Below are 60,948 nucleotides of genomic sequence, written 5' to 3'. Positions count from 1 at the left end.
ATATCGAAGGAATGTTACCACTAACTTGAAGTACAATATGTCACGAAAAAACAGTCTCAGAATCAGCGGGATCCGATAAAGCGTTCCAGAGTTATAACCTCTTGAAGTGACACTGGTCAGAATTGTAAAAATTGGCTCGGTCATTAAGTACCAAATTGGCTCTGTCACTAAGGGGTTAATGATTGATGACCTTGTGACAGAGACACTGGCACAGTGTATGAAGCGAGATACGTGTCACTGAGCATACTACAGTCAGTGATGTAGAACCAGATTGTTTTTGCCTCCAGTATGCTAAGTGATGAGAGGGTTAGTTTTAAAGTTATGGTTAAATGGTTTTATGTGAGCACCCATAAGAGTGGGAGGGACGGTGCTCACCATATCCGCTCTTACAGAGCTGACACCGGCATGTGTACTAGCAGGACCTGCGGTGATGTCATGATCATGTGATCATCACATGGTCCTGGTTAAATAACTGGACATGAGAGACAGTCTGGGTAGTGTGTTGGGAGAGGGAACACTCCCACATGGCTTCAGGAGGAGCGGAGAACATTGCCAGGTGTCTGCAGGCGGACCCTGCAGAGAAAGGACTCTGTTGCACTGTTTTTTGTTAAGCCAGGAAGGCTCTGCTTTTGTTTTCCTGAACCCTGACTTGGTCTATGCTGATTTTAATAAACCAGCAGGTGTTTCTCTGTCAAAGTTTTCCTGTGTCTACACATCACAACCTATTTATAGGATAGGTCATTTATATGAGATCAGCGAGGGTCTGTAAGAAAGTAAACAATATACAGTGAAGAAAATAAGTATTTGATATGCATCTGATTTTACAAGTTTTCCCACCTACAAAGAATGGAGAGGTCTGTGCTTTTTGTCGTAGGTACACGTCAACTGTGAAAGACAGAATCTAAAACCCCACCAGAAAATTATATTGTAAGATTTTTATATAACTAATTTGCATTTTTTGCATAAAATAAGTATTTGATACAATAGAAAAATAGTATTTATTATTTGGTACACAAACATTTATTGTTTGCAATTACAGATGTCAGACGTTTTCTGTAGTTCTTGACCAAGTTTGCATACACTGCAGCAGGGATTTTGGCCCACTCCTCCTTACAGATCTTCTCCAGATCTTTCAGGTTTCTGGGCTGTTGCTGGGCAACATTGAGTTTCAGCTCTCTCTAAAAATTTTCTATTTAGTTCAGGTCTAGAGGCTGGCTAGGCCACTCCAGAACCTTGAAATGCTTCTTACGGAGCCACTCCTTAGTTGCCCTGGCTTGAGTTTCGGGTCATTGTCATGCTGGAAAACCCAGGTATGACCCATCTTCAATGGTCTTACTTAGGGAAGGAGGTTGTTGGCCAAAATGTTGCAATACATGACCCCATCCATGCTCTCTTCAATATGGTGCAGTCATCCTCCCGCCTTTGCAGAAAAGCACCCCGAAAATATGATGATTACCCCACCATGCTTCACGGTTGAGAAGGTGTTCTTGGGGTTAAACTCATCCTTCTTTCTCCAAACACGGCGAATGGAGTTGATACCAAAAAGTTCTGACCACATGACCTTCTTCCATTACTCCTCTGGATCTTCCTGATGGTCATTGGTGAGCTTCAAATGGGCCTGGGCTTGTCCTGGCGTGAGCAGGGGGACGTTGCGTGATTACAGGATTTTAATCCATGATGGTGTAGTGTGTTACTAACGGTAATATTTGAGACTGTGGTTCCAGCTCACTTCAGGTGATTGACCAGGTGTTCCTGTGTAGTTCTGGGCTGATTCCTGACCTTTCTCAGAATTATCCTTACCCACAAGGTGAGATCTTGCATGGAGCCCCAGTCTGAGGAAGATTGACAGTAATCTTGTGTTTCTTCCATTTTCTAATAATTGAGTCAACAGTCGTTTCTTTCTCACCAAGCTGCTTGCCTATTGTCCTGTAGCCCATCCCAGCCTTGTGCATGTCTGCAATTTTGTCCCTGGTGTCCTTAGACAGCTCTTTTGTCTTGGCCATGGTGTAGAGTTTGGAGTGTGATTGATTGTGTGGACAGGAGTCTTTTATATACTGTAGTGTTATAATAGTGTAGTAATTCACTAACAAAATATATAGCACACTAAAAACTGCCACTGACTCTGCTGTTTCCTCTAAAAACTAGAAATTCTGACCCCGCAGTCCGTAGTGGTTTCTGCATGAGCTCAGATAGCCCTAACCAGAGACTAGACGATGGCAACATGGACGTATGCTGCCTGTAAGGCAGTCGAGTGCTTCACATACCTCCTAAAGAAATGGAGGGCAGAGCAGAGTGCAAATCACCTACAGCAGAATGGCTGGACATCAAAAATGGACTATCACCAGCAGGAAATACCAGCAGGTTGAAAGTATATAGAGCCGCACTCGAACCGTGATTGGGCAGACTCAAGAAGAAAAATTATTTTTGAATGGCAGTCAAATTTTCGCCAATCAGCTGGGTTCACTAAGAGAGGAGAATCCTCATCCCAAACTCCACCCCAATGATATAAACAGGTTGTCCACTACTCGGACAACCCATTCTCAATCAGTATGTTTCCTCCAAATAAAATAAAACAGCTATACTCACTTCCGGTGCAGGTGCTGCTCCAGCAGTGTCAGCAGCACTGGCTCTCCTTGGACACTCTTGATATTGTTATATGATGTAATCCCTGTGGCCAATGTCCACTTTACTCTCTCCTTCTTCAGCCAAATCTGACATCCGGAGGAAGCAGCTTCATCTCTGACTTCCTCCAAATGTCAGCTACATCTAAAGGAGGGAATAGTGAAGCTGCTGCTGATTGGCTGCAGAGATTGGGTGACATAATGTCAAAGAAAGCCAGTGCCAACACCTGTGAAGCGTTATCCACACCAGAGGTGAGTATAGGTGTTATTGTTTTACTTGGAGGAAACTTAGTAATTAAGCAGGGGTTGTCCAACTACTGGACATCCCCTTTAATATTCCACAACAGAACACACAGTATGGTGGGTTAAGTGTCAATGGTTTAACTTGACAAACATGCCTTTTCTGAGCCCAGTACTTTATTGTTCTGTGTCTCTTGAAATAGTCCTGAAAGTCAACAAAATGGTCCCTTTCATATACAGGTTTCATCTCTTTTGGCCTTTTTTTTATACCAGGAACTTACTTTGTAAAGAACTAATGCAACTTAATACCAACCAATTGGTGCTGATCCCAGCTGCATGTTGTCTCCACCCTCCTGTATATAGAGGAACTGTTGCAGTTTTCACTGTCTTCCTTTCATAGGGAACTTTGTGACTCTCACATCTTTGAAGGAACTCAGCATCACTCTACTGAACGGACTGTGAAATGGCAGAGCCTTACATTAGGCATGTTCAGCTTCTTGGCTTTGAGAAAAGATTCTCTCCCAGTCAGCACTATGTAAGTAAAGATATTTCATGACTAAATTCATAATGTGACATGATCATGTTATAGTTCAATATTATTAATTCAATATATTTTTGTTAATTTGCAAAAAAAATTGTGTTAATTTTTTGGGGTCTGAAAAAAGACCATCACTTATTTCCTTCACAGAACACAATGATAACTAATAATGTGATAGCAGCATCTATGCAAATGAGGCTGTTTGGTTCGGGACAGGAGACCAGGGTTCGGTGTCAACATTTCCGTTCGTAATCCCATTGTGAATGTCGGAGGTGTGATTGCAGGCTTCACTTGAAGATAACCCTTCCACGTCAAGTCTGCAACAATAAAAATATACCGTGTTATATTTTAATGCCAATATTTTTTTTTAAAGATACCAAGCTGGCACGTTGCCACAATGCCTTTAAACTCAAACAATTACATTTTTATATAGTTTGTAGATAAAAGCCTAACTCTTAGACACACAACACTTACTAAAAATAAAAGCTCAAGATGTGCAGTATATAGGTCACTTTTACCATTATTTCAATACACTGTATCTTGAAAAAGAAGATAACTTAAACCTGTTTTAAGGCGCAAATTAAAAAAAAAAAAAAAAAGAAAACACCTTGAAGTGTATGGCTATGTTCAAACGTTGTAATTTTGCTGCTTTTTTTGCTGCTTTCTTATGCAAATGTTAAGCTGTGTTTTACAGTACCAGCAAAAGCTATGAGATTTCAGAAATCTCATACACACATGATGCTATTGGCATCAAAAACGGCTTTTCTTCAAAACAGTTTTTAAATCTACCTATTGGGTTTTTGCTGAAATATCCATAAAAGTTTCTATCTAAAAAAGACTGTTATAAAAAATAAAATAACACCATAATTGTAGAAGTGCTTGGTTTTAAGGTAAAAATGTAGATGTAACAAGATCAATATGTAAGGCATTATTATAGTACAAGAAAATATACATGTATATTCCTGGCATATATGTAATTTCTGAATTATTTTAAGTGGTAAATGACTGCTAATTCCTTAAGGCCTCTTTCACACTTCCGTCGGAATGTGAACGTCACAATGCGTCGTTCTGTGAAAAAAATGCATCCTGCAAAGTTGCCCGCAGGATGCGTTTTTTGCACATAGACTTGTATTACTGACGCTTCGCGATGTATGGACACACGTTCCATACGTCGTGCACTGGATGTGTCGGTAATTGGCGGACCGTCGCCACAAAAAAATGTTCAATGTAACATTTTTTTGTGCGACGCGTCCGCCATTTTCGACCGCGCATGCGCGGCCAAAACTCCGCCCCCTCCTCCCCGGAACTCATAATGGGCAGCGGATGCATCTGAAAACTGCATCCGCTCCCCACGTTGTGCACTATTTTGCACAATGTCCGTCGGTACGTCGGGCCGACGGTTTCCGTACAGATGGAAATGTGAAAGAGGCCTTAAGGGAACCTGTCACATGAAAAAACGCTATTAATCGGCAGGTTGATAATGTTCTGAACTTGCCCTGCTTCAGCACTTTCAGCTCTGCTGTCGGAAGGAAATTAACTTTATCCCCACCGCTGCAGCACTTAGTCATGGGGGCAGCTCCGGTCCCGTCACCGCTGAGTATAGGGAGCGGCGTCTATAACCGCGCCCCCGTCACTGACTGACAATCAGCCCTAATGCTGAACTGCGGTCAGTCAGTGCTGGGGGCGCTGTTACAGCCGTCACACTCAATGCACAGACCAATGACTGAACCCGCACTGGTGCCACCTCCATGTCTGATTGGCCGGGAGGAATAAAGTTCATTTCATTCCAGCAGCGGGGCTCAATGTGCAGCCAATGGGCAGGTTTAGAATGCTATTAACCTGCAGATTAACCCAATATTTGCAGGTCAATAGTGTTTTTTCATGTAACGGCTCCCTTAAACAAGCTAATAAATACATTGGCTATAATGTTCTGCAAAGTATTACAATAAATATTCTCATGTGGTACTGTTGTGTCATTTCTTTTATTAGGTTTACATGTTTATGGTTAAATGGCAGGATCTTACTGAGAAGCTTGTGTATAGAAAATATACAGAAATATATGAATTTCATGTAAGTTTTTTCATTTTTTTTTCTAAATGATTGAATGTTTATAGACTCATCCAACTTTCACATTTACAATGCATTTATTAGCTATACAACTGAAAAGCTGAAGGTTAAATGCAGAACTAGACATTTTGATTTATATTATGTTCTACTTATGACGTACAGTTAGGTCCATATATATTTGGACACAGACAACATTTTTCTAATTTTGGTTATAGACATTACCACAATGAATTTTAAACAAAACAATTCCGATGCAGTTGAAGTTCGGACTTTCAGCTTTCATTTGGGGGTATCCACATTAAAATTGGATGAAGGGTTTAGGAGTTTCAACTCCTTAACATGTGCCTCCCTGTTTTTAAAGGGACCAAAAGTAATTGGACAGATTAAATAATTTTAAATAAAATGTTCATTTCTAGTACTTGGTTGAAAACCCTTTGTTGGCAATGACTGCCTGAAGTCTTGAACTCATGGACATCACCAGACGCTGTTTCCTCCTTTTTGATGCTCTGCCAGGCCTTCTCTGCGGTGGTTTTCAGTTGCTGTTTGTTTGTGGGCCTTACTGTCTGAAGTTTAGTCTTTAACAAGTGAAATGCATGCTCAATTGGGTTGAGATCAGGTGACTGACTTGGCCATTCAAGAATATTCCACTTCTTTGCTTTAATAAACTCCTGGGTTGCTTTGGCTTTATGTTTTGAGTCGTTGTCCATCTGTAGTATGAAATGACGACCAATCAGTTTGGCTGCATTTGGCTGGATCTGAGCACACAGTATGGCTCTGAATACCTTAGAATTCATTCGGCTGCTTCAGTCCTGTGTGACATCATCAATAAACACTAGTGACCCAGTGCCACTGGCAGCCATGCATGCCCAAGCCATCACACTGCCTCCGCCGTGTTTTACAGATGATGCGGTATGCTTTGGATCATGAGCTGTACCACACCTTTGCCATACTTTTCTCTTTCCATCATTCTGGTAGAGGATGATCTTGGTTTCATCTGTCCAAAGAATGTTCTTCCAGAACTGTGCTGGCTTTTTTAGTTGTTTTTTTTAGCAAAGTCCAGTCTAGCCTTTTTATTCTTGATGCTTATTAGTGGCTTGCACCGTGCAGTGAACCCTCTGTATTTACTTTCATGCAGTTTTCTCTTTATAGTAGATTTGGATATTGATACGCCGACCTCCTGGAGAGTGTTGTTCACTTGGTTGGCTGTTGTGAAGAAGTTTCTCTTCACCATGGAGATTATTCTGCGATCATCCCCCACTGTTGTCTTACGTGGGCGCTCAGGTCTTTTTGCATTGATGAGTTCACCAGTGCTTTCTTTCTTTCTCAGGATGCACCAAACTGTTGATTTTGCCACTCCTAATATTGTAGCAATTTCTCGGATGGGTTTTTTTCTGTTTTCGCAGCTTAAGGATGGCTTGTTTCACCTGCATGGAGAGCTCCTTTGACCGCATGTTTACTTCACAGCAAAACCTTCCAAATGCAAGCACCACACCTCAAATCAACTCCAGGCCTTTTATCTGCTTAATTTAGAATGACATAACGAAGGGACTGCCCACACCTGTCCATGAAATAGCCTTGGAGTCAATTGTCCAATTACTTTTGGTCCCTTTAAAAACAGGGTGGCACTTGTTAAGGAGCTGAAACTCCTAAACCCTTCATCCAATTTTAATGTGGATACCCTCAAATGAAAGCTGAAAGTCTGAACTTCAACTGCATCTGAATTGTTTTGCTTAAAATTCATTGTGGTAATGTCTATAACCAAAATTAGAAAAATGTCGTCTCTGTCCAAATATATATGGACCTGTATGTGCTATTATCCAAAAGTAAATATGATGGTAGCAAGAATAGATAAAGTAGCATGAATGATGTTAGTAATCAGAGACTGGATCATTAGTACTCAAGAAAAAAAGTTCTAATAACTAGAGTACAATTTCAAAGCCTAGTTTATATTTTTACCTATTTTGATACATTACAACGTGTGTTTAAATATTTTTGTAATCCAATTTGTGTGTTATGATCAGCACTAAATAGTCTAAGTTAGGCTAAGTTCACATTAGCGTTTCTGTGCGCAGCGTATCATCTGCATGCGCAAACGCATGCCAAAACGCATGCAAAAGCATGCCTACGCCTGCGCATCATCTTGCGCATAACAAACAAAAACGCTGTGTGTACATGCGTTTAAATGGGTTTTGCAATGCTTTTGCATTTTTTATGCGCATGATGGAAGCGGTGACATAATTTTCTGGACATGTGCAGTCTAAAGTACGCATGCGTATCAAACGCATTCGTACTCATGTTCTTGCATACCAATGTGTTCCCTTAGACAGTAATGTGTTTTTTTTTACGCAATCGTGCATGCAGACAATTGCGCAATATTTGACGCCTCAAAAATGCAACATGTTGCGTTCGCCGGACACCACCGCACAACGACACAATTGTACGCATCCGCATGCAAAAACATGTCCCTGCATACTCAATGTTAAAGATATGTACGCATGACACATGCGGATCTATGCAGATCATACACTGCGCACAGAAACGCTAATGTGAACCCGGACTTAGTGAAGACAGTAAAATATAGGCATATATTAAATATATCAGATCAAATATCTAAAAATTGGCACGTGCATATGTATTCATCCCTTTCACTATGAAGCCTCTAAAAATGTCCAGTTGCAAGCAATTACCTTCATAAGTCACATGCTTAGTGAAAGGAAGTCCACCTGTGTGCAATCTAAGTGTCACACAGTCTGTCTGTAATATACACACCTTTTCTGAAAGGCCACAGAGGCTGAAAAACCATTAAGCACGAAGCACCACTAACCAAACAACACCATGAAGACCAAGGATATATCTGCAAACAAGTCATGTCCAGCAAACAAGTCAAGTCCAGCAGCGCCATGGTGCAACCTCTGCACCATGGCACTGCTGGAGAAAGCTGAGAACTATGCTTGCTATTTCCAGCAGTTTCGTAGACAATTTAATGCTCCATTCAGACAGAGGTGTATAGAGTTCCTTCTCGGTATCTAGAGCCTCATTCTTGAAATCTCTGGGGTTCCTAGTAATCGAATCACCTAACGATTAGTAACTTATACTATATAATAATCGCCAGTTGGGACTTCCGGCCGTTGTCCCCGAATCCCATAAGGCACCGCGGCAGTGTCACTTGCGCAGGCACAAGTGACCTACAGAGTGTCCAATGCTGGGCGGTGCTGCGGGTGTCTCCGGTGCCCAGTGGTGCTGCATGCGTGTTCGGCGCTGCCCAGGGCTCTGCCGTCATTTTGCAACAGACCAGAGCCCCGGCACTTCCACGGTTCCTTGTGCGGTGGTCTCCGGGAATATGGTGGCCGCCGGAGGCGGCACATGCGCAGATGATGATAGCGGGACCAAGATCTCGAGAGATGAGATTTCAGCTCTGAGATCTCATCTCTCGAGATCTTGGTCCCGAGATCACCATCTGCGCATGCACCGCCCCGGCGGTGGCCATATTCTGGGAGACCACCGCACATGGAACTGTGGAAGTGCCGGGGCTCTGGCCTGCCTCAAAATGTTGGCAGAGCCCCGGGCAGCGCAGGACACCCATACAGCACTGCTGGGCACCGGAGACACCCGCAGCAACAGCCAGCAACCGCCGGGCACCCGAAGATACCAGGCAGCAACACAAGACCTCTGCAGCAGCACAAGACCCCCACAGCAGTGCGCCGCACATCGGAGCCCCCCTTATCCCTGCCTGCGGCATCACCCCACTCCTGCCTCCACAAGCAGCGACCCAGAGACCCCACTTCACTACAGCCACCACCCCCAATAAGCAATAAGACACATGGATTATAAGAAGCACCATCATTTTATTAAAAAATATTTTTCTTATTTTTCTCCTCAAAATTTGGGATGTGTCTTATAATCCGAAAAATACGGTATGTTGGAAAATGCAAACAGTGTGAGACATGTCTGCTGCTTCTGTCAGCTCCACTAAGCATACACAGATGTTAATTTCACCGCAGTCCCGAAGCGATAGCATCGGGCCTATTTCTAGTTCCCTATAAATAGGAGATAACTTTCAGTTCCTATTTCTCACCAGTATAGATCACAGCAGCCTTAGGCCGGCGTCACACTAGCGTATTGCATCCGATGCGAGAGCATCAGATGCGATATGCTAATGACCCTCGGCTCCTGCTCTGCTGCGAGCGTGATCCGAGTGTCATGCGTCTGTGCACCAAGCCTCTCACACAGAGGGGATCAGAGCACAGCTACGGAGGAGGCGGAGAAACTAATTTCTCCATCACCTCCATTGGCGGGGTCCGCGTTTAGCACACAGCACTTGGATGATATCCGAGTGATGTGTGCTGTCTCACTCGCACCCATAGGCTTATATGGGTGCAAATAAGCCGAGAGTCGGCCGAGTGTCCGTGACAATCGCAGAATGCTGCGATTGTCTTGGACCGAGGAAAACGGCAGACAAAAAAAAAATTGGCTGCTGGGAGCTGCCCCATAGTGTAACATTGGTCCGAGTGCAATGCGATTTTTATCGCATTGCACTCGTCCGTTTAAGTCGCCAGTGTGACACCGGCCTTAACCTGCCTGTATTAAAGTACCACAAATAGAGAGAGTCCTATTGGAAATACATTCTGGACCACTCTTACTTATGTTAGCACTAGTGTTGAGCATTCCGATACTGCAAGTATCGGGTATCGGCCGATACTTGCTGTATCGGAATTCCGATACCGAGATCCGATATTTTTGTGATATCGGGTATCGGTATCGAAACAACATTAATGTAAAAATGTGTAAAAGAGAGAATTAAAATAAAAAATATTGCTATACTCACCTCTCCGACGCAGCCTGCACCTTACCGAGGGAAGCGGCAGCGTTCTTTGTTTAAAATTCGCGCTTTTCTTTCCTTTACGTGAGTCCCGGCTTGTGATTGGTTGCGTGCCGCCCATGTGACCGGGACGCAACCAATCACAGCAAGCCGTGAAGTCATTTCAGGTCCTTCAGGATTTTAAAATTACGTTCCGGCGTTGTGATTGGTTGCGTCGCAGTCACATGGGCGACGCAACCAATCACAGCAAGCCGTGACGTAATTTCAGGTCCTTAAGGATTTTAAAATTACGTCCCGGCTTTGTGATTGGTTGCGTCGCAGTCACATGGGAGACGCAACCAATCACAAGCCGTGACGTCACGGGAGGCTGGACACGCGCGCATTTTAAAATGGGCGCGTGTCCAGCCTCCCGGCTTGTGATTGGTTGACCGCGGCGCAACCAATCACAAGCCGGGACGTCACGGGAGGCTGGACACGCGCCCATTTTAAAATTTTAAAATGCGCGCGTGTCCAGCCTCCCGGCTTGTGATTGGTTGACCGCGGCGCACAAAATGAGTGAGGATGAACTAAACCAAACAAGGGGAAACTGCCAATGTTGTCAAAACATCAATTATTGCATAATAAGTTTGGTCGAATTTGCAGGATGTGTCTCACATTCCCATGTATCACCTCTCAGCTGATGTATTATACAAGCCTCCCGGCTTGTGATTGGTTGACCGCGGCGCAACCAATCACAAGCCGGGACGTCACGGGAGGCTGGACACGCGCCCATTTTAAAAAGCGCGCGTGTCCAGCCTCCCGTGACGTCACGGCTTGTGATTGGTTAATGGCGGCCATGTTGCCGGGACGCGGACCAATCACAGCAAGCCGTGACGTAATTTCGTCACGGCTTGCTGTGATTGGTCCGCGTCCCGGCAACATGGCGCCGTGATAAATCATAAGCCGGGACGTCACTGGAGGCTGGACACGCGCGCTTTTTAAAAAGCGCGCGTGTCCAGCCTCCCGTGACGTCACGGCTTGTGATTGGTTAATGGCGGCCATGTTGCCGGGACGCGGACCAATCACAGCAAGCCGTGAAGTAATTTCGTCACGGCTTGCTGTGATTGGTCCGCGTCCCGGCAACATGGCCGCCCTGACCAATCACAAGCCGGGACTTCACGTAACCAAGTAAAAGCGCGAATGTTAAACAAACAACGCTGCCGGTTCCCTCGCTGAGGTCCAGGCTGCGTCGGACAGGTGAGTATAGCGATATTTTTTATTTTTATTCTTTATTTTACACATTAATATGGTTCCCAGGGTCTGAAGGAGAGTTTCCTCTCCTTCAGACCCTGGGAACCATCAGGAATACCGTCCGATACTTGAGTCCCATTGACTTGTATTGGTATCGGGTATCGGTATCGGATTGGATCCGATACTTTGCCGGTATCGGCCGATACTTTCCGATACCGATACTTTCAAGTATCGGACGGTATCGCTCAACACTAGTTAGCACCATCATATTCCGCTCCACTTTACAGACATTATCATTACTGTCCCTATTGGGGTTCACAATCAAAATTTTCTATCAGTATGTTTTTTGAGTAAACCAACACAAACAACTTTTGTCTTTTGTGGGATTTAAACCCACGACCCCAGCGCTGTAATGCAACAGTGCTAACCACTAAGCCACCATGTTGCCCATTACAAGCTATGTAAATATTGCTCATCTCAAAAATCGTACATAAGCTATAATTTTCCAAAATTTATATAGCAGGGTTTTTTTTTAATTTCTAGAAAGCACTGAAGGAAATGTTTCCTATTGAGTCTGGAGAAATCAACAAAGAACACAGAACAATTCCTCACTTACCAGGTATATATGTCATATTGAAAAAGTGAGCAGCATATGTGACTTGTGCAAAATGTTGTCAATTTTCCTGAAATAGTGAATACCAGTGAATGAAAAGAATGGGAGTTATGCATTAAATCAATTGCCTCTAGTTTATTGCGTGATACCATTGGCAAACAAAAAAAAGCATGTGCGTGACAAATGTGCGTTCCTTATTACCAAATTTATATATCATAACAACATAACAAGAAAAACAAATGAAAAAAAAAAAGAGTGGGATTGCTATTTTTTCATCTCATGACATATTACACCAGTCACATGATCGCAAACGCTTCCTCTAATGCAGACAGATAAATTTATACAATTAAAACCAGGAAAATGTTGCAACACAGTTCATCGTTACTATTTATAACACCAATAGAGAATAATCTGCCCACAGATAATATTAACTCCTTAACCCCTGGAGGTATTTTCGTTTTTGTTTTTCACTCCCCTTCTTCCCAGAGCCATAACTTTTTTTACTGGAAAACGGAAAAAAATTCCAAGAGCGGTGAAATTGCAAAAAAAGTGCAATACCACAGTTGTTTTTTTTTTAACCATGTTCACTAAATGCTAAAACTGACCTCCCATTATGATTCTGGAGTGCCCCCAAGGGCTAGGGGTACTCGGTACCGGGTCCTTCGGTTCTCGGGGGGATGTCACGGTGGCTGACCCGGTCCGTGGCCCTCGGGACGTCCGTGTAAAAAGGAAAGGTCTTTAAAGGGAATGTTCGTGATGCCACCTCTGGTATTCGGTCAGGGTGACCGACGCTGCTTTGAGGGGTCTGCTGGGGTGATGTTATGGCAGCTAGATGGTATACCTTCCCACAGGTGAAGTGTATCCCCAGGGCTTCCTGGTGTGTAGATAATGAATGGTGCGAGGCGTAGTGAAGAACGAGTGCACAAGGTTGCAGTCTTTTTACCTTTTACTGAAGGCTTCAGCCTCCACAGTCCAGAGCACAGACCACGGGGCAGGCAGAGTCCGGCCGGTTTGGAGGCAAATCCAGAGTCCCCTTATCCAGGTAGAAATCAGTAGCCTTCCTCTAGCGCCTTGGTGTTGTAGTACCTTACTACTAAGCCTCTCATAAGGTCCTCACAGATGTCGTAGATGTTATGTCTCTCTCTCTGTCCCCCAGATGGATAGGACAAACCCGTATGACCGGTGGCTTGAGGCTTTTTACAGGGACTCTATCATGCCCCGGCCTCTCGTGGGTGCCACCTTGCCTCCTGGGTATAGGGGCGGATCAGTAACTTGCAATTAGCTGTCCTGACGGTCTCTGGAACAAGGCATAAAGGACTGTTGCTCCCTCGGTGTTCCGGCTACCGGGATCCTGCGCCTCAGAAGGAGGCAGCCTGTGTAGGGCAGAACTCCTCCTGGTATCCACTCCTTTGCTATGACTTCTTCACCCTCTCTACAATACAGTTCTCTTGTCGTGTCCTTTCTTAGAAACTGCCGCACTTAGGGCAGGCACAGCTCCTTGTCCCTCTGTCTCAGCCTCTGACAGGCTCCCACCCCTGTCAGGGACCAACTACCTGAGCAAAGCTCAGCCAGCAACTGCCTAACTTCCTCTCCAGGCAACCAGTTTTACCTAAGTGTGAAGAGTGCCCTAATAAATAGGAGCATAGGTCCCCCTGGTGGCCTGGAGTGCGAAATGTGTTGTATGTTTGTGTTACCTGGATTCGGTTGTCATTCTTTGCCTCCAAACGTAACATCACTCCCTCTAGAGGGAAATGACGTTACTGCAGAGACCAGGACCCTGGGGCACTGCAATTCTCCAGGTCATTACGAGTTCATAGACACCAAACACGTCTAGGTTCTTTTTTATTGAAGTGGTGAAAAAAAATTCCAAAGTTTGTTAAAAAAAACCAAATGTGCCATTTTCCGATATCCATAGCGTCATTTTTCGTTATCTTGGGTTGGGTGAAGCCTTATGCTTTGCGTGCCGAGCTTACGTTTTTAATTATACCATTTTGGTGTAGATACGATCTTTTCATCGCACGTTATTGCATATTAATGCAATGTTGTGGCGACCAAAAAAACATAATTTTGTCGTTTTGACGGAACGGAGCCAAAGGGGGGTGATTTGAACTTTTAAATTTCTTTTATTTTTTAATATTTTTAAAAACTTTTTTTTTTACATTTGGCATGCTTCAATAGTCTCCATGGGAGACTGGAAGCTGCCATAACCCGATCGGCTCTGCTACTTACAGGCAATGATCAGATCGCCTGTATGTAGCAGAATTTCTCACTTGCTATGAGCGCCGACCACCAGCAGTGACAACCATAGAGGTCTGCTGGAGACCTCTGTTCTCATGCCAACCCATCGGTTGTCGTGTGACACGGGCGCAGATAGGCAGGATTTCCGGCGTGCTGCTGTCAGAGTTTAACGGCGGCATTTAACAGCCGAGGGTGGAACGAGATTCCACCCGTGGCTGATAGAGGTACATGGCAAATAGTAAAAAACAGCACCAGGTGATTTCCATAAAAATTCAAATTTTGTCTTTTTATTTAATCCATAGCTTGTAAAAAGTTAAAAACATACGTGTCACTAAATGTCAAGGGGCAAACATCCCCCGCATGCCTGACACGTTTCGGACTTCATGTCCTTACTCATAGTCACATGTCAGCTATTCAAACCAACTGACATGTGCCGTAAAAGTTGTAGGCTCGGCAGCGGAGCCCACATCAAAGGGAGGGAGTCTGACATTGGCGTACTATTATGCCTGATGTCGGAGAGGGGATAAAATTGGCTTGTAATTTAAAGAGGGCATTATTTAATTGTCATCTCTCCTAAAACATCTCTTTCGGTAATAGTTTGTACTCCTTATACAATTTAAGATCATTGAGTTATTTTACACCTGTGTTTTCTGCTGTTCCTCTATTATCCCGCTTAGACCGGGATCACACATGCGAGAAATACGTCCGAGTCTCGCATGGTAATACCCGACTGTTGTGAATTCTGCTCTTGGGCTCCCTCCGGTGGTTATAAGTGGTAGCGCTGCTGTCTTTGGATCGCTGCAGTCATCAGGTGTGTGCACTTATTGCAATCCTGACTGGGCTATTTAGTCTTGCTTGACCCTTTAGTCAGTGCCAGTTGTCCATGGTTCCTGGAGGATTCACATCCCTTCCTGGTCTCTCCTGCTTTGCTGTTCATTTCAACAAAGATAAGTTCTGGCCTTGTTTTTGCAGTCCACATGCTGTGGGCCTTATTGTTCAGTTCTTTTCCAGGTTTGTCTTGTCCAGCTTGGTCTGTATAAGGATTTGTTCAGCCAAGCTGGTATATCTGGAGATGCAGATATACCCTCCATATCTTTAGTTAGATGTGGAGATTTTGTATTTTCTGTGGTGGATATTTTCTAGTGTTTTAATACTGACCGCATAGTACTCTGTCCTGTCCTTTCTATTTAGCTAGAGCGGCCTCCTTTGCTAAATCCTGATTTCAGTCTGCGTATGTTATTTCCCTCTCCTCTCACAGTCAATATTTGTGGGGGGCTGTCTATCCTTTGGGGATTTTCTCTGAGGCAAGATAGTTTCCCTTTTCTATCTCTAGGGGTATTTAGTCCTCTGGCTGTGTCGAGATGTCTAGGGAGTGTTAGGTACATTCCACGGCTACTTCTAGTTGCGGTGTTAAGTTCAGGGTCTGCAGTCAGTACAGGTACCACCTTCTCCAGAGTACGTCTTATGCTGCTCCTAGGCCACCAGATCATAACAGTACAACTGTCCAACAATGAGTTAATCGCATCTCAGAAGAAGGGAAGGAAAGTGCTGAGCCATTTTTTTTTCTGTAGTCTGTTGTGTCTTTTCTTCCCTCTTTACCTCTGGGTGGCTCAGGAGTTTGGCGCTGGCATGGATGTTCACGGATTGGCTTCTCGGGTGGATCAACTTGCTGCTAGAGTACAGGGTATTTCCGATTATATCGTTCAGACTCTGGTTTTAGAGCCTAGAATTCCAACTCCTGATTTGTTTTTTGGGGACAGGTCCAAATTTTTGAGCTTTAAAAATAACTGTAAACTGTTTTTTGCTCTGAAACCCCGTTCCTCTGGTGATCCCATCCAGCAAGTTAAAATTGTCATATCCTTGCTGCGTGGCGATCCTCAGGATTGGGCATTTTCCCTGGAATCTGGGAATCCGGCTTTGCTTAATGTAGACACCTTCTTTCAGGTGCTAGGGTTATTGTATGATGAACCTAATTCAGTGGATCATGCTGAGAAGACCTTGTTGGCCCTGTGTCAGGGTCAAGAAGCGGCAGAATCGTATTGCCAGAAATTTAGAAAATGGTCTGTGCTGACTAAATGGAATGAGGATGCCTTGGCGGCAATTTTCAGAAAGGGTCTTTCTGAATCCGTTAAAGATGTTATGGTGGAGTTCCCCACGCCTGCTGGTCTGAGTGATTCTATGTCTCTGGCCATTCAGATTGATCGGCGCTTGCGCGAGCGCAGAGTTGTGCACATTATGGCGTTGTCTTCCGAGCGGAGTCCTGAGCCTATGCAGTGTGATAGGACTGTGTCTAGAGCTGAACGACAAGGATTCAGACGTCAGAATAGGTTGTGTTTTTACTGCGGCGATTCTGCTTATGTTATTTCTGATTGCCCTAAGCGTACCAAGAGAATCGCTAGTTCCGTTACCATCAGTACTGTACAACCTAAATTTCTGTTATCTGTGACCCTGATCTGCTCATTATCGTCATTTTCTGTCATGGCATTTGTGGATTCAGGCGCCGCTTTAAACATAATGGACTTAGAATTTGCCAGACGTTGTGGTTTCCCCTTGCAGCCTTTGCAGAGTCCTATTCCTTTGAGGGGCATTGATGCTACACCGTTGGCTAAAAATAAACCTCAGTTTTGGACCCAGCTGACCATGTGCATGGCGCCAGCCCATCAGGAAGATTGTCGTTTTCTGGTGTTGCATAATTTGCATGATGCTATTGTACTGGGTTTCCCATGGTTACAGGTGCATAATCCGGTATTAGATTGGAAATCTATGTCTGTGACTAGTTGGGGTTGTCAGGGGGTTCATGGTGACGTTCCTTTGATGTCAATTTCCTCCTCCCCCTCTTCTGAAATTCCTGAGTTTTTGTCAGATTTCCAGGATGTATTCGATGAGCCCAAGTCCAGTTCCCTTCCACCGCATAGGGACTGTGATTGTGCTATTGACTTGATTCCAGGCTGTAAGTTCCCTAAGGGCCGACTTTTCAACCTGTCTGTGCCAGAACATACCGCCATGCAGAGTTATGTTATGGAGTCTTTGGAAAAGGGGCATATTCGGCCATCTTCTTCACCATTCGGAGCAGGTTTCTTTTTTGTTGCCAAGAAGGATGGCTCCTTGAGATCCTGTATTGATTATCGCCTCTTGAATAAGATCACGGTCAAATTCCAATACCCTTTGCCTTTGCTTTCTGATTTGTTTGCTAGGATTAAGGGGGCAAGTTGGTTTACTAAGATTGACCTTCGAGGGGCATATAATCTTGTTCGTATTAAGCAGGGTGATGAATGGAAAACTGCGTTTAATACGCCCGAAGGCCATTTTGAATACCTTGTGATGCCATTCGGGCTCTCTAATGCTCCATCTGTGTTTCAATCCTTCATGCATGATATATTTCGGAATTATCTTGATAAATTCATGATTGTATATTTGGATGATATTTTGATTTTTTTCAGATGATTGGGAGTCTCATGTGAAGCAAGTCAGGATGGTATTTCAGATCCTTCGTGATAATGCTTTGTTTGTGAAGGGGTCTAAGTGCCTCTTCGGAGTACAGAAGGTTTCTTTTTTGGGCTTCATTTTTTCTCCCTCATCCATAGAAATGGATCCGGTTAAGGTTCAGGCCATTCATGATTGGATCCAGCCCACATCCGTGAAGAGCCTTCAGAAATTTTTGGGCTTTGCTAATTTTTATCGCCGTTTCATTGCCAACTTCTCCAGTGTGGTTAAACCCCTGACCGATTTGACGAAGAAAGGCGCTGATGTGACGAATTGGTCCTCTGCGGCTGTTTCTGCCTTTCAGGAGCTTAAACGCCGATTTACTTCTGCCCCTGTGTTGCGTCAGCCGGATGTTTCTCTTCCATTTCAGGTTGAGGTTGACGCTTCTGAGATTGGGGCAGGGGCCGTTTTGTCTCAGAGGAATTCTGATGGTTCCTTGATGAAACCGTGTGCCTTCTTTTCTCGAAAGTTTTCGCCTGCGGAACGCAATGATGATGTCGGCAATCATGAGTTGTCGGCTATGAAGTGGGCATTTGAGGAGTGGCGACATTGGCTTGAGGGGGCCAAGCACCGTATTGTGGTCTTGACCGATCATAAGAATCTGATTTACCTCGAGTCTGCCAAGCGGCTGAATCCTAGACAGGCCCGATGGTCCCTGTTTTTCTCCCGTTTTGATTTTGTGGTCTCGTATCTTCCAGGTTCTAAGAATGTTAAGGCTGATGCCCTCTCTAGGAGCTTTTTGCCTGATTCTCCTGGGGTCCTTGAGCCGGTCGGCATTTTTAAGGAAGGGGTGATTCTTTCTGCCATCTCCCCTGATTTACGACGGGTTCTTCAGGAATTTCAGGCTGATAAACCTGACCGCTGTCCAGTGGGGAAACTGTTTGTTCCTGACAGATGGACTAGTAAAGTGATTTCTGAGGTTCATTGTTCTGTGTTGGCTGGCCATCCTGGGATTTTTGGTACCAGAGATTTGGTTGGTAGGTCCTTTTGGTGGCCTTCTTTGTCACGGGATGTGCGTTCTTTTGTGCAGTCCTGTGGGACTTGTGCACGGGCCAAGCCTTGCTGTTCCCGCGCTAGTGGGTTGCTTTTGCCTTTGCCGGTCCCTGAGAGGCCTTGGACGCATATTTCTATGGATTTTATTTCAGATCTTCCGGTTTCCCAGAGGATGTCGGTTATCTGGGTGGTTTGTGACCGGTTTTCTAAGATGGTTCATTTGGTACCTTTGCCTAAATTGCCTTCCTCTTCTGATTTGGTTCCATTGTTTTTTCAACATGTGGTTCATTTGCATGGCATTCCGGAAAATATTGTGTTCGATAGAGGTTCCCAGTTTGTTTCTAGGTTTTGGCGGGCCTTTTGTGCTAGGCTGGGCATTGATTTGTCTTTTTCTTCCGCATTTCATCCTCAGACAAATGGCCAAACCGAGCGAACTAATCAGACTTTGGAAACTTATTTGAGATGCTTTGTGTCTGCTGATCAGGATGATTGGGTGGCTTTCTTGCCAATGGCCGAGTTTGCCCTTAATAATCGGGCTAGTTCTGCTACTTTGGTTTCGCCCTTCTTTTGTAATTCTGGTTTTCATCCTCATTTTTCTTCAGGGCAGGTTGAGCCTTCTGATTGTCCTGGGGTGGACTCTGTGGTTGACAGGTTGCAACAAATTTGGGCTCATGTTGTGGACAATTTGGTGTTGTCTCAGGAGGAGGCTCAGCGTTTTGCTAACCGTCGTCGGTGTGTTGGTTCCCGGCTTCGGGTTGGGGATTTGGTCTGGTTGTCTTCCCGTCATGTTCCTATGAAGGTTTCTTCCCCTAAGTTCAAGCCTTGGTTTATTGGTCCTTATAGGATTTCTGAGATTATCAATCCAGTGTCTTTTCGTTTGGCCCTTCCAGCCTCTTTTTCCATCCATAATGTTTTTCATAGATCTTTGTTGCGGAAATATGTGGTGCCCGTTGTTCCCTCCATTGATCCTCCTGCCCCGGTGTTGATTGATGGGGAGTTGGAGTATGTGGTTGAGAAGATTTTGGATTCTCGTTTTTCGAGGCGGAAGCTTCAGTATCTTGTCAAATGGAAGGGTTATGGCCAGGAGGATAATTCTTGGGTTGTTGCCTCCGATGTTCATGCTGACGATTTGGTTCGTGCCTTTCATTTGGCTCGTCCTGATCGGCCTGGGGGCTCTGGTGAGGGTTTGGTGACCCCTCCTCAAGGGGGGGTACTGTTGTGAATTCTGCTCTTGGGCTCCCTCCGGTGGTTATAAGTGGTAGCGCTGCTGTCTTTGGATCGCTGCAGTCATCAGGTGTGTGCACTTATTGCAATCCTGACTGGGCTATTTAGTCTTGCTTGACCCTTTAGTCAGTGCCAGTTGTCCATGGTTCCTGGAGGATTCACATCCCTTCCTGGTCTCTCCTGCTTTGCTGTTCATTTCAACAAAGATAAGTTCTGGCCTTGTTTTTGCAGTCCACATGCTGTGGGCCTTATTGTTCAGTTCTTTTCCAGGTTTGCCTTGTCCAGCTTGGTCTGTATAAGGATTTGTTCAGCCAAGCTGGTATCTCTGGAGATGCAGATATACCCTCCATATCTTTAGTTAGATGTGGAGATTTTGTATTTTCTGTGGTGGATATTTTCTAGTGTTTTAAATACTGACCGCATAGTACTCTGTCCTGTCCTTTCTATTTAGCTAGAGCGGCCTCCTTTGCTAAATCCTGATTTCAGTCTGCGTATGTTATTTCCCTCTCCTCTCATAGTCAATATTTGTGGGGGGCTGTCTATCCTTTGGGAATTTTCTCTGAGGCAAGATAGTTTTCCCTTTTCTATCTCTAGGGGTATTTAGTCCTCCGGCTGTGTCGAGATGTCTAGGGAGTGTTAGGTACATTCCACGGCTACTTCTAGTTGCGGTGTTAAGTTCAGGGTCTGCGGTCAGTACAGGTACCACCTTCTCCAGAGTACGTCTTATGCTGCTCCTAGGCCACCAGATCATAACACCCGGCATTGCCACCATCACTCTGGAGTGGAGAGTGCTGCCGCATAGCAATACATGCGGCCGTACGCTCCGCTCCTGAGTGACGGCGGCAATGCCGGGTATTACCATGCGAGACTCGGACGTATTTCTCGCATGTGTGATCCCGACCTTAGAAGTCTGTGAATAAATTGAATACTGGGTGTTACAATCCTCTTTTTAAAAGGGGTGCCTCCCTAACTTGTCTGAAACTATTAGGCCAAGTGCATATTTTGAGTATTTGGTGAGTTTTTTACCTCAGTATTTATAAGTTAAAACCAGGAGAGGATGATAAGTAAAGAAGTGGCGACGTGTTTCTCTTATACTTTTCCTCTGATTATTCCACTCCTGGTTTGGGCTTACAAATACTAAGGTAAAATACTGACAAAATATTGATTATGTGACTGTGGACTTAGATGGACAATGTCGGAGAGTGTAGGGAAACACGCCCAAGTGATAACACCCGTCTGTCAATTTATTCATACATTATAAGTGGTGTAACAAAGAAATGGAACAGCACAAAGTTTAACAATATGATTTTTCAGTATTGCTATAATATTTTGACTAAAATTACAGAACTAACTAGCAAGGTGGCAAACTTGACATTTTTTCCTGGATCACTTATCAAAAAATCATGGACAGACATTTTTTAAAGGCACTTTGGAAAATCATAATAAATCAGTATGAGTATAAGGGATGTAAGTCTACAGTCTATAATTGTGATATGAAGACATTGGCTGGGATTTACTGTAAAGTGTAAAATGATAATGATGATGATGATAAATACAGTGAAAATAATCTGCATAACATTTTTCAGCTTCAAAAAAATAATTGATGCCTTAAATTTCTTTTACTGACAGTGCAAAAAGTGCCATATTTTATGTACTGTCCTGGAATTTCTTGATAGTCAAAAACCTTGTTGGCTAGTCACGTTTTTTGAGGATTTAGTATTTATACTTACTGTGGGATACATTGTTGAAAATGTTATTGATCATTAGTATCGGAAACAGGTGCTAAACGTTAAATCTTGTGTCAAGTGAATGGGGCTGACTGATATTCTCTTCACAGCCAAGCATTCAGGAACACCTCAAAGAAACCTCATGTTGTACATGTAACAAGGTGGCATGGGGTGGTAGTCATAGGCGAGTTCACTAGGTGAAAGTCAGTGAGCACCCCGGCCCCTTGCACATGAATAGACAGTTATAGTACCAGCACCCAGTCACAATGGGTAACCTCAGATATACAGCATTTCTCCATGCTGGAACGGATACACCACACAGCACACTCTTTAGGGCCCAAGAGTGGCAACTTGCTTAAAGGGACTCTGTCACCTGAATTTGGAGGGAGCAATTTTCAGTCATATGGGCGGGGTTTTCGGGTGTTTGATTCACCCTTTCCTTACCCGCTGGCTGCATGCTGGCCGCAATATTGGATTGAAGTTCATTCTCTGTCCTCCGTAGTACATGCCTGCACAAGGCAATCTTGCCTTACGCAGGCGTGTACTATGGAAGACAGAGAATGAACTTCAATCCAATATTGCAGCCAGCATGCAGCCAGCAGGTAAGGAAAGGGTGAATCAAACACCCGAAAACCCCGCCCATATGACTGAAAATTGTTCCCTCCAAATTCAGGTGACAGAGTCCCTTTAATAGAGGTGAGGTAGAGAACAAAGGTAACAATCCCTGAGTTGTCCCCATTCACAGCAACAGCTGCAGCAGGCAATGGCTCGCAGTCGGCTTCCAGGAGTAAGGCTGCCGTCACACTAGCAGTATTTGGTCAGTATTTTACATCAGTATTTGTAAGCCAAAACCAGGAGTGGGTGATAAATGCAGAAGTTGTGCATATGTTTCTGTTATACGTTTCCTCTATTTGTTTCACTCCTGGTTTTGGCTTACAAATACTGATGTAAAATACTGACCAAATACTGCTAGTGTGACGGCAGCCTAAAAAGTCTCTTGTTGGGAACACACACAGTCCTTGTGTCCCCTGCCCGACAGCCCTCTGGCAGCTTTGTTCCTTCCAGGGGGTACGGTATGCTCCCAGCAGGGGAGCACGTCCTGCCACGGGCAAGCCTGCCCGGGCACTGAACTGCAGGCAAGGACTTTCTGCTGACCCAACCCCCTTAATTAACCTCTTACTTCCCTTATGCTGCAGACATTACAATACATAATGGTAGCACATTGAGACAATACAAACAAAGCACAAAAATAACAGTAATACATGAATGTATAACCCACTGTTAAAGTACCGCATGGGTGACCACATACATGGAAGGAGAGAGGGAGCAACCGAGGGTCCCCACCACCTCCTTACACCCATGCAGTCTTATCTGTGGACAGCATAGTATGGGGAAGGAAAAGATTCAGTATCACCTATATTGCATTCATTGAAATCCCTGATGTTTCTATACATATGAGTCCAGTGGAGGACAGTCCTACGGAGTGACTGACAACCATCTTTGCATGCAGAACAGACATGGAAGACTGTCAATCACTGACTAGGACCACCCACTGGACTGATATGCATACAAACACCAGGGATGTCAATGAATAAAATGCAAGTATTACTGAAAACTTTCCCACACACTGATATATATATATATATAATTGTCTAAGGGTTTTTCTTTCTGTCTTTCTGTCTGTCTGTCTGTCTGTCTGTCTGTCCTGGAAATCCCGTGTCTCTGATTGGTCGAGGCCGCCAGGCCTTGACCAATCAGCGACGGGCACAGTATCGACGTAGATGTCATAATGGTTGCCAAGGCGACGATGATGTCATAAAGGTATACTACGGGGACATGCATATTCTAGAATACCCGATGTGTTAGAATCGGGCCACAATCTAGTATATATATATATATATATATCAATGTGATCAGCTTTTCCTGCTCTAGAACATCCTCCCTGCAGATTAGATACCATTTTCAACATGACAGATTGTCTTTCAAAGGGTATGCAGTATTATATCAGAGCTCCCACTAACCATTAAAGAGATGCCATCACTTTTTAGGATGGGAAAATGCTATTAATTTGTGTAACACTTTCACACATTCTGGTTCCTCCATTTACCTTAACCCTGTATTATAACTCTAGACACATTTACATAGTAAGTGCAAAAACGAGAACTGAAACATTTATCTAATCCATCTGTCATATTTTTAGTTCTATAACTCTGGTTGACAGATGAAAAGGAGTTTCCAGAGTGTTAAAGTAAGCACGTAACAGACAAAAATATAAGAAATTGTAAGGGTATATGCACATGATCAGTAATCACTGCTGGTTTGACCTGCCTATTTGTGCAGCGTCCAACCCGCACCAACCAAACATTACAGCATAGTGGATGGGATTCCAAGGAATCCCATGGCCACTATGCGTGCACAGACGCCCGTGGCTCACCAACAGAGACGAACATGCGACGCGTCTTTCCAGACCGCAGCATGTCAATTTCTCTTGACTTCTGGATCATGGGCACATACCCTTGCTTTTCTTGTGCCCAGTAAATCTCTAAGGCCCCATTCACACGGTCAGCATTTTACCTCAGTATTTGTACGCCAAAACCAGAAGTGGAACAGACAGAGGAAAAGTATAATAGAAACACATCACCACTTCTGCATATTTTGCAAACTCCTAGTTTGGGTTTATAAATACTGAGGTAAAAAACTCACCAAATGCTCAAGGTGTGCACGTGGCCTAGTTCTTAGTGTGACTAACTCATGTTGGGGAGTAAAAACTGGACCATTACATCTAACATTTTTTTTAAATGTTTATTGTCAGCACCAAAATGGTTTGATGGCCTGAGGTCCACAGAGAACCGACAGATTACGCTGGCTGATTATTGCTCATCTCTACTCAATCTACCACCTAAAATATCTCGTTGCCCTCATGTTCTCACCTTTTTCAAGGTCAGACCTGATGATGTGAATCCCACAGCAAGCACCAAGTAAGTATCATTTAAATACTAAAGAACCACAAGAATTCACATTATTCATTGTTTTGTGACAGCATTTGCCAAAAAATGGTCTCTTTCTTGTTTGATAATTTCCAAAACCAATATTTATTTGCTGTTTACAGCAATAATTTGCCTTTTCTATAAAAAGTTGTTATTTTATTTACTATATGAATTAAATCATAATAAAGCAATGTTCACACACCACATTTTTGCCGTTTTTTTCTGCTAAAAGAAATCTGTATTTTACAGATCCAGCAATAGCTGTGAGATGTCAGAAATCTTATGCCCATTTTTATTTTACTGGCTGAATTTCAGAACTGCAGCATTTATAATTCTGCAGCATGACAAATCTTTCAGCGTTTTTTGCTGCATTTTTGGTGACTAAAACTAACTTATGTACTGTAGACAAATCACACTTGTAATCCGCACCAGAAAAAAAACTCTGGGCTTGAACATAGCCTAATGTTTAGTGTAAAGAGAGACAGCTATATATTTCATATATGTATCAATTTTATGTATATTTTCAGTATATGTTTATATTTGCTTTATTGTCAGTGGTCGAAAGCCTGAAACCTTTTTGTTGAAGACAGATGACACCAAGAAAAATGTGTCTGGTAGGAAATAAGATATTTCTTAAACGTCATAAAATGAGACACACAACATATCTTTTTTCACTGCATGCTTTTAAACCATATTTTATACATAAACTGTCTTTTTTGTCTGGTGTTGCATAAATCCTGTGGGTTGTGCTAAAGATTTGGTTGGTGTTTTCCTCTACCAGTACAACTGTACACCTCCAGCGTTCCTGGCCTTTTCATCTCCTGACACATTTTGAAAGTTACTACATTCCCATGATGAGCTTTTGGTGAGTTTTTGATGTTGCAGATTTTCTGCACCATTTCTCACCTATTAAGTTAACCCCTTAACGTCCAATTCCAGATATATCGACATTGGACACCTCCTCTTGTTTGGTGCGGGCTTCAGCGATGAGCCCACACCTTTTCAGGCACATGACAGCTGATCTGATCAGCTGTCATGTGCTCCTAACAGCCAGAATCCACCGGCGGCTGCTAACATGTTTAATGCCGCTGTCAATCTCTGAGAGCAGCATTTAACATATACGCACAGGAAGCACGTCATTAATCCCAACCATCAGCGCCCATGTCACATGACCGCTGGTCGTCGATGGGTTGGCATGACAACCCAGGGTCTCCAGGAGACCCCTATGGTTGTCATTGCCGGATCGCTATGAGCTCCACCCAGCGATCAGCGCTCATTGCAAGTGAGCATTTCTGCTACACACGGCACAAGCAATCGAATGGTCGCAGCTTCTAATCTCCCATGGAGACTATTGAAGCAAGTAAAAAAATGTTTTTAAAAATATAAAAGTTCAAATCACCCCCCATTCGTCCTATTTAAAATAAAACAATTAAAAAAAAAAACCAAATACACATATTTGCTATCACCGCGTTCAGAATCGCTTGATCTATCAATATATAAAAATAATTAATCTGATTGGTAAAAGGCATAATGAGAACAAAAATCAAAACGCCAGAATTACGTTTTTTTGCTCACTCCAACATTGCAATAAAATAGAATAACAGGTGATCAAAAGATCATATCAAAACCAAAATGAAATCAATAAAATGGTGCTGTGAAAAAGCACAACCCATCCCACAAAAAAACAAGCCCTCACATGGCCATATTGACAGAAAAATGTAAAAGTTATGGCTCTGGGAAGAAGAAGAGCACAAAATGGAAACGCAAAAATGGAAATACCCCTGGTCTTTAAGGGGTTAAAAGGAGTATTTATTTTTTTTAAAGTTCGTAGGATAAAAAAACCCCACCAGAAACTCATTGTGGGAACGTAGCCTTACACAGATGATACATTTGCTTAGGGAATCATACAATGATGAAAGCTTTGCAGGCAATAACTGTATAGGAACTCCTTTGCAAGCGAGGTTTCCACATTTTGAAGTTGCATCGTCAACAGTACCGCCCAATTTCCTGTCTGAGTTTTCAGCTTTCATACATTAACTTTTGTCAGAAGACAAGAAGTTCAGCAACACTGAACATAGGAGTTACAATATTTATTTTAAAAAATTACATAAATGCATATAAAAAGATATTTAAAAATTACCTTCCATATGACATTTCACAGAAAATCTAAAAAAGTGTATATTTGTTTTTTATAATTAATAAAACAATTTGAATTATTGCCATAGACATAACTGGACCTATTATTTTGCAAACATATCGAGCCATTGCAGACTATGAAAAGAATTCCAAGAGTGAGCTGTCTGTGAATGCTGGTGATGTTGTCGATGTGGTGGAGAAAAAGGAGAATGGTAATTTTATAATGGAATATATTAATAATTGGGGAGGTATGGTTCTCCCTATAATAGCCAATACAATGTTGCACAAGAACAAGATAAAAAGTGACAAATCCCGCATAATAAAGACACCTAATCATATTATTAGATTATGTCAATGCCAAATTCCAATGAGCTTGGGGAGAAATTGAGTAACATGATCTCTGTTCCCATAACACACAGATCCACATGAGTTCCTGACCTTGTGCAAAATACAATATATCTCTCTAAATGTATTATGTATATGTATATATTACTCATTAAGAGTTTAGTAATTTTGTGACAGAATAAGGATATTTATGTTGTAAAGGACAGTATATAACCAATATAGTTTATAAATGGTGTCATAGGCTTATGTAAATCCAGCAGAATAGAATACAATACTGTATGTACCATCATGATATTACCAAATTGATAATATTTTTGGTTAATATTTCCTCAATAACAGGTTGGTGGTTCTGTCAAATGAATAACAAGCGAGGATGGGTTCCAGCTGCTTATCTTGAACCACTCGATAGCCCTGATGAGTCTGAAGAACAAGATCCGAACTATGAAGGTGATACAGCATTTTATGAACAATGGTATAAAATAGAAAAAAACTAAGTGCATTGTAAGTCTTTCATCCCTTTGGCCTTTTTTCCTCCCCTTCTTCCAAGAACCAACTTTTTTATATTTCCGTCAAGATAGCCGTATAAGGGCTTGTTTTTTGAGGGATGAGTTGTACTTTTGAATGACACCATTGATTTTACCATGTAGTATACTTGAACTTGCACTTGAAATTTGCAATACACAAAAGAGCACCAGTTTAGGCCGGTTTTACACGTCAGTGGCTCCAGTACATGTGGTGTCAGTTTTCTCACGTACCGGAGACACTGACACACGTAGACACATTAAAATCAATGTGTCTCTGCAGATTTCATTGATTTTTTGCGGACCGTGTGTCCGTGTGCAAAACACGGAGACATGTCAGTGTTAGTAGGAGCGCACGGATCACATGGACCCATTAAAGTCAATGGGTCCGTGTAAAACACGTACCGCACACGGATGCTGTCCGTGTGCAGTCCGTGTGCCATGCAGGAGACAGCGCTACAGTAAGCGCTGTCCCCCCAGCGTGGTGCTGAAGCCGCCATTCATTTCTTCTCTCCAGCAGCATTCGCTGGAGAGAAGGAATGAAAAATCATTGTTTTTTTAATTTTTTTTGTGTTTAAAATAAAGATCCTTGTCACCACCCCCCTCCCACCCCCTGTGCGCCCGCCCGCTGGAAATAAAATACTCACCCGGCTCCCTCGATGCTTCCTCTCAGCGCCGCAGCTTCTCCCTGTATGAGCGGTCACGTGGTGCCGCTTATTACAGTGATGAATATGCGGCTCCACCTCCCATAAAAAAATAAAAAAACAATGATTTTTCATTCCTTCTCTCCAGCGAACGCTGCTGGGAAGAAGGAATGAATTCCGGCTTCAGCACCAGATGCAGGGGACAGCGCTTATCTCTAGTGCTGTCTCCTGCACGGTCCGTGTGGTACCCAGTCGGCACACGGGCGGCACACGGTTGCCGCACGTGTGCCACACTGATGTGCCACGTGAGATCACGGACACACGGACACGGATAACTCCGGTACCGATTTTTCCGGTACCGGAATTATCTGGACGTGTGAGACTGGCCTTATAGAGAGGAGAAAGAGCATGTTTGTCCCAGATGCATACCTCCCTCCTTAACAGCTGCATCACATAGGATACACTGAGACTCTCTGCAGTATGAAGATCTATGAAATAGGATACACTGAGGCTCAGAATGAAGTAGCATCACACTGGATACGCGGAGACTTTGTAGGATTAAAATATATCTGATTGGATACACTGAGACTGCAGCATGAGACTGTATCACATAGGATACACTGAGTCTATGCTGTATACATCACATTGAATAACTTGAGAATTTACTGTATACATCACATAAGAAACACTGAAATTATAATGTAAACATCATATAGGATACAAGGATACTCTACTGTTTACATCACATAAGATACTTTGAGACTTTGCTGTATACATCATATATGATACTCTGAGACTCAACTGTGTACATCGCATAGGACACACTGGGATTTTCTATATACATCACATAGAATACACTGAAATTCTGATGTATATTTCATGTAGGATACGGTGAGACTCGGCTGAATATATCACATCACATACTGTAGTATACACTGAAACTATGCAGTAAACATCACATATGATATATGCTGAGACTCTGCTGTATAAATCACATAAGATACAGTGAGGCTCTACTGTTTACACCACATAGGATACTTTGAGACTTTGCTGTATAGATCATATATGATACTCTGAGACTCTACTGTATACATCACATAGGATACACTGGGATTTTCTATATACATCACATAGGATACACTGAAATTCTGATGTATACTTCATATAAGATACAGTGAGACTCAGCTGAATGTATCATATAGAATACACTGAGACTATGCAGTAAACATCACATAGGATATATGCTGACACTCTGCTGTATACATCACATAGCATACACTGAGACTATGCATTAGATATCAGGGGGTAGAATCACTATGTCACTGATCTATCACTGGCTGCCACTAGATAGAAGCAAAAGCAATGTGATGAGACTACACTGCAAATGCAGGGGCAGCGTGGGAAATGTAGTCTGCATTAGGAGAACCATATCATAGGGGAAGAAGTAATCAAGATATCAAACAACCCAGAAATTAAAATTCAGCTAAAACAAGTATACACAAGACATACACAAAACAAATACAATATTCACTAATAATCGCATATGCTGCACTATATAACAAAAATGGGACTCATTCTATAAGTTTAAGCATTTAGGTGCTCTAGCTTTAAAAAATAATTCTAAACTTGTTTTTGTGTAAATCTGAAAATGTAGCCTATTAGGATGTCATAGTTCATGGGTCATTCCTGTGAGACAAGATAGTATAACTCTATGATGGCATGGGATCACTCCCTTCAGACACTATTACTTGGCTGTATACAATCAAAATTTTGCTCTTTCATCTGGATCTTGACATGATTCCAGTGAGGAGCTTGTCAGAGGTAGGGCTTTCACTCTGTGAGCCCATTAGCACTCGGCAATGAGATCGCAGTGCACTGATGGGAATAAGCCTATTAGGCAACACATCCCTAGTGATGGGCGAGCATGCTTGGATAAGGTGTTATCCGAGCTGGCTCGCTCATCACTAAACACATGAACTGTAACACTAACAGGCAATAATGCTAGTGGTTGCTTGTCATCGTTATTCTCATCTGTAGGAGATGCTAATCTATGTACTATACCAGGACTTTTCAGAACTTTCATGTTTGTTGGACCACGTGTGCATACAGGTGAACTGCATGTCTCGACAAGAGATTATTCAGGAGATTTAGAAGATGAATTATCCATGCAAGAAGGAGAAACTGTTGAAGTCATCCACAAGCTTCTTGATGGCTGGTGGGTTGTAAGGTATGTATAAATCTCTGGTAAAAATTAATATTGTTAAGTTAGTAGCAATGATCTAGAAATTAGTAACTCTAAATCATTTTACTTTTTTAAAGAGTTGTACCATGCATTTTATTTGTTTACATTTTTCTTGCAAATTATTTTTTAAAGGGTTTTACATTGCATCGTCCCAACAGCAGCAGGGCAATAAGGTTTATAATTTCTTTTCACTAGCTGCATCTTCCCTATCCCACTCCATGCTCAGTGGTCACTTGACTTTAGATTGGACATACATAAGTTGTAGGTTTCATGGGAATGTAGGTTAGTAGATGAAGACGTCGTGGCAGGAAGGAGTTAATGTGAATAGTGTTATATGATAATGTGTTATGTTATATGTTTGATAAAGAGTTTTGGATTTTATCCTTATGGACAGTTTGTGTCTTGGTTCTCCTGGAGGTTCCGCTCTAGGCCGTTCCCGAGGATTGGGGAGGTCTGTCCACTAGGGGAACCATTACAAAGGATAGGGATATAGTTTGCATCACAGTATTATACAGTTAACAGCTTGGGTTTAGCCCAAGGGTAGCCCTTCCTGCTTCAGTGAGTGTCAGAGTCAATTGTGTGAGTGGGGTGCAAAAGAAGTGCTAGTGACAGCATTCTATAGGTTCCAAGAAAGCAGATGCAGCAGATCTTGACAGTGCAAGTCTCCAAACAATATGAGGACACATCTTAAGCTTCGTGAGGACACCGGGCCAGTCTTGCCCTAGGGCCCAGAAGAGGTATTGAGTGCCAAATCTCTGTCTCCCCTATGAGAAACATGTCGACTGGGTCTTAGTGAGAGGGAAGGATGGTGGGCCTCAGCGAAGCTGTTAGGTCAAATAGAAGGTCACTAGTACCAACAGGAGCTATTGAGGAGGGGAAGGTAGGGCAGAACAGAGTCAAGGACTGATAGTACACTGGACAAAGGGAACAAAGGGAATATCATCGTGAGGAGATTCTGTCTCACTCTGTGTGCCGCAACCACATATATCCGAATTGTACAGTAAAGCTGAATATGTTGAGCTGGACCTAAGGTTTCCTGTCATATCTGTAGCTGTAACTGGTCACATGGACAGGGAGGTACAAGGGCTCCTGAGCAACAAGTGAGCAAAGAAAGCACCCCACAGCACATCATACTAGACTCTGACTCCTGTTTGGAAGAGCAGTTTCAGGCAAAGAGAACTCAGTTCCGGCCCACAGCAACCGACCCTGTGTCCCCCTTCAAGTGGCGCTGTGTGCAGTGTCAAGTCCTAGAAAATGAAGAAAAAGGAAGAAATAAGAAAACAGAAAAATGAGTGCTTTAAAGGCGAACAAAATTTGAGACAGTGACTTGAGCTCCAAAATGGTGGATAGCAGCACGATTCCCGAGATGGAGGACAGCAACATGAGTTCCAAGATGATAACTACTGATGGCCCAAGGAGGGAAGATCTGCCCTTTGTGGGAGTGGTCAACGTCTGATGGTGTGAAAACAGTGTGCCCGACCCACCAAAGAGATGAACTCCAAGAGGTGATCCAGATCTAAGATCCAACCCAGAAAAGGTGGAGTGGAGCAGAAGGAGGCATGGTTCAGCAGGAGAGAAGACGAGAGAAGGTGGTGTATCTAAAGTTCTAGGGAGTAACAGCAGAGGTGTCGGCCGCGTTATTGGTGCAATTACTGGAAGGGCGGAGCCTATGGGGCCGGAAGTGTACCAAAACTGACTCACTGCCGCCATTTTGCTTACAGCATTAGCGCAGTGAAGACACAAGTCTGGACTCTCCTGTAATGAACTGAACATCAGTAATTTCAATACCGCAGAAAAGATAGATACATTTTCTGATGAAGAGACCATCTTTCTTACTACCCCAGGAGCCACAGCCGTAAAGATCCCTAGCAAGACCGAGGAAATAGAGTTGCCATTATTTGAGGTGATTCAGTGGAAATCAATGCTGCAGCTGTGGTAGACCTGATCCAGCACGAGGTCCGGTTAGTTTACTGGAGGTTGATGCCGGAGGAGGACTGAATGCTGGCCTTGGAAGATGCATCATTTCCAAGTCAGTGTTCTCCTGCTGGGACACCTGACCTTTTCCTAGAGGTCGAGGGAGAAGAGGAGGAGTAAGCCCTGCCCCCTGAGATGGGCTAAATCCGAACACTTTTATTGGGATAGAGGGCAGTGGGAACCCTCAATTCCTGAGAGGCCGACTTTCCCTAGGTACACAGTCTCAGCCCATGTACAGAGGACCAAAACCACCCAGGGCACCAAAAGAGGGAGAGTGCTGCTACCCAAACCCCTGTTTGGGCCATAGGTAACCAATGCCTTCTTGGCACCGAAGTGTCCCCCGTGGCCAGTACCTGTACCAACATCTGCCTGACTGGCAATGCTTCTGCTCAAATTTTTATCTCCGGGACTGGTCTATTGGAGAATGACCAAGGAAGACAGAGACATTCAGACCAACCATGGAGGTGGGACCGACCTCCATCCCTTAACACCTGGGAAGCCTGGAAGAAGAAGTTGAAATAGCGGACACTTCCAGGTGTTCCCAGGTATTTCTCTTCTTCTCCTGTTTTTTTCCTGTATAGCTGTGTTACAGATGCCATTCCCTGAGTCAGTGTTATCCGTACTCAGCAAGTGTTCCAGATTTTTCGGTAGTCGATTGCTATATGGGGGCCTGTTAGCTCACCTACAAGAGACATGGCCACTCTGTTCGGGTCACACAGTATACGTGACCAACAGTTCCTAACAGAAGAGGACATTGTGCATGAGAGAAGAAAATGGGGTTTGGACTGTTTCGTGTGCAGTGTTTTATGTGCGTTTATGATTATACTGTTTGATGGTCAGGGATGGCCATATTTTGACGTGTGGGCATCCCCTTCAGGAACACTGGGTATAGGAAGGAATCGGGGCCACTAGGCTACCAAAGAATACGTTCATCTTGACAGCCACTTTGAACATATTTGCAGATAAAAATATGAAAAGGGACAATCCCTTTAACTATTAAACAGCAAAAAAGCATCATATACCTAATTTATAATTCCAACCTCAAATAAAGGGTTTATTCCTTCATTTCTTGCACAGCAATATCATATTCCTTGAATATGACATATGAATATGATTGGACTGATCTCTGTCACCTCTACAAGCTCTATGACTTCCGCTTGATGTTCGATTTGTCCAAAAGCGTGGACAGTGACGCACTAGAGCTCCGGCAATGCAAGTGCTGACACCATAGGAATGGCATGGGAAGTGATTATAAGTGTTTTTATTTTATCAGCGCCAAACATTCATATCAACAAAGGGTTGTCCTGGTAGTGAACAACCCTTTTAAGAATTAAGTGAATTTGATGCTTGTTTAGTGTCATAGTGTGCACATGCACAACATGCCTCATTTAGGGAGAACTGGAGGGATGCTTTACAGGAAAATCATAGAAGGTGATGCAGCTCCAGTCTAGCACTATGTCCAACTTTATTCGCAAAATTAGTGTGAGTCCTAGAGGTTTGAGCAACACATATCATGAACTAATGGCATGCTCTGAAAATATTTCATCGCTTTCTAAAAGAAAACCTTCTTAAATTAGGAATGAGGCCGGTGTCACACTAGAGAGAAATACAGACGAGGGAGAGGCGCAAAAATAACGCATTGCACAAGGCCCAATGTTTCTCTATGGGGCAGCTTCCATCAGCCGTATACTTCTCGGCCGTATTTTACGGGCTGAGAAAATCGCAGCATGCTGCATTTGTCAGCGTATTGCGCAAAAAATCCACCAATGAAAGTCTAAGGGGGAGAGAAAAATACGGATTACACACGGACCATGCGAGTGACTTGCGAGAAATACGCACCGGTGTTCTATAGAAAAGCCGGTAATTCAGTGTGGTGTATAGTAAAATCACACTGACAGGTTAGAATAGAATAGATAGAATAAATGTCTACACATAGAATAGGTATATATATATATATATATATATATATATATATATATATATATATATATATATATATATATACAGTGCCTACAAGTAGTATTCAACCCCCTGCAGATTTAGCAGGTTTAATAAGATGCAAATAAGTTAGAGCCTTCAAACTTCAAACAAGAGCAGGATTTATTAACAGATGCATAAATCTTACAAACCAAAAAGTTTTGTTGCTCAGTTAAATTTTTATAAATTTTAAACATAAAAGTGTGGGTCAATTATTATTCAACCCCTAGGTTTAATATTTTGTGGAATAACCTTTGTTTGCAATTACAGCTAATAATCGTCTTTTATAAGACCTGATCAGGCTGGCACAGGTCTCTGGAGTTATCTTGGCCAACTCCTCCATGCAGATCTTCTCCAAGTTATCTAGGTTCTTTGGGTGTCTCATGTGGACTTTAATCTTGAGCTCCTTCCACAAGTTTTCAATTGGGTTAAGGTAAGGAGACTGACTAGGCCACTGCAACACCTTGATTTTTTGCCTCTTGAACCAGGCCTTGGTTTTCTTGGCTGTGTGCTTTGGGTCGTTGTCTTGTTGGAAGATGAAATGATGACCCATCTTAAGATCTTTGATGGAGGAGCGGAGGTTCTTGGCCAAAATCTCCAGGTAGGCCGTGCTATCCATCTTCCCATGGATGTGGACCAGATGGCCAGGCCCCTTGGCTGAGAAACAGCCCCACAGCATGATGCTGCCACCACCATGCTTGACTGTAGGGATGGTATTCTTGGGGTCGTATGCAGTGCCATCCAGTCTCCAAACGTCACGTGTGTGGTTGGCACCAAAGATCTCGATCTTGGTCTCATCAGACCAGAGAACCTTGAACCAGTCAGTCTCAGAGTCCTCCAAGTGATCATGAGCAAACTGTAGACGAGCCTTGACATGACGCTTTGAAAGTAAAGGTACCTTACGGGCTCGTCTGGAACGGAGACCATTGCGGTGGAGTACGTTACTTATGGTATTGACTGAAACCAATGTCCCCACTGCCATGAGATCTTCCCGGAGCTCCTTCCTTGTTGTCCTTCGGTTAGCCTTGACTCTTCGGACAAGCCTGACCTCGGCACGGGAGGAAACTTTCAAAGGCTGTCCAGGCCGTGGAAGGCTAACAGTAGTTCCATAAGCCTTCCACTTCCGGATGATGCTCCCAACAGTGGAGACAGGTAGGCCCAACTCCTTGGAAAGGGTTTTGTACCGCTTGCCAGCCTTGTGACCCTCCACGATCTTGTCTCTGATGGCCTTGGAATGCTCCTTTGTCTTTCCCATGTTGACCATGTTTGAGTGCTGTTCACAAGTTTGGGGAGGGTCTTAAATAGTCAGAAAAGGCTGGAAAAAGAGATAATTAATCCAAACATGTGAAGCTCATTGTTCTTTGTGCCTGAACTACTTCTTAATACTTTAGGGGAACCAAACAGTATTCTGGGGGGTTGAGGGTTTGAATAATAAATGACCCTCTGATAAAACTTTTCACAATTTAAAAAAACAAACAAACAAAGAAATAACATTCTTTTTTGCTGCAGTGCATTTCACACTTCCAGGCTGATCTACAGTCCAAATGTCACAATGCCAAGTGAATTCCAAATGTGTAAACCTGCTAAATCTGCAGGGGGTTGAATACTACTTGTAGGCACTGTATATATGTATGTCATTGACACAAACATATATATATTTATATTTAATACAGAGCTAGATAGCTTAAAAGCCGGTAATTCAAATACCAGCTTTTGCTATCTCCTTATCAAACCCGACAGGATATGAGACATGGTTTACACACAGTACAGTAAACCATTTCATATCCATTATATTTTTACATATTCCTCACTAATAATGTTAGTAGTGTGTGTGTGCAAAATTTGGGAGCTCTAGGTGTTGAAATAAAGGGTTAAATCACAGAAAAAACTGGCGTGGGCTCCTGCGCAATTTTCTCCACCAGAGTGGGAAAGCCAGTGAATGAGGGCAGATATTAATAGCCTAGAGAGGGACCATGGTTATTGCCCCCCCCCCCCGGCTAAAAACATCTGCCCCCCGCCACCACAGAAAAGGCGCATCTGTAAGATGCGCCTATTCTGGCACTTAGCCTCTCTCTTCCCACTCCCGAGTAGCGGTGGGATATGGGGTAATAAGGGGTTAATGTCACCTTGCTAATGTAAGGTGACATTAAGCCAGGTTAATAATGGAGAGATGTCAATAAGACACCTATCCATTATTAATCCAATAGTAATAAAGGGTTAAAAAAACACACACAGATTATGAATAAAGTATTATAATGAAATAAATACACATGGGGTTTTAATATCTTTATTTTATGCTCAATCCAACTGACAACCCTTGTCTTCTAAAAAAAAGGAAAATAAAAAAGCAACAATATCTCATCCCTGTCCGCCGTACAGTCATGTCCCACGACATAAATCCATCCGAAGGGGTTAAATAAATTTACAACCAGGAGCCTGGTAATGTAGCTGCCCCTGGCTGTAAAAACTGGGGAATGAATGGAATGCAGCTTCGTTGACTTGCGGTGCTACGCCCCCTGGTGGCATAAACTCATATGAACTCTAGTGTGGGAATTTTTTGGAATATTTTCTCACGTCATAATCGTCATGACCTTAATCGTCATGATTAAGGGAGCTTAGTCTCCAGAAACACGTTGAGATTCATACCCAAAAGGTTTGTGCTGAAGATTGTATCCTCCATATTTAAGTTTGTGAATAAAGAAAACTTTTTTTTCACCAATTCGATTCGGTGAAGCTGGACAGTTTCTTCTTTTGGATACTTACCCAGTAACTCACAACTTGTGAGGATCACATCACCCAGGACATTACTAATCAGAAATTGCATGCAGATCTGTGCATGGCTGGCAAGCAATGTTACTTTTAAAGCACAGACTGGAAATCTCTGTAATCTGTGCTTTGAATGGACAGTAGCAAGAAGTCAAGAGCAGGAAGCCACATGACTACACGGGAGAGCTCAGGGACAGGACAAAATTTTAAAAGCAAGAAAATTCTGAAGTTTCTTAATTTCTCACAGACTTTACAATGTTTTAACAATCTGTATACCCATAAAACCCATTTATCAGTACCTACTGTACGACTCATATAATTTAAATTTCCTCTTAGTTCAGTAAATATTCTTTTTCTTTCCAGGAGAGGCAGCATAACTGGCTACTTTCCTGCAATGTACCTTCAAAAGTCTGGAGATGCTCCTGCTGCAAATGGAAAACAGACCAAGAGCTTGCCACCTCGGAGGTAAAAACTAAATAGATAAAATTGAAATGGCAGTAAAAATATATTTTTTCAAAAATTGGCCAGTCTTACCATTTTTGGCCCACATCATCTCCTATGAAAAGTCAAATGAGGCAATAGTAATATATATATAAATTCTAGCCCTTTCTTTCAAACATCATGTGCTGGTCTTATGAGCCTCATCTCCCCTCTATGAGTCTGGCTATTACTGTTTACTATGATAGGATTCCCAGAAAAATTGTGAAGTTTAAAAACGTCCTTTTTTAGTCTATTTTAAGATCTATGTCAAAAGCATAAATAATTTGTTGTAATTCAGTTTTATCACAGGTAATAATATTTTCTCCATCATCATATATCACTGCACATAACAAAATCACCCTTTGTTTTGTAAATGCTATGGTGGTATATGTGTGCAGCTCCTTTAAGTTCAGCTTGTTAAGTGCATATTAGAAATGTACCAGCAGTGAATAAAAGGTAAGAACTTAGATTAAATTGCACCTTCCCTTTTATTAATATTCCTAAATAACACTCTTTTAGTATGCTTACCCTTACTCTTTTTCGCTATCCCCAATCGCCAACCCTCTCCAAACAAATATTTATCTCTCCTTCCCATTTACCCCCTCATCTGACCTCATCTGTAGAACTGCTCCTGCAGGGTATCTAATAACTTCTGTGTTCAATGTCCAGAGGACAATGATAATGTGTGTGTTTTTTCTATAGATGTATGCCTATTTTATAATTTAAAAAAATATATTGAAAAAGTTTCATTTCTCTTGCAGGAGAACAATTTCAAATGCTAATAGTATCCATGCACAAAAGCGTAAAGAAATCAGCCAAGATACTTACAGAAGGAATAGCAAGAAATATTTAAAACAACGCAAACCATCTACTGATGCTTTTAAATCTATGATGATTGGTAAGCACATGTAGAATTATGACTGCTGAAGTCTTGCATTAAACATATTATTTAATATTAAGAAAAAATCTAACCACAGCCTAACACAATACAAGCTGTAGATTAGGCAGTCTGGTTAGCTAATTTCAGCAGAGTGAAACGGGGGAATGTACAAGCAAAGAACAAAATAGCGGTGAGCCTATTACCATACATGGCTGGAGAACCAACAGATACCATAGGTGAAACCAAATTAAATTATCTTAATTTAAGCCTCACCCCATAAAAGTGTTTTTCTGCATTTTTAATGTTGCCAATAACTTTATGTATTTTCTTCTTTTATTTATAGACGAACAACATGAAGTGGAAAATAAAGCCCAACCGGCAATTCCACCAAGACCCAGTAAAGAACTCATTCTCGACAAATGTTCAGAACAGACAAAAAGCAAAATCCAAACAGTAAATTAACAGAACTGTTGGATGAATTATTGGACGATACTCAGAAATAAAGGAAGAACATAAAGAGATACAGATTGTAGATTTTTCCGACCTTTAAATTGAGGCTGGTGGGAAATCTGATGTGAACTCTGCTTTTGTTTTCTTTTTATCTTTTCTTATTTAAGATTTTTAATATTGAACTTCTTGCTCCAAACTCTATTTACCTTAAAAGGAATTTGTCAGCAGGTTCATGCTGCCATAAGTATAAAATAATGATAGAATAAACATAGGCTCCCTGATTCCAATAAAATATGTTTTGATGAATTGGGGTTATGGTTTTAAAAAGTATTCGGGTTTGGAAAAACATTCCCATATAGCCTCATATCTCCGTGACACATCTATTCAACTCAGACACTTATGAACTTTTAAAACTGTTTTCTCTGAAAAATAACACTACTTCAGAGTAAAGAGTTAATGGTAACCCTGGAATAAAGGTTACGGCAGTATAACTCCACCAATGGAGCTTAGAATGAAATAAATCTGTGTATTATAAATATAGCTATTGAGTATATGGTAATTAACTGTCTGTACGTCACGGTCCAATAAACATTTTTATTTTACAGAAATCAATGTCAGTCTTCGTTTTACTATCAAAAGAAAAAAAATGAACTTAACTCATGCATGAAAAAAAACAGTCTTTAAAAAGAAAGCAGATTTATAAAAATGTGTTGCATCTAACTGAATCCATATATAAAAAAAATTACATTCATCAAATGGTATGTAACACTGTTACTTTAAGGGTATGTTCTGTTCCCACACAGGGAATATACATAATAATGTGTGGAGCACACAAGGGCGGACATATAGCCAATGCAGCTGCATCGGGGCCCAGAGCTGGAGGTGGCTCTCGCAGGGCAGTAATAATGAGGGCAATCTGCAGAGTGCCGGGCAGGGAGCGATCCTGCATCTCTGCTGCCTACAGGAAAAATGGCAGCGGTGGCAGAGGAGCTGTAGGAATCAGTCCTCAGCTTCCCGACCAGGGCTTTCTCTGTGACACAGGTGTACATGGCTTGATGACGTCAGGGCACCACACACCTGTGTTATTTAGAAAGTTACCAGTGAAGACGAAAGAAGGACAATGAGGGATCTAGGGAAGAGGATAATGCGAGAGGTGGGTGAGAGGATAACGAGGGGGCGGGGATTGGGATGTGAGTAAGGGGGACTTATAATGAACAGGAGGAGGATGTTAAATGTGGATGTAAAATGCAGTAGGTGATGGAGGAGGGTGATAAATTCTGGATAGCATCCACCCCATCCTACAATTCATATGACACTATCAGGGACTTGAAATTTACTGGGGTGTGGGAGAGAAGGGGGTAAGGTGCATAGGATACATTGTAATGAATTGATAGGTGGGTCGAAGATGTTATCAGGGAGGTGATTGGGGAGGTGGCAGAGGATGTTAAGTGCTTGATAATGTCTTATTCCCACCTTAAAATTCATTATGACACTATCAAAGAGTTATGATGAATAGGTGGGACACAGGACACGGACTAACATTGTGCACACGTTCATGATTTTCAGCCGAAAATTCTGCTGCATATCCTAAAGTGTTGGCAGGAAGAACACTGTGTAACATACATTTTTTGCCACATTTTTACATGCTTTTGTTGCATATGTTCCCCCACTCATTAGTATTGGTGAAATACATTGCAAGAATTGATATACTGGAGATTTTAATTTGTTGCAATTCTGCAAGGAAAAATAACAACTTGTGCATAAGACATAGGGATATTATTCACTTAGCTTGTACTGTAAATCCTTGCATACCTTCTCTCAACAGCAATTTTAAGATGTCTTGACAGGAGTTCAATGGGATTTAGATCCGGACTCATTGCTGGACAATTCAGAACTCTTCAGCGCTTTTTCCATCCATCTCTGGGTGCTTCTTGAAATATGTTTGGGGTCATTGTCTTGCTGGAAGACCCATAACCTAGGACACAAATACAGCTTTCTGACACTGGGCACTACATTGCGACCCAAAATCCATTGGTAATCTTCAGATTTCATGACACCTTGCATACAATCAAGGCACCCAGTACCAGAGGCAGTAAAACTGTTAGAATCTGTTTTGCTTTTGACCATCCGCCATCTTGTTGTGGTTTCTGGCTGCTGGTCCTTTTATCTCTGGTTCTGCTATCCTTAGTTTCTGTTTTCAGTTGGTTTCTACATCCTTCTCTGTGATTTCTATTAGGAGGTGACCTGTTTTTTTTATACGCAGTCCTTAAACCTTTCAGGGACCTCCTTCCCCCTTTCTATAGGTCTTTGCTGAGATTAACCTAGGATCGTTGGTGGGTCTATTCGCAAGGAATGGGTCGCCCACTCCATTGTAGGGCATCAGCCTAGTCTCAGTGGAGGGTCAGTTTCCCCCTTCTAGCCTAGTTCTGTGTTGCAGTTCCGTAACAAAAACAACCCCACAACATCTTTTTGCTGCTGCTTTTTTATGTCTTTGTGTCAGCAGGGGGTCCTCCTGGGTCTCCCACTATAGTGTTTCATTTCATTCAAATGTCAACAGATAGTTTGTGCTGACACTGATGCACCAAGAGCCAGAAGGATAGCTTGAATTGCTTTGGAACTTGATTGGGACTGCTTATCCACAAACTTGACTATCCTGAGTTGCAACCTTTCATCAGTTTTTCTCTACCATCCACATCCAGGGAGATTAGCTACAACATCATGGGTTGTAAACTTCTTAATTATGTTGCACACTGTGGACAAAGGAACATCAAGACCTTTGGAGATGGACCTTGAGATTGTTGATATTGTTCAACAATTTTGGTTCTCAAATCCTCAGACAGTTCTCTTTTCCTCTTTCTCTTCTCCATGCTTAGTGTGGCACACACAGACACACAAAGGAAAGATTGAGTCAACTTTTATTTTCACTCTCACCCCTATAATCCTTCACTTTATGCTACCTCCCCTAATTCCTACACCAAGTAAGGAACTGTTTATCTCTGCTTCAATCCTCCCCATCCATCTCACCTCCTCCTCAGAACTGTTCCTTAACATACAATCCTCTGTCTCCAAGCACAGACAGCCCCCTCATGCCCTCTCCTGCTCCCACCTGCTAACACTTTCTCTGCTCCTTCTCACTGCTGGTGATATCTCTCCAAATCCTGGTCCTCCTCACCACATTCCCACAGTCATTTGTACCTCTCATCCACGCTCTATCACAAACTTCTGTAACCTCTCTAACCTTATACCCATTCACCCAGCCCCCGCTTCCCCAGTCCCACTAACAGGAGCTCTGTGGAACGCTCACTCTGTCTGCAACAAGCTTTCCTACATCCATGATCTTACTACCAAACTTTCCTTCCTCACCATCACCGAAACCTGGCTCAGCCCTTCTGACAAAGCATCCCCTGCTGCACTCTCTTACGGTGGCTTCCACCTTTCTCACACACCCCGCCCCAGCAGCAAACATGGCGGAGGAGTTGGTTTTCTCCTGTCAGATAACTGCTCCTTCACCCCAATCCCACTGCCACCCTCTGTCACCCTCCCTTCTTTTGAGGTGCACTCTGTGCGCATCTACTCCCGCTCCAACCTCCAACTAGCTGTCATTTACTGCCCCCCCAGGGCCAGCCATCACCTTCTTTGACCACTTCACCACCTGGCTACTTCATTTCCTTTCCGTGGACATCCCCACTATCATCATGGGCGACTTCAACATCCCCATTGACACTTCCCTCTCAGCTGCCACTAAACTTCTATCTCCCACTTCCTCCTTCGGCCTCACTCAATAGTCTTCTACAGCCACCCACAAAGATGGTCACACACTGGACCTCATCTTCACCCGCCTCTGCTCCCTATCTAACCTCTCTAACTCACCTCTTCCTCTCTCTGACCACAACCTTCTCACATTCTCTTCCCTCTCCACTCCATGTCTACAATCCCCACCCCACAAACTTTCACACCCTCGCAGAAATCTTAAACATCTTGACCTACATTCATTCTCTGAATCCCTCCTTCCTCTCACAGATATAAGTTCCTTACACAATGCGGATGACGCTGCCGCTCTATATAACACCACAATAGCTGTAGCTTTGGAATCTGCTGCCCCACTTACACATACCAAAGCTCGCAAAATCAACAGACAGCCCTGGCACACCAGCCTGACCAAAGAACTGAGGCGAGCTTCCAGGGCTGCTGTGCGCAGATGGGAAAGATCCCACTCCAACGTACACTTCATCGCATTCAAACAGTCCCTCACTACTTTCAAGACCACACTCGCCACAGCTAAACATACCTACTTCTCATCTCTCATATCCTCCCTGTCTCACAACCCTAAACAGTTATTCAACACCTTCAATTCTCTCCTCCGCCCCCCAGCACCTCCTCCCTCCCCACTTATCTCAGCTGAAGACTTTGCCTCATTTTTCAAGCAGAAGATTGATAACATCAGAGACAGCTTTGGTCAACAACCCCCCGAGCCCTTCCTCCCGACTTCCCAGCTCTCCACCTCCAAAACCAACTACTCCACCATTACAGAAGATCAACTCTCCACTCTACTCTCAAGATCACATCTCAACACCTGTGCACTTGACCCGCTCCCATCCCACTTCATCCCAAACCTCACCACAGTCTTCATCCCAACCCTAACCCATCTCTTCAACCTATCACTAACAACTGGTGTTTTCCCCTCAAGCTTTAAACATGCCACCATAACACCTATCCTCAAAAAGCCTTCTCTTGACCCTTCCTCTGTATCTAGCTATCGCCCTATATCACTTCTCACCTATGCCTCCAAACTACTGGAACAACACGTCTACCTTGAACTGTCCTCCCATCTCTCTTCTTGCTCCCTCTTTGACCGCTTACAATCTGGCTTCCGGTCACACCATTCCACTGACACTGCCCTAACTAAGGTCACCAATGACCTCTTAACCGCCAAGAGCAAGCGACACTACTCTGTCCTCCTCCTCCTCGACCCGTCAGCTGCTTTTGACACAGTGGACCATTCCCTATTATTACAGACCCTCTCATCCCTTGGCATCACAGACTTGGCCCTATCCTGGATCTCACCATACCTAACAGACCGGACATTCCCACTCACACACCACCTCCTCACCTCGCCCCCTATCTGTCGGAGTCCCACAAGGTTCAGTCCTAGGGCCCCTGCTCTTCTCCATTTACACCTTTGGCCTGGGACAGCTCATAGAATCTCATGGCTTTCAGTATCACCTCTATGCTGATGACACACAGATCTACATATCTGGACCAGATATCACCTCCCTACTAACCAGAATCCCTCAATGTCTATCCGCTATTTCATCCTTCTTCTCTGCTAGATTTCTGAAACTTAACATGGACAAAACAGAATTCATCATCTTTCTCCCATCTCACGCGACCCCCCCAACGAACCTATCCATTACAGTAAATGGCTGCCCACTCTCCCCAGTTCCACAAGCTCGCTGCCTCGGGGTAATCCTTGACGCTGATCTCTCCTTCAAACCACATATCCAAGCCCTTTCCACTTCCTGCCGACTTCAACTCAAAAATATTTCACAAATCCGTACATTCCTCAACCAAGAATCTGCAAAAACCCTAGTCCATGCCCTCATCATCTCGCCTTGACTACTGCAACCTCCTGCTCTGTGGCCTCCCCTCTAACACTATCACACCCCTCCAATCTATTCTAAACTCTTAGAGAGCAATTGCACACTATGGCGCTCACCGCAAGGGGGGGAGGGGGAGGAAATGGCAGTAGAGGACAGGGGGGGTGGGCGGTGGGATAATGAGAGAAATGAGCACCCCTAGCTGCTGGACCACGCAGGATCTGTGCCTATCCTGGGAGGAAATATGTGCGCTAGGATATCACAATATGGATATGAGGACCGCGCTCGGGGGTGCGTGCTCAGTAGTGATGTGCAGCAGGGGTAAACACCAGTATGTAGTAGGAAGTGTACGATTCACTATCCACTAAAGACCTGCTGTGTGTAACATGCGGGCTGGATACCTTGCATATATGTCTATACGGGCTGTATAGACGGTGCTTACCTAGTTGTGCTTGCTAAGCCGCTCCAGCGTCCTGGCTGGCGTCCGCTGTGGAGTAAGGTGCGGTGTTCTTGAAGGACGGGGGATAATAGCAGCGGGTGTAGCGGCGGAAGCGGTACCTGGGAGCCCCGGCCGAAGGCGTCCCTGGCAACCGCGAGGAGAAGAAAAAAACCCCCATATGAAACACATATATATGTAGGCATATATACACAAAACTTCACTTTTTATAGCACCCCAAGTACATATACCATTTGCCTGATGCAATTCTTATGTGGAGGCGGACCTAAGGCGGGGCGATACCCTATTTCGCAGCATATAAAAGGAGTGAAAGTGTTCACAGGCGGTAACCCTGACGAAGAAGGCCGAGCACCTTCGAAACGCGTTGGTTAGACGCCACTCCCCTTTTTGGCCCCAGCGCCGCTCTGTACTATAGTGACGTCACTGTTCAGGCACCCATCAGCCGGCGGTAGCGGCCATTTTTTCTTCTCCTCGCGGTTGCCAGGGACGCCTTCGGCCGGGGCTCCCAGGTACCGCTTCCGCCGCTACGCCCGCTGCTATTATCCCCCGAGCGCGGTCCTCATATCCATATTGTGATATCCTAGCGCACTATTCTAAACTCTGCTGCCTGATTAATCCACCTGTCCCCCCGCTATTCCCCGGCCTCTCCCCTCTGTCAATCCCTTCACTGGCTCCCCATTGCCCAGAGACTCCAGTACAAAACCCTAACCATGACATACAAAGCCATCCACAACCTGTCTCCTCCATACATCTGTGACCTCGTCTCCCGGTACTTACCTACACGCAACCTCCAATCCTCACAAGATCTCCTTCTCTACTCCCCTCTTATCTCCTCTTCCCACAATCGTATACAAGACTTCTCTCGCGTATCACCCTTACTCTGGAACCCTCTACCACAACACATCAGACTCTCACCTACCATCAAAACCTTCAAAAAGAGCCTGAAGACCCACCTCTTCCGACAAGCCTACAACCTGCAGTAACCACCAATCGACCAAACCGCTGCATGACCAGCTCTATCCTCGCCTACTGTATTCTCACCCATCCCTTGTAGATTGTGAGCCTTTGTGGGCAGAGTCCTCTCTCCTCCTGTACCAGTTATAACTTGTATTGTTTAAGATTATTGTACTTGTTTTTATTATGTATACCCCTCCTTATATGTAAAGCGCCATGGAATAAATGGCACTATAACAATAAATAATAATAATAATAACTTCTCCCCTTTTTATCTGTTTTCAACTGTGATTTTCATATTGCCCACACCTGTTACTTGCCACAGGTGAGTTTGAACACGTATCACATGCTTGAAACAAAGTTGTTTACACACAATTTTGAAAAGGTGCCAACAGTTTTGTCCAGCCCATTTTGGGGATTTTGTGCAAAATTAAGTCCAATTGGCTTTTTTCTTTTTTTGGTGTGTTTTTAAAACACACAAAGGAAATAAACATGCACACATGTACATGTGCACATATACAACAAAGCATGTGTAATTGCAATAATTTTCTGGGAGAAATACCGCAATTTTCGGACTAAGACGCACCTAGGTTTTAGAGGAGGAAAAAAAATTGAAGCGAAAAATGTGGTCATGACGCATTGTTATGGGGGACACGTGATCACCCAGCAGCTAGAGGACTGACAGCTGTGGCTAACAATGTGGCCACTATTAAACAGAATGAATATTCACTGCTCTCCACTCCCACACCTCTCGGTGCTGGTTTCCATGCATAGAGGTGGGAGGGACTATGGGCATGGGGAGCAGTAAACATTCATTCTGTTTAATAGCGGGCACACGTGTTCAGTGCTGCCACTAGGAATTTTGGGGCCCCATACTGGCAAAATTTTCGGGGCCCCCTTGAGACTCCGCCCAGGCTCCACCCCAGCCCCACCTGCACCCCTCAAACTGTCCATAGTCCCACCGCTCTCTCTTGGAAAAACTTCAGTTCTCACCAATTACACATTAACAGTTCCCATCACCAGATCACACATATAGCCAGAAACTTTTGTTTTGGCCAAAAGATTTTTTAAGCCGCAAAAACAACAAGGTAGACTCTTTTGGCAGAGCACTACTCTACTCTAGCATATTAAACATTTGTTAAAATATCCAATACAATTTATGTATATTTTTATTTATTTTTCAATTTTTAAAATGACCAATAATATCACGTACAAGGGAGAAATACAAGCGCACCATGACCAGACACCATATTACCACCACATAGAGACCTATAATACCACATACAAGGAACAAAGACCGCCACATCATGTCCAGACCACATATTACCACCACAGTGACTGAATAATACCACATACAAGGATCAAATACCACCACACCATGACCAGAGCACATATTACCACCACATAGTGACCAAATAAAAGCGCATACAAGGAACAAATACCGCTACACCATGGCCGAACAACATATTACCACCACATAGTGACTGAATACTACAATGTTCATCACTAATAATAATAATAATCTTTATTTATATAGCGCCAACATATTCCGCAGTGCTTTACAGTTTAACAGTTTCAAATACGACATTCATAAGTAACAACGTTAACAATACAATAATTAAAGCAAAATAAGACGACCTTCTCGTGAGAGCTTACAATCTACAATGAGGTGGGGGAGATACAAATTACAGGTGTGTATTTTCAATGATGTATTTACAATGATGGTCCAGCCATCTTCAGGGGATGGGGGATAGATGGAAGTAGTGAATGGGCTACACACACACAAACATAAAATGACTTTGATTAGGGAACGTGATAGGCCACTCTGAACAAATGTGTTTTGAGGGAGTGCCTAAAACTATGCAAATTGTGGATGGTCCTAATATCTTGGGGTAGAGCATTCCAGAGGATTGGCACAGCACGGGATAAGTCTTGGAGTCGGGAGTGGGAGGTACAGATTAGTGCAGAGGTTAGTCGAAAGTTGTTTGCAGAGCGCAGTGGTCGGTTAGGCCGATAGACAGAAATGAGGGAGGAGATGTAAGGGGGTGCCGCACTGTGGAGAGCTTTGTGGGTGAGAACAAGTACTTTGAATTGGATTCTATAATATATGGGCAGCCAGTGTAACGACTGGTGAAGAGCGGACACGACTGAATACCGATTAGCTAGATGGACAACCTTGGCTGCTGCATTAAGGATAGACTGGAGAGGGGAAAGTCGAGTGAGGGGGAGGCCAATTAATAGAGCATTGCAGTAGTCCATGTGGGAGTGGATCAGGGTGAGAGTGAGGGTTTTTGTTGTTTCCATGGTGAGAAAAGGGTGGATTCTGAAGATGTTCTTTAGATGTAAGCGGCAAGAGATTGTATATGGGATGTGAAGGAGAGATCGGAGTCAAACATAACACCCAGACAGCGCGCCTGCTTCCAGGGTGTTATTAGGGTGCCCTATAGCTATCCACTATCTTATGTGACACAAGGTATCACTTCATCTGGCCTCCTGATGAGCCTATGCAGGCGAAACGCGTTGAGGCGTGTACTATAGATGGCGATTGGCAAAGCACAGTGGCACAGATGAGTATCTATGGCTTCAATTTGCATTTGTATATAGGAAGCTATCTATGCTGCTGAGGCTGTATATGAGGACCGGATTGTGATAGGGGAACACATGATTGGTGTGCTAGCCCATATAAGGAATGGAATCTATCTGGCTATAATAATCTAAGATGGATATTAGCCATTTTTTGTAGAAAGTATTCGGTCCACTGTGAAGGAATGATTATCCAGTCTATGCATCATTCATATCGCCATATGTGTTCAGTCACAGTTTGTTTCTTTTGGGGATCTAGGTCCTCCCTAGCTTAGTAGTCTATTGTATAGTGGTAGAGGATCCTCTAGTGTGTGGGTAGAGGCTCTCACTAGTGGCTGTAGGGCATATCAGGGCCCATAGGGTTCGTCATCGTGGAGCGGGGGCGCCACAACGTTCCCCCCTAGGGCGTCTACCTCCGCAGCCAGGTAGGGGCATATGTAGGTGCCTCAGCTTGGGCGATATAGCATTTTCCCATTAGTTTTATCTAGTTTTGGTTTGAGCACATTTGTTTTTGTTGGTTTTGTGTTTTATTGGTTACTATAGGTGGGGTTGGGTGCCTTGCTTTTAATTAATAAAAAGTGGTTTTAACAATGGAGATGTCTCCAGAAATCAGTAGGAGTAGGAAGATAAAAGGCAAGAAGTTTTTGAAATTGTACGAAGTTTTTTGTGCAGTGTGTTTGGGCAAGATGGACTGAGGTTTTTCAGGAAGGTGAGAAGTGCATGGGAGCTGTACATGGGAGAGGGAAGTATAGAGGGGCTGATATGTATGAGTCATGATGGAGGGGGATGGGGCAATGAATGTGGATAGCAAGGGAACATAGGATAGGATTAAAGCACATGGATAAAAGGGAGAGCATAGTGTGAGTTACCTGGCTCCTGCCCTGACTAAGTGCCATGCAGTAACTGCCTTTAGCTTGATGCTTAGCTAATACAATGCTTTGCTGAATGTGTGCGACCATGCATGGACGTTCCAACATGACAACAATCCAAAACACAAGGCCAAGTCGACCTATCATTGTCTACAGCAGAACCTTTAAAGTGAAGGTTCTGGAGTGGCCATCTCAGTCTCCAGACCTCAATATCATTGAGCCACTCTGGGTTGATCTTAAGCACGCAGTTCATGCCAGACAGCCCAGGAATATGCAAAACAGCACAGAGACAAGCCTCAAAACTTCTGGAACAAGGTAATTTGGAGTGATGAGACCAAAATTGAACTTTTTGGCCACAACCATAAACTTACATTTGGAGAGAGGTCAACAAGGCTTTTGATGAAATTAACACCATTTCTACTGTAAAACACAGAGGGGGATCGCTGATGTTTTGGGGATGTGTGAGGTGCAAAAGCAAAGGAAACTTAGTCAAAGTTGAAGGAAAGGTAATGCAGCATGTTATCAGCAAATACTGGAGACAAATTTGCACTCATCAGCCCGGAAGCTAACATGCTGCATTACCTTTCCTTCAACTTTGACTAAGGGTACCGTCACACATTGAAATTTTCATCGCTGCGACGGCACGATTCGTGACGTCGCAGCGTCGTATAATCATCGCTCCAGCGTCGTAGACTGCGGTCACACATTGCAATCACGGCGCTGGAGCGATGCCGAAGTCCCCGGGTAACCAGGGTAAACATCGGGTAACTAAGCGCAGGGCCGCGCTTAGTAACCCGATGTTTACCCTGGTTACCAGCGTAAATGTAAAAAAAACAAACAGTACATACTCACCCGTCGGTGTCCTTCAGGTCCCTTGCCGTCTGCTTCCTGCTCTGAGTGCAGCCGTACAGTGAGAGCAGATCGCAGCACCGCTGTGATCTGCTCTCACTTTCCGGCCGGCACTCAGAGCAGGAAGCAGACGGCAAGGGACCTGAAGGACACCGACGGGTGAGCATGTACGGTTTGTTTTTTTACGTTTACGCTTGTAACCACGGTAAACATCGGGTTACTAAGCGCGGCCCTGCGCTTAGTTACCCGATGTTTACCCTGGTTACAAGCGAAGACATCGCTGGATCGCTGCCACACACAACAATCCAGCGATGTCAGCGGGTGATCAAGCGACGAAAGAAAGTTCCAAACGATCTGCTACGACGTACGATTCTCAGCAGGGTGTCTGATCGCAGTAGCGTGTCAGACACAGCGATATCGTAACGATATCGCTAGAACGTCACGAATCGTAACGTCGTAGCGATGGAAATTTCAATGTGTGACAGTACCCTTAGTTTCCTTTGCCTTTGCACCTCACACATCCCCAAAACATCAGCGATCCCCCTCTGTGTTTTACAGTAGAAATGGTGTTAATTTCATCAGAGGCCTTGTTGACCTCTCTCCAAATGTAAGTTTATGGTTGTGGCCAAAAAGTTCAATTTTGGTCTCATCACTCCAAATTACCTTGTTCCAGAAGTTTTGAGGCTTGTCTCTGTGCTGTTTTGCATATTGTAGGTGAGATACTTTGTGGCATTTGCGCAGTAATGGCGACTCAACCATGCAGCCCATTTTTCTTCAAGTGCCTCCTTATTGTGCATCTTGGAACAGCCACACTGCTAGTTTTCAAAGAGTCCTGTATTTCAGCTGTGGCAGTTGTGGACGATATTTTTGTTGGTCTACCTGACCGTGGTTTTGTTTTTACAGAGCCCCTGATTTTCCGTTTGTTAATAACAGTCAGAATGCTGCTGACTGGCATTATCAATTCTTTGGATATCTTTTTGTATCCTTTTCCTGTTTTATACAGTTCAACTAACTTTTCCTGTAGATCCGTTGACAATTCTTTTGATTTCCCCATGACTCACAATCCAGAAACGTCAGTGGCTGGATGAAATATGCAAAAGTCTGTCTGGATCCCAGAAACTCACTCAGTTTTTATGCACACACTGATTACAAGCAAACAGGTCACAGGTGAGGATGTTGCCTTTAATAGCCATTCAAACCCATTTGTGTCAACTTCTGTGCATGTTATCAGGCTAAAATCACCAGGGAATGTAAACTTTTGATCAGGGTCATTTGGATGTTTTGGGTTGTCATTATGATTTAAAAAGAGAAAACACAGTGGTTTGACAATAAATGGCTTCGCCCAACCACTAAATATGAGTGGAAAAAAAGTTTTGGCGTTATCATTCATATTCTCTGGAAAAGGCCAAGAAAGCAGAAATTCTGCTGCGGTATGTAAACTTTTCAGCACAACTGTATGTTGTAACATACAGGTTTATCTATTTCACTTAATACTGTTCATATTCTGTTTTATCTTTTGCCATAATGAAGGTGTATTGCATTTTCTATCTGCTGAATTGCACAGCTGCATTATAGAGGCATTTATGGAATTGATCACAGATAGAATTTTGCATCTCCGTACTCTACACATAGCCAGTTTATGTATCTTTACAGAGCCAAACTGCCATATGCAGGAGCCCTGAAATTAATATCCCATTCGTGTCACTTGTTAATTATTTTAGACTCACAGTGAATATCATTCTTTTAGCCATTTCCACACAATTCTTTCTTCAAAATTGTGTAATTCGTTTAGTTCCGTTATTTCCCTAGATTAATTGGTTAACTGGGGATGTTGCTAAAATCAGTTAATTATTCTCAGCTCAGCTGACTGTACAGCAAAAATGGTTATGAAATAGGTTAAGCCCAAGGTAGTGGACAGCTTTACGTAAGAAGATTACCATGCACGAAGCAGATGCAGAATGTCATAATATCTGCATTAACTAGTATGCTGCAATGCTATAATGTTGCAGATTTCCACAGCCTTCATAGTTTCAGTGAAGCGTTAAAAAAAATCAAATATATATGAATATATACACAACCCATAGATGAATTGAGGGTTGTAGTTTGTAAAATGGGGTCTACTGTTCTGACACCTCAGGGCTCTGCAAATGTGATTTGGAACCTGCAAACCATTCCAGCAAAATCTGAACTCCAATATGGCGCTTCTTCCCTTCTGAGCTTTGCAAAGTGCCTCAAAAGTAGTTTCCAAGTACATATGTGGAATTGACAAACCTCATGACTTATGGGGTCCATTTTCAACTATTAGCCCATTTGAAAATTAAAAACTTGAGGCTACAACAATTTTTAGTGGAAAAATGTAATTATTTTTTCTTAACTACCTAATGTATAACATTCGGTGTTCTTTCAATGTGCTCACTGCACCCCTAGATGAATTCATTGAGTAGTGTAGTTTGCAAAATGGGGTCGCTTGTGGGGAATTTCTGCTGTTTTGGCATCTCAGCGACTTTGCATATGTGACTTGGCACATTAAACCATTTCACCCGAATCTGCACTCCAATATGGCGTTCTTTCACTTCTGAACTTTGAGCTGTGACTGAAAGTAGTTTCTGACCATATTTAGGGAACCCATGTACTCAGTATAAATTGCATAACAAATTATGTTTTCCATTTTTTCCTATAAGCCCATCTGAAAATTCAAAACTTGAGGCTAAGACAATATTTTAGTGGAAAAAATATAACTTTTCATTTCCATAGCTCAATGTATTACAATTCAGTGACTCACCTGTTGGTTTAAACTGATCACTACACTACACCCCTAGAGGAGTTTCTTGAGAGGTGTAGTTTCCAAAATGGGGTCCCTTGCAGAGTATTTCTGCTGTTTTGTCATCTCATACGTTCTCCTAATGTAACGTAGCATCTGAAATGTATTCTTCCAAAAATTATACTCCAAAAGTCAAGTTGCGCTCATTCCTTTCCAAGCCCTTCTGTTTGCCCAAACAGTAGTTTCTAACCACATATGGGTATTGGCTTACTCAGGAGAAATTGTACAAGTTTGGATATCATTTTCTCCTTTTACCCTTGTGAAAAATCAAAAGTTGGGGCTAAAGCAACATTTTTATGGACAAATACAGTATATCACATTTTAGTAAATATTTTGTTATATGGTTTCATGGGAAAAACTTAAGGTATGACACTTTGATACAAAGTAAAGTAGTCAGTGTATAAGGCCGGAGTCACACTACCCTAGATTACTGCCAAGTGCTATGCAAGAAAACATCACATAGCACTCGGCCCAGTGTTAACCTATGGGGCAGCTCACATCAGGGTTAATTTTCTCAGCCATATTTGTCGAGTGTGTAAAATCGCAGCATGCTGCGATTGTCACCGAGACTCGCCAATGCAAGCCTATGGGTGCGAGAAAAAATTGCACAGCACTAGGGCCATGCGAGTGCTGTCTGATTTTTACTCACTGATGTCCTCTGAAAAGCTGGCAATTCATCTGTCACACACAGTAAAATCACTGAGTGACTGGTTAGAATAGAATGGATAGAATAAACCTCCATAGTTACTGATGCCGGCTTGCTGTGAGCGCCACCCTGTGGTCGGCGCTCATAGCAAGCCTGTAATTTAGCTACATAGCAGCGATCTATGTAGCAGAGCCGATCAGGCTATGCCAGCTTCTAGCCTCCCATGTAGGCTATTGAAGCATGGCAAAAGTAAAAAAAATGTTACAAAAAATCTGAAATAAATAAAAAAATATAAAAGTTTAAATCACCCCCCTTTTGCCCCATTCAGAATAAAACAATAAAAATAAAATCAAATATACACATTTGGTATCGCTGCGTTCAGAATCGCCCTATCAATCAAAAAAAAGATTAACCTGCACGCTAAATGGAGCAGAGAGAAAAAAATTAGAAGGGCTAAAATTACGTTTTTCTGGTCGTCGCGACATTGCATTAAAATGCAATAACGGGCGATCAAAAGAATGTATCTGTACCAAAATTGTATCACTAAAAAGTCAGCTCGGTGCACAAAAAATAAGCCCTCACCCGACCCCAGATCACGGAAAATGGAGACGCTACGGGTATCGGAAAATGGCGCAATTTTTTTTTTTTAGCAAAGTTTGGAAATTTTTTTCACCACTTAGATAAAAAATAACCTAGACATGCTTGGTGTCTATGAACTCGTAATGACCTGGAGAATCATAATGGCAGGTCAGTTTTAGCATTTAGTGAAGCAAAAAGCCAAACAAAAAACAAGCATGGGATTGCACTTTTTTTGCAATTTCACTGCACTTGGAATTTTTTTCCCATTTTCTAGTACATGACATGGTAAAACCAATGATGTCGTTCAAAAGTACAACTCGTCCCGCAAAAAATAAGCCCTCACATGGCCATATTGACGGAAAAATAAAAAAGTTATGGCTCTGGGAAGGAGGGGAGCGAAAAACGAACACGTAAAAACGGAAAATCCCAAGGTCATGAAGGGGTTAAAGGACTTTATTTTGGGTGTCTGTGCTTTTATACTATATGACTATGGGGTTAGTAATGGGGGCGTCTTATTGATGTGTTTCCATTACTAACCTCGGGGCTTGATGTCTCCTGACAATACTAAGGTGACATCAACCTCCCCAACCATCACCCCACTTGCCAACACTATAGGGCAAGTGGGAAGAGCAAGGCTAAGTTCCAGAATTGGCGTATCTTAGAGATGCGCCTTTTCTAGGGCGGCTGAGAGCTAATGTTTTTAGCCTGGGGGGCAGTATCCATGGCCCCTTCCTAGGCTATTAATATCAGCCCTCAGCTGTCTGCATAGCCTTTGTTTGGTGGTGATGGATTCAGCACTCTATTGTAAATCTGTGGCTGACATCTTGGATGACACTCATACTTATAAAAAACTGACTTTTGATCCTACATCATATTGCAAAAATATACTTTCTCAATGTGTCCATGAAGGTGTCTCATCAGGCGTCATCAATTCCAAGATTCAGAGATGGCTTATTACAGATCACCCCATTAATGCAATATTCCATGGATTGCCCAAAGCACATAAAAACTTTTTTACTTCCCACCTCTCCGTCCAATAATAGCTGGTATTGGATCATTAAATGAGAATTTAAGTGAATGGCTTGATGGTCACCTTCAGCCACTAGTTATCAGGACTCTGGGGTATCTTCGTGATACTAATACTGTTTTACATGTGTTTGAATCATTTGTGTGGCAACCTGATTATATTGTTGTTACATTTGATGTGACTAATCTCTATTCATCTATTCCTCATGTCCTTGCTAAAATTGCAGTGCAGCACCACATCAATAATTTCAGCAATTATTCTTCAAATTTGAGAGAATTTATTTTTTTGTCTTTGGATTATTTACATAAAAAGAATTTCTTTATGTTCGACCGCCAATTTTACTTAAAGGAACTGGTAGCCCCAATGGGCTCGAAATTTTCACCAACCCTCGCAATTCTGTTTATGGCATGGTGGGAATAAATGCATATTTTTACTATTGATAACCTTTTTTTTCATAATATCATCTGGTACAGTCGTTGTGTGGATGACCTCCTCCTTGTTTGGAGGGGGAGCACACAATCTGTATTGGAATTTTTGGATCATTTAAATAACAATTTTTAGAATTTAAAATTTATTCTCAATCAAGCATCTGAACAGGTTAATTTTCTGGATTTCTTTTTCAGGAAAATAATCTTTTATTAATTAAACACATGTACACTGAGCTGCACACACACTGCATTAATTGTATATCACTGACATCTACGGTATATAACTACCTATTCTATGTGTATTTACTGTATGTAATCCATCTATTCTATGCTGTCGGCTCCTGCCGAGATTTTACACTACGCGGCTGCTGAATTGCCGGCTTTTCTTCTTTCTATCTATCTAATATATATACATATATATGTGTGTGGGTCACTGACATCTATATATCTACCTATCCTATGTGTATTGCTGGCCCCGGAATCCCACCCCTGCGCCCGGCAATCGCGAGATTATACTTATGACCCAATATGAGAAAACAGTATGGGGGGGTGGGGGGGGGGGTGAATAAGTTTGAGCAGACAGTATGGGGAGGGGGAAATGTGAGAGAAGACAATATGTGGAGTACAATACTTGAAGAGACAGTATGGGGAGGGGGAAGAGAGGGGAAACAGCATGGAGAGGATGGAGGGAATGTGTAAGGAGACAGGAGGGAGTAATGTGTGTTCAGTCAGCAGAGGGGGAGTGTGAGGGAACATTATGAGGGAGAAATGTATGGTGGTATAAATGTTTGATGGGATAATATGGAGGGAGAAATTTGTGCGGGGCATAGTATAAAGACTGGGTAGCATGGGGACAGTATAGAGAGGAGGCAGCATGAGAGACAGTGTAAAGGCACAATATGGAGGAAAAAGTATGCTAAGGAGGGAGTGTGAGGAGGTGGGACAGTATAGAGACTTGGCAGTATAATGGGACACAGTGTGAGGGGAAAATGTAGTGAAAGGGCCCAGTATGGAAAGGAGAGAACAGTGTAGAGGCCATGTATCATGAGAGGGACAGTGTGGGTGTCATATTTTGTGCAGAAAGCACAATGAGGGGTAATTATTAAGGGGCACAACTGTCAGGACTCTGAACATTTTTTAACCTTTTGTGCATTACTGCCCTTTTCCAACATGGCGTCTTTGGTCTCATGTGCACTTGTCTTCCTGCTATAAAACTCCACCCCAGCCTTCAGTCTGTGCTAGATTATTCTGCTTTGCTTCCAGCTCCTGATTACTCCCTGGCCTTGCACCTGCACCTGCTCCTGTGAACCTGTGTTGGATATCCTTCCACTCTGCTTTGGGTTCCTGCTGCATACACCAGTGTTCAGTAATCCTCCTTCATCTGCTGCTCGTGTTACTTCCATCTGCATTTGCTGGTCATGTAAGCTGTTTCTGCTCTGCAAAACCTGAGACTATTAACCAGGCCTCCCTGGTTGAGCTAAGATATGTTTTGAACTGCCTAATAGCATATCTATCTGTGTCTGGACTAAGTCAAGCATCTATTCGTGCTTCATAGACTTTCTGTTTGTTTGCATCTACCTCTGAAGTTTCCTATTGACTGCTAAGCTGCGTTTATTATTTGCACCAAGTGTTGTGGACTTCAGTTTCTCTCTGCACCTGCTTGAATCACCGTGTGATAATATAAACTTTACCACTTATAAAACTGTGTCCTGTTGTCTTGTTCCATGCAAAGAGTCTCCTGAATCATCCCCTATAATTATTACAACAACGTAGGGCAGATATTTTTATGCAAGAGCATTATAATGACATCGTTATTTTTAAGGGCATCATCTCGAGATGCGCTGCAGAACAGAGAATAGGGACATCTATAGAGACGAGCTGTGGATGTAAAAAGTCATTATGGCATCTGGACAAGATTTAGAAGAAAAGAAAAAGAGCAACTAAAATCAGAGATGTCACCTTTAAGATACCTGAGTGTAAATGTTTATTTGTGATACTACGTTTCAACAGTACTGTGGTTCCAGTATGGTCCTCAGTCTGATGATGGCTGAAAACAACAACTCCCAGGATCTCCCTACTATTGCTAAGTTTATACTGGGAATTGTAGGTTCATGTGATGCAATTGTATATGGGGTGTACCTGACATTGCAGTAGAGTGCTTTACTAAGCTTGGTCATGTGTTTCTGTTCTGATAGTCGCTCTGGTGATATATTCATGTACTGATGGTGGCTTTGGTGATGTAATTCTGTATTGATTGAACTTTAATTTATTTCTGTACCCCTGGTGGTTCTGGTGACGTATTTCTGTGCTGCTGATGGTTATGGTGATATATTTATGTACTGCTGGTGGTTCTGGTGATGTATTAATGTAATGATGGTGACTCTAGTGATGTATATCTGTACTGATGGGGGATCTAGTGATGCATACTGCTGATGCTTCTGATGAATATTTCTGTACTGAAGGTGGTTCTAGTGATGCATTCATGTACTTCTGGTGGTTCTGATTATGTATTTCTGGACTTCTGGTGGTTATTGTGATGTATTCCTGTGCTGTTATTCATTTTGATCCTGTATAAGTTTAACAGTCCATAAGTTGAAAAATGGCCAAGTTAGGCTTGTTTCACATTTGCATTTTTTGCTGCTGCGTTTTAGCGCAATAAAACGCATGCGTATTTAACATTAAAAATGCATGCGTCGTTTCTATGCTTGCGTTTGGTTGCAGAAATGCAACATGTAGTAATTTCTAGAGGCGTTTTTTTGCCGCAAAAAAATGCATGCATTTTTTTGCGCCAAAAAAACGTATTGCTGTCTATGTAAACGCATGCGTTTTTAAGCACATGCGTTTGGTTGCGTTTTAAACGCATGCGTTTCAATAGAAAAAAACAAGAATACACACTGATAAGCCACCCCCCGCCATCAAGGTGATAAAGGAATCCAAACCCTAACCCTACCCCTACCCCTAACCCTAACCCTAGGGATCCTAAGCCTAACCCTAACCCTAACCCTAAGGATCCTAACTAGGGTTCAGCGACTTTTCCTTTTTTGAGGTCGAGTCGGGTTTCGCGAAAGCCGACTTTCTCAAAAGTCGAGTCGAGTGAAATCGGCCGATCTTCTTGAAAAGTCGGGGTCAGGGGATCGGCCGAAACACAAAACCCAATGCAAGTCATTGGGAAATCTATATATTTTTATATTTACTTCAGCGCGATATAGCAGAAAAGCCGGTAATTCAATTGCCGGCTTTTCATTTCTCCTGCCTAAACCCAACATGATATGAGACATGGTTTACATACAGTAAACCATGTCATATCCCCCTTTTTTGCATATTTCACACTACTAATGTTAGTAGTGTGTATGTGCAAAAATTCAGCGCTGTAGCTATTAAATTTAAGGGTTAAATCGCGGAAAAAATTGGCGTGGGCTCCCGCGCAATTTTCTCCGCCAGAGTGGTAAAGCCAGTGACTGAGGGCAGATATTAATAGCCAGGAGAGGGTCCATGGTTAGTGCCCCCCCCCCCCCGGCTAAAAACATCTGCCCCCAGCCACCCCAGAAAAGGCACATCTGGAAGATGCGCCTATTCTGGCACTTGGCCACTCTCTTCCCACTCCTGTATAGCGGTGGGATATGGAGTAATGAAGGGTTAATGTCACCTTGCTATTGTAAGGTGACATTAAGCCAGATTAATAATGCAGAGGCGTCAATTATGACACCTATCCATTATTAATCCAATTGAATGAAAGGGTTAAAAAAACACACACATTATTAAAAAGTATTTTAATGAAATAAACACACAGGTTGTTTTAATATTTTATTGCTCTCTCTCTCAATCCACCTGAAGACCCTCGCTCTGTAACAAAGGAAAAATAATAAACCAACAATATACATACCTTCCGATGATCTGTCACGTCCCACGATGTAAATCCATCTGAAGGGGTAAAAATATTTTACAGGCAGGAGCTCTGCTAATGCAGCTGTGCTCGTGCCTGTCAAACCCCGGTGAATGAAGGTAATGTAGGTCAATGACCTGTAGTTACCTTCATTCGCGGTGATGCGCCCCCTGCTGGATGTCCCTCGAACGTGGGAAAATATTCAGAAAAGTTACCTGGCTCGAGGTCATATGAGGACATCCAGCAGGGGGCGCATCACCGCGAATGAAGGTAATGTAGGTCAATGACCTGTAGTTACCTTCATTCGCAGTGATGCGCCCCCTGCTGGATGTCCTCATATGACCTCGAGCCTGGTAACTTTTCTGAATATTTTCCCACGTTCGAGGGACATCCAGCAGGGGGCGCATCACCGCGAATGAAGGTAAATACAGGTCATTGACCTACATTACCTTCATTCCCCGGGGTTTTACAGGCACGAGCACAGCTGCATTAGCAGAGCTCCTGCCTGTAAAATATTTTAACCCCTTCAGATGGATTTACATCGTGGGACGTGACAGATCATCATAAGGTATGTATATTGTTGGTTTATTATTTTTCCTTTGTTACAGAGCGAGGGTCTTCAGGTGGATTGAGAGAGTAATAAAATATTACAACAACCTGTGTGTTTATTTCATTAAAATTCTTTTTAATAATGTGTGTTTTTTTAACCCTTTCATTCAATTGGATTAATAATGGATAGGTGTCATAATTGACGCCTCTCCATTATTAATCTGGCTTAATGTCACCTTACAATAGCAAGGTGACATTAACCCTTCATTACCCCATATCCCACCGCTACACGGGAGTGGGAAGAGAGTGGCCAAGTGCCAGAATAGGCGCATCTTCCAGATGTGCCTTTTCTGGGGTGGCTGGGGGCAGATGTTTTTAGCTGGGGGGGGCAATAACCGTGGACCCTCTCCAGGCTATTAATATCTGCCCTCAGTCACTGGCTTTACCACTCTGGCAGAGAAAATTGCGTGGGAGCCCCAGCCAATTTTTTCAGCGATTTAACCCTTAAATT

The 60,948-nt window shown here is 43.0% G+C and overlaps 1 protein-coding gene across 1 annotated transcript; it reads left to right on the top strand.

The window, feature by feature from the left end:
- Window positions 1-3,246: 3,246 nt before the first annotated feature.
- NCF1 (neutrophil cytosolic factor 1) lies at window positions 3,247-39,803 on the top strand. The gene is made up of 11 exons (XM_077296456.1): window positions 3,247-3,396; window positions 5,389-5,469; window positions 12,059-12,134; window positions 24,606-24,771; window positions 25,336-25,394; window positions 27,006-27,128; window positions 27,601-27,708; window positions 30,536-30,653; window positions 37,749-37,850; window positions 38,627-38,763; window positions 39,089-39,803. The coding sequence occupies exons 1-11, from the start codon at window positions 3,325-3,327 to the stop codon at window positions 39,205-39,207; spliced, it is 1,161 nt and encodes a 386-aa protein (XP_077152571.1). The 5' UTR covers window positions 3,247-3,324; the 3' UTR covers window positions 39,208-39,803.
- Window positions 39,804-60,948: the final 21,145 nt, after the last annotated feature.

The sequence above is a fragment of the Ranitomeya variabilis genome, chromosome 3 (assembly GCF_051348905.1).
Source record: "Ranitomeya variabilis isolate aRanVar5 chromosome 3, aRanVar5.hap1, whole genome shotgun sequence".
NCBI lineage: Eukaryota > Metazoa > Chordata > Amphibia > Anura > Dendrobatidae > Ranitomeya > Ranitomeya variabilis.
The sequence above is the reverse complement of the archived record's forward strand: the minus strand, read 5'-3'. Positions and strand labels throughout refer to the sequence as shown.

What these genes read in the sequence shown, in the direction of transcription:
- NCF1 (XM_077296456.1), top strand. Translation starts at nt 3,325, where the DNA reads ATGGCAGAGCCTTACATTAGGCATGTTCAGCTTCTTGGCTTTGAGAAA. An exon ending in GGTGGAGAAAAAGGAGAATG is followed by an intron (nt 27,129 to 27,600) that starts GTAATTTTATAA and finishes CCTCAATAACAG; the next exon opens with GTTGGTGGTTCTGTCAAATG. An exon ending in ACAAGATCCGAACTATGAAG is followed by an intron (nt 27,709 to 30,535) that starts GTGATACAGCAT and finishes GTGTGCATACAG; the next exon opens with GTGAACTGCATGTCTCGACA.